The sequence below is a fragment of the Cupressus sempervirens genome, chromosome 8 (assembly GCF_028749045.1).
Source record: "Cupressus sempervirens isolate cs-2001-9-10 chromosome 8, ASM2874904v1, whole genome shotgun sequence".
Classification (NCBI taxonomy): Eukaryota; Viridiplantae; Streptophyta; class Pinopsida; order Cupressales; family Cupressaceae; genus Cupressus; species Cupressus sempervirens.
Genome location: NC_143125.1, coordinates 805064066 through 805136154, shown reverse-complemented (window position 1 = coordinate 805136154; position 72089 = coordinate 805064066). Strand labels below are relative to the sequence as shown.

Sequence of the window (72089 nt, the reverse complement as noted above, 5' to 3'; positions counted from 1 at the left end):
TCCTTATTAAATGATCACCTTAAGGGAACGTCCTTGCAATATTTACAAACCTCTGACAATTGATCCATCTTCAAAGTGAAAGATCTACCCATTTATCACTCATGATGACAAATCACCGTCCACATTAAGTAATGATGAATTGGAATGGATGCCTTAATCTTTTTGATGTTGTATCTGACATCTTGGAAATTGTCACCTTTCCAAGAATCATTAATACTCATGTGCATAATCCTTAGTAGTAGAACTACTTTGAACTACTTTGAAACAAGGTTCAATGAGGTTTGGACAAACATCTCTTCCATGCTTGATGGGTCACATCTACAAGATCCAGAGTTATTCTCAAAACTTTGGTTGAACTACTTTGAACTACTTTGACCTGAAGTCAAGGAGGTTAAAAGGAAAGATTCACAAAGAGTCATCAAAAGACTTGACTTCTAGAGGAAATATAAGATGACACCCAAATAGAAGAAGTATGACAAACTTGTTGATACTAATTTTCAAAGCTAAGGGAGAAAATGGAAAAACCACAATGGTGACTCAAAACTAGGGCTAATAGGGGCTCTGATTAGGGATTATGTATGTGGAGTGTACAGAGAAACTAGAATACTAGGAACATAAACCAACTGAAAGGGAACACAAATAGGAAACAAAAGAAAACAACAACAACAATAAAAATTGGGAAAACAAAAGAATATGTACATGCGAAAGGATGCTTAGAGGGACTACAATTTCAACAATTTTAAGTCTTTCCCATTATAAGTAAAGGGAAGACCTATACCATTTGGGTAACTTAGGTGAAAAGCATTCAAACCAATGACCTCTATAATAAAAAATGGACCTTTCCATAATGAATCAAATTTACCATGTGCACCCTTCAGCTCCCTCCTTTTATCCCACAATAGGACCTCAGTGCCCTTAATGAAATTGCAAGGTCTAGTTCTCATATCAAAGATCTGCTTAACCTTCATCTGGTTCTTAGTAACATGATCCACTAGTTTATCTCTGTCTTCTTCAAGCTTGTTCATATACATCAATCTCTTTTATAGAGAGTCCTAGAAAAATGGGTCCTTAATTACTGATTGCAACTTCACAATAGATAATTTCAGTGATAGGGAAACTTGAGCTCCTACACTGTAGACCAACTCAAAAGGGGCCATGCTAATAGTTCTCTTCAGTGTGATTTTTTCTATCCATAATGTCTCATATAGTTTCTTATTCCAATTTTGAGCATTTTCACTTACCTATTTCTTCATTATGGTGACTAGGTTCTTGTTGCTAGATTCTACTTGCCCATTGCCCTGAGGAAAATAATCCAGAATGCACCGAAGATACATCGTGTTCATAGAAAAACATAGAGATTTCTTCAGATGAGAAATAGGTTGCATTATCTACCACTATCTTCTATGTAACCCCAAATCTGACAAATATAAACTCCATCAAGAAATGACACACCACTTGTGAGTTAGCCTTCTTTGTTGGGATTGCCTGCACCCACTTGGTGAAATAATTTGTAGCTATCAAGATATATAGATGATTGACTCTGGATGGGGGGTTCAAAGGTCCTATAAAATCTATACCCCATTGGTGGAAAGGTTCATTAATCACTATTGGTCTTAGTGGTAATGCTATGAGTTGAGGTCGACCTATAAAAAGCTTACATTTCTCACAATCTTTTACATACAGGTACACATCTTTGAACATGCCTGGCTAGTAGAAACAATTTCTAAATTTTTTTAAAGCAGTCATCATAGAGGAGAAATGTCCACCACAAACATCTAAATGACATAATTTCAATAATTTTTCTATTTCTCATTGTCCACACATCTCAGGAAGGTTCCATCAATGCCTCTTTTGTAGAGAATACCCTGTGAGATTATGTACTTAGCTACTTTTAACCTAAGGTTTTGTTTTTCTTTGTAGCTTAATTTTTTTGGGCATTCACCATAGGTCAAGTAGTATACTACATTAGAAAACCAAGGACTGATTGAGCTAACTAGTAAAACCGTGGGTTCAACAACTATGTCTCTTGACAAAGACTCTTTATTTTTTGCTATCAATTTGCACATACCATGTCCCCTAATCAAGTAAGTGGGTTTGATTGTAAGATTATTTTCTTGGATCTTGGCCACCCATAATACTCTCTTGTTTACTCCAATCTCTTGTTGAGTCAACACACTTTTAAATGTAGTCTCAGGTACATAAACAATAGAATGGGAATGCAAAATATAATACCTGAATTTTTTTTAGTGCTTTTACCGCAACAAACACATGTTTCTCCACTTGAGTGTTTTCAGCTCATACTTTTTCAAGGGTATGCTCATGAAGGCAACTGGGGCTTCTTCATCCTGATCATTTCTCATAGTCAAGATACCAAATAGAGTATGCTCTAAGGTATAATGGTAAATGATAAAATATTTCTTAAAATCTTGGTTGACCAACATAGGAGCATTTGAAATAGCTATCTTAATATCCTTGAAATCCCTTTTTCCTTCGTCTTGCCATCTAAAAGGGTTCTTCTTTCTCATCATGTTTAGCATATGTCTCAGCTTTTTGGAGAACTCAAGAATAAATATCCTCAGGAAATTTATTTGACCAAAGAAGGATTCTAAATTGCTTCTATTGGTAGGTAGGGACAACTATTAGATTGCCTTAATTCTATCTGGATCAATTCTTATACCCTTCTTAGAAATAATTTGCCCCAAAAGGTTGCCTTCTTCCAAGAAGAAAATGATTTTTTAAGGATTGAGAGATATCCCATGTTGGTAATATTAGCTTAATACCATTTTGAGGTCTCTCAGATGGTTCTTTATCCTCCTGGTTAGACAATTAGATCATCTAGATATATTATAATTATTTTGTCTCACAAGTCTTTGAAAGATGAATTCATTGCCCTTTGAAATGTTTCCCTTGCATTGATCAAGTCAAAAGGCATTCTATTGTAAGCATAGGTTCCCTAGGGAATAATAAAATTCATTTTTTGCTGGTCTTATGGAGTGACATTGATTTGATTATACATTGAGTAGCCAACCTCAGACCCAACAACTGACTATAGAAAATGATCCATGGTAGGAAGTGCATAATTTTCCTTTAAATTGGCCTGGTTTAAGTTCCTACAATTCACACAGATCCTTATTTCACCATTTTTCTTTCTTACAGGGACAATGTTTTCTATCCAAGTCAAATGGTTAATTGAGTATATTATATGGGATTTCAAATTTCTTTCCACTTCTTTCAGAATTGCTTTGGACACTTTGGGATTATAATTTTGGAGCTTTTGCCGATAAGAAGTTGCCTCGAGTTTTAAAAGTATGTGGTGCCTAAATTCCCCATTCCTAAAATTTTTCTAATCCTCATACCCCCAAGCAAAGACATCTTTATATATTGTCAGAAGCTTAAGAAAATTCCCCTTCTATCTCTTAGAGAAGGTTCATCTGATTGAGATCCACCTAGGGTATCCTTCATCCTTGATATTAATTTTATCACATTCCCTTAGGCCTTCATTCTGATCATCTTCCTTTCTAATGGTACTATCATCTTTTCATTTGAACAAATGCTCAAGTGAGACCAACCCCCTTGGGATTTTGTTTCTTTCAATTGAATCACTTCCCTAGATTCATCTAATTCTTTGTCCACTAGCTTGCCATCCTTTTCAAACCCTTCAAAGAAAACATTAGAAAAGTTTCCAATACATCTACTAAAGTCTTTTAGTTGCAAATCATTATTGAAGAAATGCCAATGATCTACATTGTTTGGTATGCTTGGCCTATAAATCATCTCTATCCTATAGTCATCATTCTTGAAATTAGGATGTGGCAAGAGTAGTGAGGCTGAAATAGCTAAGGAACCAGCCCTAGAGTTTTGCAAACTAGGAATGAACTCAATTCTTCAGTCTATCATTTTTATTTTTTATAGAGAATTGATTTCTTACTTGTTTTATGATGAGTTCAACATCACCTTTTACCTTCAACTACTTTATCCCTTTTGATTTGGCCTCCTGTAACCCCAAAAGAAGGGCTTCATATTCTGCTGTATTATTATTCATGTTCTTGAAATCCAATTTAAAGGAAAATAGGAATAAGTCTCCTGAGGGAGAAATCAAAGTTGCCCCAACACCTGATCTTGAATTAGAGAAACTACTGTCAAATTATATTGTCCATAGGGTCATTATTTTAGTTCCTTCCTCACCCTCCTTAGGCTCAACATTGGGCATGATTGCGTAGTTTCCAAATTGAGATTCTTTGTATAATATCTAGGCTTTGGGGTTGTCCAAAGATACCATAGTATATTTGTTCTTCAATTCTAGTTCTAGTTTAATCTTGATTTTATCCACTGGAATCAAAGCCTCAGACCAGTCCATGTTAATCTCCCCTCCCATGTATTTGTAAAATGTTCTTCTTAACTACATTCCATAACTAGCAAGGATATCAACCACCAAAATGGATAATTTCAATCTCTTACCTGGACAGGTGGAAAGAAAAACCTATACATCCTCGACCTAACCCACAAGAGGTACTTATTTCCCATCCATAGAATAACACCACCAAAAAGTTTTGGTGAGATCAAGGTCAAGGGATTTGGCTATTATAGATGACATGATGTTATCAAAAGCCCCCAAATCTATAATGCAATTGCTGAGTTTTTTCCCATTTAACAATAGAGACTCATAAAATGGGTTGGATTTCCTTTCTTCAACTTTTCCTTTCCTGACATGAGCACAATATTCTACATTAGAGACTTGCCTAGTGCCCTCTGACACAAATATAGGTTTTTCATGAGTTGTCTAGGCCTTTGTAATATTATCAGTGAACTGAGCATTTGTGAGAGGTTCCCTTTTCACATATTGGACCAACTTATCTAATTCCTTAAGGTTCATCCCCAAATATTCTACTAGAGAGATAGAGATGGAGGAAGAATTACAAAACTCCACTATGTCAAAAGAGGAAGAGCTAGCTACTGACTTTATTCTTCATAAAATTTTAAAGTTTGTATTCTTTATTGGGTCAGTATGTATGTGCTCTTTCCCCTTGGAACCTATAGTGATCACATTCATCCCTGTATAAGTCTTTTGATTTCTTTGATTTCAAGTCAAGATAGTGCAAGAACGATCTTGCAATGTTACAAAAGAATCTCCCCCTCTTTCTGTGTGAGACTTGTATTCTAGAAAATAGGCACCTATATTTTTAGTCTCGACCTCTTCACATTCTACCAACTTCTTTGTAGTAAGAGCATCCTTTTCCATTTGAATAGATCTCAACCAATTAGTATAAGTTTTCCCATCATGATCTGTGGTTAGGTGGAATGGACAAATAGTCTCCTTAGGTACCTCTTCAATTTACAACCTTGGCTGAGGGGCTATTAGAAAAGAGGTTTTTCCAAGGCTTGAGTGTTGCTGCCTTCAGTTAATATCTTGATATGGGGATTGGTAAGGAGCACTAGCTCTACTCTACTATTTTCAACATAGCCACATCATTCATCAATCTTTGCATGAAGGGATAGTGGGGGAAAAAGTGGAAGTAGGTCTGGAGGATTGTATTTCCCTTCTCTATTTACTAGTCATGATCAATGCATATTCCAACTAGATAGAAAACTTACATCAGGTGGGACAACATTTATAAAGAAAATATTTTGATTTTCACCATTTGGCCTAGAGGCAATAGGGATTCTTTGTATCAATCCATTGAATTTAGCCACAAATTCCTTCATGGGCTCATGTATTTATTTCTTTAATTGGCTTAGTTTAAGCAACAAAGAGCACTCATTATTAGGAGTTTTAAATATACTTTCGAATACTATTTTCATGTCATCCCAACTAGCTATGGAATGATGAGGTAGGTGATTAAATTAATCAACCGCTACATCAGTGAGCATCTGAATGAACAACCTCATGGCTATCTCCTTAGTGGGAACACTTATGACTCCACATGCTATATGGAAGGCAGTTAGGTGATCATATATAAAGATTTTTCTGTCACCATTGAACTCAAGAAAAATTTTGGTTGCACTTTTGGGCAATGTAGCAGGGTTAACCTTGAGGTTCAAAGGTCCTATATGCTATCCCTAGGGTTAGTTGACAACCATGTTTGGTAACCTAAATTGCTAAGGCTGAATATTAATGTGAGAAGGGATTAAAGCTCTTAGTGGAAGGAGAGATTGCACTAGAGATGAGATAGGAGAGTACTTGGGAGGGGAATTAGGTCTACTACAAAATTTAGTCTTCCACTTTCCTGGAGTATTAAAATCGAGGAGAAAATTCAAAATTTTTAAATTGCTCAAAATTTTCATCAAGGATACCCTTTTCTCTCTCTCCCTTTGAGTATCTTTTCTCAACCATAACTATTTTTCTTTCTCTCTACCTAGGGTCTTGCAAGGGCTTGGAAAATTCTATCAACCACTATTGCTTCGTAAACCTTTAGCACACCTTTTAGAAGTTCAACACATTCTTCTTCTCTTTCTAGGGTATTCAAAACCTATTGGAATTGCTGATTATTTTAGTATAGTGTCTAAGCACCTAAACTTAAGCTAGAAATGATGTCTTCCTGTGTATCCTCAAAACCTAAGTTAGGCTGAAAAACAAGGAAAACATCATTATGTGGTAGGACCATTGTATTTCATTACCACTTTAAAGGGGTTACTCCTTTTTTTCTAGGGACTCCCCAGTAGAGTCACCAAAAATTTGTTGGTGAACAGATTGTCTTTCCCTATAAAATAAAATAATTCAATCTATGCCCAAGGTAGAAAATCAATGATGCTCACAAAAATTGGGTAAATGTTATGTTAATCATTTTCCTCTGAGTTTTTATAGGTATAACTCCCTTTTCAAAAGATTATCAATGAATCTGAATTAACTAAAGAACAACAAAATGCACACTTTTTCTAGAAAGTGCTCAAGGATCTCTCATGTACTCTTAGGTACAGAGGTAAAGTTCAAAAATTTAGAAATTGAGTAATTGAAAAGCACACAGTCTTTCCACAATAGAATGAGATTCAAGAAGAAGTTAGATTCTATAGTGACATAAACTGATTTCTACTAATAAAGAATAGATATAACAATTAGAAGAAATAGTGATAGATATTATCAATGATTAATCATCAAAATCCTCAAAGTAATTACAAATGATTGAGCTCAAACTCCGAGTTCCAAACCATGAAAAAATATTGATAGATCTATATATATTTAAGTGAATTTCTTAAGCACAAAGTCTTTAAAGAAATAACATTTGCATATATCACCACCTTCTGTCTATTAATATCTTGGCAAAAAGATTCTAACAATACTAAGCTACGAGCATTTTTCTATATGACTAAAAGCTAAACCTTTCCTAGTTTAATGTTCCAACATTTATAGTCTTTTACAAACCCAAAAAGACCTCCAACAAAACACAACATTTCAGTTACAAATGGTTATAGACAAAAGTACAAAATAATTTCTCAAAATTTAGAATCTAAGAGATAACTATGCATAACTAAATTTCCTCACTGGGCTTCTCTCCATCCACGTGGTCTGTTTGACCAACTTCCAGCTCTTGAAGGCACTTTTAAATTCCTATACTGCACAAGAATGAGGGTTCTTTAGACTAAGAAACTTTGATCTATATACATCCTTTTTCCACCTTAGTTTCCTAATCCTCTGACTTTACCTTGGCATAAGCTCTTTATTTAGGTACAACATCGATTCAATGTTGGCTATTGTGGTAAAGTCTCAAGAAGCAAGACTATTGCTCTCTTGGATCTCAAACATAGTGTTATTGAAAATATTGGTCAAGGTATCAAAATCCATGCTACCATCATCAAATTGTAAGATACCTGTGAGGTTTATGATCTGCATATCTTTCAATATCTCACCGTGCATCCTAGCGACTTCAAGTTTGACCACTCACATTTCTTCTATGTTTACCTTGTAGATATAATCCTTCCAATTCATGTTGCTTTTTAGGATGAAAAGAATGCAAGAGTCTATGACCTTCATGGGATTTTCACTCAAGAACTTCAACATGCCATACTTTTCCCCTTCATGTACCTAAAACACGATTGCCTAGCATTGACTCTAATTTGCGTCCCATACTAGAATGAGGGTATGAACTTCGCCCAATAATACTTCTCCCTCTGCATATGTAGTGGTAAAGTCTAGGATAAATTTACTTCCTTCCTTCACAATGGACTCCACCCATTCATTCATTACCTCTGAGAGTAACCTTCCCCTCTATATTTTCTTGACCAATTTTTGACTGTCTGATGAGTTAGGATCAAAAGATTGTGGTGTTTGTATTAGTAGGAGAGCACCAACATTCATCAAGGAGTCTATATACTCAACCATGGTGATGATCAACTTCTTCAATACCTTCTTTTCTTTACTATCCTTTTCAGATTGAGTCAACATGTTGTTCATAGAAATCAAAACCCAACATTTTGGTTACAAATGGTTATAGACAAAAATAGTTCAAAACAATTTCTCAAAATTTAGAATCCAAGAGATAACTATCCATAACTACATTTGCTCACTAGGATTCCCTCTATCCACTACAGTTTGTTTGACCAACTACTAGCTCCTTAAGGCACTTGTAAATTCATGTACTACATGAGAATGAGGGTTTTTTAGACTAAGAAACTTTGATCTACATGCATCCTTCTGCCACCTTAGTTCCTTAATCCTTTGACTCTGTCTTGGCATAAGCTCTTTATTTAGGTACAACATCAATTCAATGTTGGCTATTGTAGTGAAGTCTCGAGAAGCAGAACTATCACTCTCTTGGATCTCAAACATAGTGTCTCTAAAAATTTTGGTCAAGGTATCAGAATTCATGCTACCATCATCAAATTGCAAGATACCTGTGGGGTTTACGATCTGCATATCTTTCAATATCTCATTGTGCATCCCAATGAATTCAAGTTTGACCACTCAAATTTATTCTATGGCTGCCTTGTAGATAGAATCCTTCCAATTCATGTTTCTTTTTAGGATGAAAAGCATGAAAGAGTCTATGACCTTCATGGGGTTTTCACTTAGGAAATTTAACATGCCATACATTTCCACTTCATGTACCTAAAACACAATTGCCTAGCACTGACTCTAATTTGTGTCCCATACTAGAATGAGGGTATGAACTTCCCCCAATAATACTTATCCCTCCCCATATGTAGTGGTAAGGTCTAGGATAAATTTACTTACTTCCTTTACAATGGACTCCACCCATTCATTCATTGCCTCTGAGAGTAACCTTCCCCTCTGTATTTTCTTGACCAACTATTGACTGTCTGAAAAGTTAGGCTCAAAATATTTTTGTGTTTATATCAGTAGGAGAGCACCAACATTCATCAAGGAGTCTATATACTCAACCATTCTGATGATCAACTTCTTTAGTTCCTTCTTTTCTTTACTATCTTTTTCAGATTGAGTCAACATGTTGTCTGTGGAAAACTTAAAGAAATGATTCCTTGTGTCTTTAGAGATAGCTCCCAAGTCCATTATAGTAACCTTGAAATCTTTAGCATAAATTTCCTTAGAGCCTTCTTTCTACTTGTAGGTACCTACTTCTATTATAACCTTACCCATCACAGGATCTGTGATTAACCTCACGTTGTTCTTCACCTTCTTATTTTGAGAGACATGAGCTATATACTTCATGACTATATCTTTAACAAGTATGGCCACAGGCTAGAGATTTTTCTTCTTACTTATTGAGTTGGATAGCTAGGGTAGAATGGTGAAAGTGGTTTCTTCTCCTTGATTATTTTTGGGAGGAGTCATGAAACCAAACTGCATTGTGTTTGGAGCTTCTATTAATTCCACATTGCTGTCTTCATTGTTTGTCAACCCCTTTTGTTTTGTTCCTAAGCCATGATAGTCTTCCTTCGAACCTTTTCTTGAGTAAGCACCACAAAATTGGTTTTAGATCTGGTCCTAGGAGCTATGAGTCTCTTAGGGGATGCTACTTCTTTTTTCTTTTTAGGAGTCAAAGTGTCACTTGTAGCATGAGATGAAAATGGGATGTCAAAGGTTAATGGTTTAGAGAAAGAAATTGCCTTTGGAGATTTTGCAATTTGTTTCTTGCTAATTGATCTCCTATTATTCCTCCTCAACTAGTTGTCTGTATAGGCTAAAATGGATCTAGTCTTGAGATTTCTATCATCCTCTTCAACTCTGCTCCAACATACTTCAAGTTAAATTTGCTTGTTTGCTTCCTCCAAGCCTAGTTCAATGATTTATAAATCGTCTTCAGCCATTCTCTCCAATTTGAACTTTATCTTTGAAGAGGTAATCTAGGGGAGTGTCAACCTCAAATGATCTCTCTTAACCACTTCACACTCATCGCCATCATTTTCTTGCAAATCCTCTAGATGAGGAGCTAATTGAGACTGACCCTTTATTCTGAGTATTGATGTTGCAAAAATTTAATTTGCAAAATCCCTCCTCCCTTGATAAAACTTGAGAATAAACCTAAGATTCATTATTAGTAATTTAGTACAGATTGAAGAAGTAAGGTACTATTACATTCTAACTAGTGTATCAAATGAATCTCTTAACATAGTGGTTCTAATAGGCCTATTATATATCTCCTAAAAGAGTAATCACTTAATTGTGAAGTTTAAATCCTTTTGTAAAGGTAGACTTAACAATTTCATATGATTTTAGTAGAGTAGACCCCTTACAGGGTATATTGTCAAAAGAGATCAAAATTGTATCCCTAAAAGACACTTTGTTTATAGTAGTACTGGAGATTTTGTGGGTGTCATCCCACCACAATTTTACCTTCACATTGGAGGCTTCCGTGTTACCAAATCTTGTGTCATGAGTTATTTATGGTATTACATCTTATTACATAATATTGCATGGTTTAGGTGTATGGTGAGTTATGTTTAGTATGGTTAATATTTGAAGTGATAAAAGTTTTTGAGATCCTAATTTGCATCCCCTCTCAATGTCTCACTTTCCCATTAGAACTCCAACATGTCTACCTTTAGCTTACCCTCATTTTCCATCACTCCCACTCAACCATGAGACCTTCCTGTTGAGGATAACTAAAAATAACTAGGATCTGATACCATTTTTTAGGATTAATGAGACAAATGCCAATTACATGCAAATATAACCGATATCAAAAAATAATAAATATTACAAAAGAGAACATAGGATACAAAGATTTAATATGGTCCAAATAGTGAGTCCAATATTCTTATTATTTAGTGATTACAACCTAATTATAACCTGTAATCCCTTACAACTCAATGCCACCACAAGAAGATACAATCTCATCATACATCATGAAATCCATAACCCTAAGCCATTTTATATAAGCCTTTTGTTGATTAAGAAATTAGGGCTAGAATAAATCATCCATTAGAAAAATAACAATCGATGCCTTTTACAATAATAAAGTCAGTTGAGATTTTGGGGGCACTACCTCCAAAAACCCCTAGGGGGCATTGCTCCTCAATCCTACCTTGTACTATGAGCACCTGGGGCTATGCCATAGGACCTCATAAGAGGCCCTAAATCCTTGTATTAAAATGTGGGGGGAAACCGCAATAAATAAAGTAGGGAGAATTAACCTTTGAGTCTAATTAGGCTCCACATAACAAGAATCTCCCACTTGTAGACTGATTAGAATCCACAACAATAACACTTCTTTAGTAGATTAACTTTTTTTTTTTGATACCATGATAAATGAATACTATTCTCCCCACTCCCACCATTCCTCGCATCGACTGGATGATTCGCTTGCTTAGACAAGGATGGGTTCTAAGGAGGATGTCCTTGTAGCCTTGCATCAATATTAAACCCTACTAAATGATACCTCTTGAAAGGCCACTATGCCATAACATTAGAGTTTCTATCACCATAAACCATTTATAATATATTTTGTTAGGAACCATCACTCCATGTTTGGCTCCTTTATTGGTCTTGAGAGCTAGTCTTACTCAACTAAGAATTGTTGTTGTAACCATTACCAAACCAATGCCATGGAGAGCATCATGACCTTCTTCTATTGCCATAGCTATTACAGTCCATAATCTCTTTAAAATTATCTTGTGTGTTCTTTTCTACCTACAAGAAACAAAACCTTTTCACTTGATTTCTAGTCTTAAATGTTGTAAATATTATTTTCCTACATGTTCATAATTTTGATAGTTTAAATCATCTCAATCAATCATCCAATGAAAACTAGTAAATACACATGCCCTCTATGATGTTCATATCTCAAATCAACTAGGGATTTTAGTTCTACCAACTACACAAGGATATTGATGAACCTAGACTTGGATTTAGAGGTCAGACTCATTAGTTCCTCCTTCTGGTGTATGTATTCCCAATCCCATTCTTTGACTTAGAACTACCCAATGTAATACTTAGACATGATTCAAACTTAAAAATGCTACATGTGGCTAAACCAAGTTTTCATTGATATGGAGATTAATTAGTAAACTATGCAACCAAAGTTCCTCTACTATTGTTTTTTGATAAGTGATAATTTTCTTTCATCAAAAAGTAAAGGTTTACATTAGAAAAAAGGCCTTTAGCCTATATATTCTTTTACAATCCCCTATTGATCTCTAATCCTATGTTGTCAATTAGTGTCCAAATACTTAGTCATTTATAAGTCATTTACTAAGAAAGATTACAAGGTCATCACTATGATAGTTATCTAGTAAAGGCCAAGCATACAACACTTATACCGAGTGAGATACTGATTTTTGAGCATTCAGTAGTGACCGAGTAGATATGCAATCTAAGCAAAAGTATGAGCTAAGAAATTTAATGAAGAACAAGCATATTGAAAAGTTATTAAGAGCTAAGATAATAGTTGTATAGAAGCTCAACTAATCAAAGCCTTAACATTATAAAAGTTCTAAATGATAGCATCATTTAGCTACACAGGATGATGGAGGAGAATAAAAAGGTTAAGGGGGAAAAGGAAATTGATGGGACTAGGGTGATCAAGGAGGAGGAATCCTTGCAAGAGGAGATCCGAAGCATAAAGAGTAGAGTGGAAAAGTGAAAGTAGGATAAGCTGGCTTCTTAGGATGATAGTCACTTAAAGACTGACAAGGCAGAGGCCAAGGAAGAGATGGACTTAAGGAAATAGGAGCTGGCTAAAGATCTCGTTCCCTGATTGCTCTTCCTAGTTTTTGCTATTTTCTTGGCTTTTGGTGTTTTGGTTTTTGCTTTCGTTTATTGGTCGGGCATAACTGTTGTTTTTTTTGTTGCTTTATAGCTAGACTTGAACTGTTAGTTTATTTTATGTTGTTAACTGGTGGGCTTCAAGAACCCCTGCTAAAAACCTATTTTACTTAATAAAAAATAGTTATATAGAAGTCAAGTAAGAACATGAATTTATATAGAAGTCAAGTAAGAACATGAAGGTTTATGGATGACTAAGTGTCAGAGCATTCAAGTGTCGAGTAGTTCAATTTTGATATGAGAGTTTGTAATGCTACACTCATATGTAAACTTTTTAGCCAACATTTCTATGACACTTAATATTTTTAAATCCAAATTAGACATTAATTACATTTTATTATAAGAGGTAATGATCCCAAGGTGTAAAATCCAACCAATCATAAAAAGGGATGTAAACTACAAAAGATGATGAAGTTTAAGACATCGATCAAGATCTAAAAACTTCACAAAACATCTATTGAAGGAGGATTCTAACCCTAGAATTAGTGTTAAGGATTACAAGAATGTTGAAATGTGTAAGGATGTACATACACATGTTAAGGAGTGAAGGAGAAGTTAAAGAAAATATCAAGCATAGAGAAATCAAAGCAGTGAAGGAATGAATAGAGTTATTAGATTAAGAGAATCATATCAAAGATATAGGAAAGAGGAGACCTATTGAGTTGTCATTTTACATGATGTTGAATGATAGGAATTCTTTCAAACTCCTCTCTTGAAAATATAATTGAGGATCAACTCCAAAGTTTCGGGCGATCTTGTGACCTACTAAAATCTACTCAATTGAAGATAAATGTGTATGTTTACAAGGAGGCCTTTGTTGGTTCTAAACAATTTTAGATAATCTGTTTGATCTGTTGCTGTTTGAAAAAGTAACTATAAAAGAAATATATTTTTGGTATTTTTTTATTTTTATGATGAATTCAAGTTACCAATACAACTATATGAATTCTTTTTTAAACCAAGTGTTAGAAAAGAAAATAACAAAGATAAGGTAACAATAGATCTAAAGAAAATAACTTGAAAGAAAAATTCCTAATTGACATAAAACCATGGTAACAACATGTCTGCAAATTAAATTGTCAAAAATATTGAGTAGGAAACCAATGAAATTAGGAGTAGTGCTTCCTTAACTCCTCTAGTGAAATCGTTGATGGGAACTCAATAATAACTGAAAGATGTTTCACATTTCATCAAATTGCAAGGCCACAAAAAGTGTGCTCGTGCAAGAAAAAATGCTATGCAAGAACAATAGGTGAACTTTCCTCCAATTTGTTATGTTAGTAGAATTTGTTACGATGAGGCAAACACCAAAACTAAAAGGTCACACAATCATAAAAAAACAATAAAACCATTGGCTTCATTATTATTCATGAATATGTATTCACAAAAATAACTACACCCAGAATGAGAGCACTAATAGAATATATTATTACATCAAAATAATGACCTAGAGTATATATTACATCCATGTATTTATAAGAAATCATCTTCTCCCTTTGTGTTGGGAGTGAGGCTTCTTAAAATGCAAACACATGCTAAAAACTACTAAAATAAATCTAATTATATACAAACTAACTCTCTAAATGGTGCTAAGTAGGTCTCCACCCCTATTTATATTCATTAATGGGTGCATGAGCCTTTACATGACACAAAAGAATAAAATAATGAGAAGATAAAAAAAATTCAGTTGCAAGATGATCTAGGAGTCTCTAGAAGCTCTAAAAATGGAATCTCATCTTTCTCTAGCCATTTATGGGAGTTGAACTATCATCAAAATGCATTTCTAGTGCATGGAATGCTCTAAATTAGGAATGAAAAGTTAACTATCAATTCAATGCTTCTTACTCAAAACTATTAGTGCACCTCTGTGAAAAGTGCACCTATGCACGTTGGTGATAGGTTCCGAAAATCCAAAATTGTATGAAGTGTCAAAACTAAATTTCCAACATCTAGGTTTTCTTCCCCTCTAGACCAGAATAGTGTCTGGATACTTGATCTTAAATTTTTCTATTATTTCCACCACTTGGTTAGCCTCTAAAAAATTGAGACCCTTATGCTTATTCTTCACTACTTTTTGATAATTACTCACTTCAATCTTTGTTTCTGCAATATCCTCAAGCTTGGTATATAGTTCCAAAGGTACTTCTTCGGTCTTGAAGGCTTGTCTAATGTCATCTTTTGATGAAGCTTATTCAAATTTACCTCTAAACTATTGAAAAAATAATTTCAGTACAAAAAGCTTGGTCTGACTCATCCTCAAAAATCTCAAGGCTAGCGGCATTGTAGTACCTTTACACTTTTAAAAATTGCTCTTGAGCTTTGTCTTTAATCTGCTAGATTTCTACATGTAATCCCTCCATAACCTTATTTCCCTCCTAATATTTTCTCTATCCAATCATCTAACTTATTAAGCTACTTAGCCACATATACCTCCATTAACATTTGATACCTTTGACTTTTGATTGATTTCAAATCCTATAGGTCATTTTCCCAGGTATGAACTTCATCCATTAACCCAAATCTTGGATCACTATGGCTAATAACTTATCGACACTCAACTGGATGTGGTGTAACATACCAAAATTCCCTATTGATTTGTGCACCTTTTTCTTCAAAATTGTCACACCATTGTTGACATGCTTCCAAAAATGGGTCTAATTGTGTTGCCCATGTTCCTCTTCTCTCTAATGCTACTGCAAGAGCGATCTTTTAATTTTCAAGGTTGATTGGGCCCACAACTTCATATCATAGCCTCTTAATACCTCATGTTGCTTCAACAATGCTATTAACTTAGATTCATCTCAGTCCAGATGCCTAAACCCCTCTTTCATACCCGTAGTGATCATCACTTTAGCTATGTCTACCATGGGTCTTCCCAACATGACCTCCTTGATTTTGTAGTCTTTAGGAGTCAGTTGTTTGGTGTCAGTATGCAAAGGAGGAATGCCTATATATGCAAACAAGTCTTGATCTTGGTTCCTCATTATGAAGGCAGCTCAGGCTTCTTGATTGCTTTCACTAATTCCTTCATTCCCTCCTCAACTATCAGGTCTAGCTACCTTTTCTAGTAAACATGACCTTCCTCTTTAGCCATGTCAATGTGGTGCCCATGGGAGACATGAATTTCATTGAATAGGCTATTTCTATTGCAGGCTCCTTCTCCTTATCAGTCCTCTTTGGAGTCTTTTCTCATTGAGAAATATCTATAGTTTGAGTCTTTGTATCTAGTTGGTCTAAGGTACTAGCCTTTGTATTATGAGGAGTTTTTGAGGCTCTTCAAGTATTTTCCCTTCCTCAGATACTTCATCAACATGTAGTTGTTGGGGTTCCCCTTCTTCAATCACTTTTTCTTCTTGTTTTGTAGCCTAAGGAAGTGGAGTAGCCAACCCCTTATCCAAAAATTCCAAATCCTGAGATGGTGGTGGTGGAATGCCCAAAGGTCTTTAAGGTAGAGGTGACATTTGATTCTAGTCCTCTACTAAGGGTTCACTCTTGGGAGTATCTCTTATTTTCTCTCCCACAATCTTAGTGCCCACTAGCATGAAGTCAAAGTTAGAGAGGTTGAAGACATCAATTTATTTCCCTTCCATATCATCTATCCATTGTTGTTTCTCATCTTCCAATTTTGATACTTGGATAGGCTCCCTTGGAGTAGATGGAGGTTTCATTATTGATCTTCTTCTTGTTGGGAATCTGATTGAAAAGATCATTGTGGAAAGAAGATTGATTGAAAGAGGGAGGTGGTTGATAAAATAATGTTTTCAATCATTGTGCTTGTCATTGATGTCAAACTTTCTATTTGAAGGAATGAGAATTACTTATAAGATCCAAGTACTATCACTTAGTTGATTGATGAAGAGGATTTAATCAACAAGATGTAACAAGAGCACCTAAGGGAAAGGTTGAGTTATGGTTTTGTAATGAAGTGCAAGGATCAATTTAGATAATGGTTAAATGATGTATTGGGAACATATTCAAAGACACAAAGGTTGGCCACACTAAGAAACACTAGAAGTATAAGATGGAACAAGGTTGACTACAAAGCTTAAACTAAGTTCATTAATGGGTGCCGAGCAAGCTAGTTTAAGCCAAGAAAATTTTTAGTTGGAGCCAAACAAATGTAAAATCTAGTGTGTGTTGAGTGAACTTTAGGTGCTGAGTGAAGTTCAAGTGTCAAGTGATATAGAAAGAGTCGAGCATCCAAAAATCTTGGTGGATGTCGAGTGAATCCATAGTAGGTGTTGAGCATCAGTAAAAAATAGTTGATGCCGAGTAACACCGTATGTGCCGAGCACCAGAATTTCAATAATGCTGAGCTGTTGCATTATTGGAAATGTCAAAGATTCACCAAATCTGAGCTGACAAAGTTGTTACCTTGAATTTTGTGAACCAGTTGGAGGATAAGGATGATGAGCTAGTGGCACAAAATTCAATATAAACCATTTTTGAGTGAATTCGAGAGGATTCTTCATGATGTCTCTAGAAGAAACAAAATATGATTTAGATTTAATGAATCCTACCTAATCCATACGAATTGAAATTAAAGGAGGGAAGAATTGACTGAGAAAAGAAATTGTAGATTTCTATGTAAGGAGTCACAGACCAAGAAGCAAGAGCTACTAGAGTGCCAAATTGTAAAGTGGTTGAAAGGGTGTCAAAGAGAAGACATCTAGGAGAAGGAAGAACAAAGCACAGAGACTTTGATTCGATAAGTGGTCAGAAAGAGAGGATTGCATTGGTACATTGAGCATGAAGACTCAAGGAGACAAAGCTTGAAAGGAGGGCAAGCTGTCAGAGCTATAGAGACTGAAAACTAGGCAAATTATGAAGAGCTAAAAAGTGATCTGAGTTCTGCAAGTTAAGTTGTATGTTGTAATCAGATCAAAACCCCTTTTTGTTACTCTCTAGAAATTATATTAGTTAAGGTAGAAGAAAATCCTACGGACTTAGGTTGGTTTAACATCCATTTGTAAATCCTTTAACAAGATGGCATTCCAAGTGAATGTTCTAAAGTCCTCTAACCATGCCCACTTCTAATAGGGTGGTTAAATTCTTTAACCAGGTTGCATTTAATAGTGTTTTGTAGCCTTTAATAGGGCAAACCTTTCATAAGGCATCACTTCAAAAGAGTGAGAATTAAGTAGCATGATACTGGTGGTTTTTCCCAAATTGGGTTTTCACATAAATCACTGTTTATGTGTTGATCTTTTCATGTGTTATGCTTGCATGCTGATTTACAATAACTTGCTAAATAGGAAAGTTTAAGCTTGGATGAATAAATAGTTAGATGGGAACACTTTACTTGCTAAAAAGTTTGAATAGGACATTTGGACCTTGAATAACTGATTCACCCCCCTCCCCCCCTGCCCTCTATTATTATAAAGAATTTCTAACATTTCTCCTCTCTTCCTCTATGGTCCTAGCTAAGCAGGTTCTTTAGCTTAATAGGAAAAATTCAATTTGCTCCCCTTCCTCTTATTTTGCCTATGCTTTTGATATTGTCTTGGGAACTTATTAGGATGAAGTTTTTTTCTTCTTTAATCTCCTTCTTCATGTTCCCACCACAGTCAATTCAACCCTTTCCTTTTTGGGAGCTAAGGTGGAGGCTTCTTCCTCTTGTGTTTCCACTAGTGGTACCCTCTTCTCCTCTACCTCCTCTTCCTCTACATGTTCTAGCTATGGAGGCACTTTTGGATCTTGTGTGAGCTCTTGAGCTTCATGATTGACTTGAGGCTCTTCTTGTTTAGGCTATACCTATTCTCGTTGAAGCACTTGGGATTGAGATGCTTGCCTGGCTTTAGAAGGTACTCTTTTCCTTTTCATGCCCTTATCAGCTCCAAAGTACTCAGCCTTTGTCTCATGTTGGTGCACCATTTATGGTCTTAGTGGAGATTGAGCAGGGAAGGTTGGCACTATGATTAATACACCTTTTCCTTTGATTGGTCTTGTTGTTTCTTGTAGGGGAATAGCTTGAGGAACCTGATCCATTCTAAAAGGTTTCTTATCCATTATGAAAATTTTCTTGATCCATTCCTTTGTCAAAGTTAGACTAAATAATTAGTTATTAATTATTTATTCTATTTACTTAAGTTTACTTAGGTTTGTGCATTTATTTAATATTTAGTAGGTAATAGTTGTAGTGATGAGTTGTTGACAACACGAGAGTTTGTTCCCTTCTAGCATGTTCTACCATTTTGTGGAAGAGTGCTTAGTTGTCAGCCTTATCTTCTACCTCTTTCCAACTTGTTCTACAAGCTTCCATTAGGTCTTTATATTTGGGCTCTCTCATTGTATCTCCAAAATCTCATTTTCATTGTAAATACATTTTCATGGTTTTTCAATATGTTCTCTCTCATGTCCATTTAGGTTTTTTCGAAGCTCCACCTCTTCCTTCTTGATTTTCCTTCAACAATTTATTTTCATGCAGGTGATCTTGGTGAGCTGTGGAGTTGGATTTCATCAACTTGTACATGGTATTAGAGCCTCCCTACTGCTACTTTGTTGAAGGTTTTTTGAAGTCACGATTCGAAGACACAAACCCTAGTTTGTTTGTGCATTTTTCTTCAATTTGGGGGAAGAATTTTTTTTAGAGCACTTTGGGCCCAAAAAAATGCTAACATTGGATCTAGAAGGCTATTTATAGTTAGGATTCATATAAAACTTGTCAATTTTGGTGACAAGGCTCTGGGAGGCTAATTTTTTTTGGTTGTAGGTCTTTCCATATGGTCATACAGACGATTTGGAATAATTTTTTTTAAAAAATTCATTGCAGAGCACGCCACCATAGCACTACACAGTAGCCACCACAGGGCCACCCACACTCTACCTGCACCCCTCCAACGCTAGTAGAGTCACCCTTCCATTGCTCAGTCCTAGCCTAGCCTCTGTTGCCACCTTTCCGACAATGCCCCTCAGTTCTCTGCTATAGCGCCTCCCCAATTTGCCACTCTAATAGTTGATCTCTGCCCCGACACTACTTTGCATAGTTGGTAGGCCTATTCATCTTGCATGGAGTTTTATAGCCACTCATCACCAGTGTGGGGTTGACATGTGGCATGGGTGCCACATGGCACTTTGCCACATGGACCTTTCCATGTCAGGCACATGTGCCATGTGGCTACTACATGGACCTGCCACATGGTCCTTTTTTGCTGCAACAACCCCTAGGTCATCAATTTTTTTTAGTGAAATGTTGACATCAGCACTGCATCATCAGCCCTCTTGCACCACTCTAGGGTCATTTTGGACCTACTTGTAGTTTTTTGGCCATAACTTGAGCATACAAAGGCATTTTTCCAATCTAAAAGAAGTGCCAGAAAGCTGGTTCTGATACATAAACATTGGTGTAGGTATTTTCAAGTTTTGATGCAATTTATTTGCTCAATTTTATAATTGAAATCCAAAGTTCTATTTTTGACTCCAACATGCATTTCTTTTGTGTCCCATTTCTATTTTTTGAAAGCATTATATTTCTGGAAAGCTGGTTCTATCTACTTTTAAAAAATGATGTCATTTCCCTTAGATTCTCCCCATGCTCTTTGTATCATTTTTTTGGCATTTTTTCTCTATGGTGGATATCTTGGGTGTTTCAGGTCTAAAGATTAGTTTGAAGGTATGGAATCTTTTTTTGGCTGTACTATCTTTTGTATCAGGTTTCTCTATTTTTTGATCATTGTAGACATCATTTGTAAGCACTTTTATGTATACATACTGAGATAAAGTGCCACTCTTGCATTTTGGGTTCATGAATGTTGTTTTGAGATAGTTGTACTTGCACTCTTTTTATAAAGCCCCATGGGGCGATAGTTGTTGCCATTTTTGTGCCCTCTTCCTTTGTTAAGTGAGTGTCCCTTTCATGACATTAGCCCTATGCAACATCAATGTGATCATGTCTTTATAGGTGTTTGTACCTCTTTCCCTCTCTCGTAATTCTTAGTTTTGTCTACAGAGGATTTTGGCTCACCTTCTCAATTGCCTGTCATCTGACCCTATTTGCATTAAGAGGGGTTATGTTGTTGTTCTAATGCATCCTTGGTTGATTGTTTGATAGTGTAAGCTATGTATTTAGTGGTTGATCCTACATATGAAGCAATTACAATGGCTAGCTACCTATGCATTTCTATGAGATGGATCATCTACCATATAGATACACTTGGTTTGTGCCTTCTTCTTCCATGGAGGTTCTTCAGATCAACAGTTTCTTTGTTATGGTAGAATTTGTAGCTTCTTCATGCTTCAGTGATGCTCTTCATTGATCACTTTTTGTTCCTATTTTATGAGTACATTCCTCTAGTTGGAGGCTTCTTTAGTCCTTCACTAGGTTACCTCTTTTTGGGGGAGGGTTTTTCCCATGTGGTTTTCTCTCTTTCTCGATTTTTAGAGGTTGTATTTCTTTGCATTGTACATGGGTACCTAACATGGCCTTGTTGTTGGGACCCATTCTACATTTCATCTTAGTTTTGTGAGCTTAAGGCATTCCCCTAAGTTTCACTTAAGGGGGGTGTTAGAGTAAATAATTAATAATTAATAATTTATTCTATTTACTTAAGTTTACTTAGGTTAATGCATTTATTTAATATTTAGTAGTTAATAGTTGTATTGATGAGTTGTTGACAACACAAGAGTTTGTTCCCTTCTAGCATGTTCAACCTTTTTGTGGAAGAGTGCTTAGTTGTCAACCTTATCTTCTACCTCTTTCTAGCTTGTTCTACAAGCTTCCATGAGGCCTTTATATTCAAGCTCTTTCATTGTATCTCCAACATCTCATTTTCATTGTTTTGTAATATGTTCTCTCTCATGTCCATTTAGGGTTTTTCCAAGCTCCACCTCTTCCTTCTTGGTTTCCCTTTGACAAGTTATTTTCATGTAGGTGATCTTGGCAAGCTGTGGAGTTGGATTTCATCAACTCCCATAGTCAATTAGACTATATGCCTGGCCTAATGATTTATATCTATATTCTCATCTCTCTCTATTTCTGCATTCATTTTTTGGCCGGTCACAAATCTTATACCTGTTATATAAAGAATCCATGATACCTTCAGTATTCTTTTCCAAAAATTTAAGAGGAATCTTCATTTTCAACACCTTTTTGCTAGATATAGAGTCATCCTACAATATTCCCTTATCCGAATATCATAGTCATCTATTGCGTTCATCTAGTGGTCTTCTAATGCATCCTCATGTATGAACTCTTTCCCTACCAGGTGTTGTACCATCCCGATTTTGTCAAAGTAGGGGTGAGGGGAGTTGTACTCTTCTAAGGGATATTGATCCCACTTAGAATTAAAGGTGACAATATCATACTTTTGTTTCACCTCAAAAGAACCAATTGTGATGGGCCAGACCCATGTCTTCTTATGTTGTCTTCTCACTCTATTGTATGTAGATGTGAGTTGGTGTGTAATCTCCAATAGGATTAACCTATCAAATGGATATCTTGGGATCTTCTTTGGGTTTTCTAGAGTGTCAACTACATTAAGATAGGTGAATTTTTTTAACTAAATGTAGTAAGCGTTGATCTTTGTAATCTTGGCCACTGCTTCTACTGACATTCTTTTGGCATAATCACCTTCTATGAACCTGATGATTAAAAAGATGAACCCATCATTCACCACCCTATATTCCACACTTTAAAGTGGGAACTTCTTCTTCATTAATTGTGGATACACCACATAGGGCCAAGTATTAAGATCTTGCATGTTTCCCTTTTTGTAAAGTCCTAGATAATTTGTGGTTTGAGCCAACAATAAATACGCCATGTATGATGTCATGTAGAATTGTGGATCAGATTTGATGACTACAAGTTTCTCATCCAAGTTATCACTTAGGATGGTAGCCCAGTCAATTGGCATCTTTTTCATTCTGATGGTTTCTATAAAGTGGACCATCTAGGTTTGAAGGTGTCCTATTGCAGGAAGTCCCATAGCTCTTCTCAAAAGCACAATTGCATATCTGATGTCATCCTTCATATACCCCCTCATCATATCAACTTTTCCTACTTGGTGATTCATAGGTGCTTTATCAATAAGGAAGGAAGATTGCTCTATTTCCTATGCTTCTTTGATATTTTCCTTGTACCATCATTCTTCTCTATCATATGTTATCTTTAAATACTGATCCACCCTTAGGAGATGGAATATTTATGAATATTTTTTCAATTTTCTGGGGTCAAAGGTCCAAGACTATCTCTCCAGTGACACTCTTGATGACCTTTTCTTCAGATATATAGTGTTATGCAAGGGTCATTATGAGTTCTAAGGACTAGACTGATGTTGGGTGAGATGTTATGTTCACAAGGCTTGAGCACATAAGTTTTGAAACCATAGTAGACCTCTCTTTAGGCTTGTTGAAAATTATGAGGAATGCATTCTAGTTTATATACCCAAGTTTTGTATCTTTGATCTCGACATGTGCATGTTGAAATCTTGACTTTCTGGGTGCCCCTTGGTACTTGAATACTACTAGTTTTAGAGCTATCTTTTCCATCATTGAAGAGGATGGTGATACCATCTTATATGCATAAGAAAGGAAAACATTAGTTTAGAAAGCTAAAATTTAATCTAAACCAAACCCTAATTTACTCCAACACTGGTCAAATTCAATCAAAATTCAATGAAACCAGTTAAATCCCCTCACAAATCCCATAAAATGTAGTATAGCACACATAGAGCACCCTACAAGTGTGTAGGTGCACTTATATAGCCTTTGAATAGTCTTTTGTGTGCAACTGCACACTTGTGCACCTCGATGAGGTGTGCACATGCACATGTGCACAACTGCACACATGCACAGTGTGTATGGAAATTGGGGGAGACTTATGTTCTTATTTTCCTTCTAGGCATAGAGGTGTGCACATGTGCATGCTGTGGAGGTGTGCATGTGTGCACCTTCATGTTGAATCTAGCCTTGTGTGTTGTGTGTAGGACAGCAAGTAACAGAGCACACATTAAAGGGTGTAGGGATGTAAACAATAAGGGGAGTAGAGATCAAGTGGGGGTATGTGGTCTTATATAGACCCCAGGGAAGGTGCACATGGGAGGGTGCATAAGTGTGCACTTCTAGATGTGCACACATGCAAGACTCTGGGGTGTGTGCACTTGTATGCCAATGAAATGTGTGCAAGTGCACACCTTCAGGAGTTGGTGTGCACATATGCACCTCATAAAGGTGCACATGTGTGCACCTACTTCATAGTGTAAATTCACCCCATCTAGATCTCTCTAGTCAGGTACTGGTTCTTGACCTAGACTTTTGAGGGAATCCAAAAGTGACCTAGACTCTCAACTAGGATTTTGGTAGACAAAAAATTACTAAGGGGTTCCCATTTCTAGGAGAAATGGGCTGTGCATTATGAGACCATACAAGACCCAAGATCAACTTGCAAACTAAATTGAGGGTCAGGTACTAAATTAGTTATTTTTAAATTGAGATAGGGTAAATCTCTTAAAAGAGTGATCCTAACAAATCTATTTAAATCTCCAATCAGAGTCCTTGCATTATTGTGAGTATAAAATCCTTTAACAAGGTGAGACCTAATAGTCTCTTAAGATTTTAATAGGGCAAGCCTTTCACAGGGTAGATCATATTTTATTATCAAACATTGTAACCTTAATAGGTTAACTTTATTTTTGCAATAGTGAATATTTTTGGGTTTCATCCCCACCCCAGTTTTACCTTCATCTTGAAGTGTTTTTGGGTAACCAAATCATTGTGTTATGTGTTGAAATTTTATGGATGTGATGTATTTCATCTATGTTTTTGCATTATAGTTTTATTGATAAATCTGTGAGATGAATTAGTTATGAATTAATGGAATTGGTTTTGAAGTCAAAAGTTTAAGATCCTGATTCACCCCTCTCTTGGTATCTTGTTTCCCATATGCTTATTCAAACAAGTGGTATTAGAGATCAGTTCTCTTTTCAAGAAGCCAAATAGCTTGAGAGGATCAAATCATGGAGATGGAAGTGTATAAGATGGGAAAGATCATTGAGAATTAGATGATTGAAATCTAGATCATGTTGCAACAATTGGAAACAACAAAAGAGGAATTAAGGAAATCCTTCAAGAGAAGAAGAGAGATGCTTATTTAGCTAAATGAAACTTAATACATAGAAGTTGATATAGAAGGGCTACTAGAGAGTGGAAAGACTAGTAACAAAGATGAAGCAATGACAAAGTTGCTAGAGAAGAATAGTGCCCTAATGAAGGAAGTAAAAGATCTCAAGATAAAATAAGAAATTCAATTAGTTACACTTTGTGAAGCTATTGGAAAAAAGAAGAAATAAATGAAAGATAAGCTCATGGCTGAAGAAGAAAAAAGGAATATAGATAGTACACTTGAAGAAAAATCATTTGAAGTTTAGGCACTTACAAGCAATCAGCTTGATATGATAAATCAAATAGTAGTTGCAAATTGGGAAGCAAATAGAAAAGATCTGGAGATCAAAAATGTAAGTTTACAAAATGAGAAATTGAAAAATGAGTTAAGGCATGAAAATGAACTCATAGAGAGGATGAACAAATCAAATGAATAAAATAAGCATTTTAAATACATGATGAAGTCACCTAGAGAAAAAGGCATCTCTAGACTTGGATACAACAAACAATCTTCATCCACTAAAGAAGGAGAATCATCTAAAAATGGAGAATAAAGGAATGAAAAATCAAAAGGAAAACTTGCATGTCCTCACTATGAGAAAATTGGACAAATAGCCAATATTTGCAGAAGTAAAAGTGGTAAGAAAATGCCTAAATCTAAGTCAAGTGGTAATTGTTTTAATTGCAATATGACAAGACATCAAACACATGAATGAAAATAAAAAATAATGACTCAACTAGAAAGGTATCTAGATTCCAAGGTCATTGTTACAATTGTCAAAATTATGGATATAGAGCTTATGAGTGTAGAATTAAGAAGAATTCACACTAGTCACTTGAAAAACAAACTCATACAAAAAAGAAGGGAAACTCCTACAATTGGGATTACAAATCATGGTATAGTTGTCACTATTGTGGAGAGTATGGACACATTCTAGAGAGTTACATTAAGACAAATTTTAGAGGAAATTACAAGAAATGGTTATATGAAGAGATAGTATGTTTTAGTTGTCTCAAAGTTGGGCATATCAGTAAGAACTGTAAAACTAGGACAACAACACTAGGACCAAGCAATGGAAAAGACAAACCAAAAAGAAAGAAGACATAGATAGATATAGTAAGAGCTGGAAGCAATAGAGTAGAAGATAGAGTAGGTGATCAAACCAAATCTCACTAAATAAAGAAGGTATGTGGAAAATGTATACTCAAAGTTATATTTTACATCAATTCCTAGCATAGAAGCAATGACAAGTTATATCTACATAAATAAAGATGCATTAAGAACTATTTAAATTAGGAAATCAAAAAGTACCAAGCATCAGTGGTACAGTCTATGTTGATTGAGCTATGCAATATAGACTGAGTGATTAAAAAAATATTGCATATTGACCAAGTAAAATGGTTATGACCAAGTGAATAACCTTGACCAAACTAAAGTATAGACCAAACTAGCTGTCATTCACTATCTGAGTATGAAGACATTAAAGATCAAAGATATTTATTGAAAGTGAACATTCATTTGTTACTCACCAAGCAATCAAAAAGCTCATGAGAAGATTTAAAGGTGATACAAGTGATTTCAATGACTAGAGAAAATAATCTCATCAAGTTATCAATGAATTCATGAACTAAAGTAAGTATTACTATCAGTGCTAAGTAAAGTATTTAGTGAGGGTATCTTTGAATTTTTTTGTTCAAAATCCTAGTTCACAATGGATTCAGGAAGTGAAATGATAAAGGATAATAATGCACAAATAATTAGGAATGATTAGAGGCCTCCACCCAATTTGATAAATTTAGTTAACATTGAAACCCCTATTGATGATGTTGAAGCATTGTCATCAATTCCACCTAGAGTCTTGACTATGCAAGACATTAGATCATGCTATCAATTTAAGACTAGAGAGCGCCATATGACAAGCTATCCATTGATGGAATTCTAAAAGGTGAATTCAAGATCATTTTTGACAAAGGGCTTACTCGTGCCCTAGGATTTCCAAAAGTCTTCAAGATCAAATGGACTAAGATTGTGCTCAATCGAGTTCATGACATGAAAATTTGGTTGGAAGGTAGGCCAATCAAGATCAACAAGGCAATCATTCAAAGGGTAATTAGGTAACCCAGATTGGATCAAATAAAGAACATAAGGAGGAGAACCAAGAATGAGACTAAAAACTTGACCAAGGCAAAATGGAATGGTCATGGAATGTCAATAGAAAACATTGAGGATCCACTAATTGAATTTTTTGTTCATCTCATTGCACACAAGTTCTATCAATTGAGAAGATTGAACAATCTACCTTGCATAGCACTTGATTTGGGCTACAAAACTGTGAAGAAAGATCACTTATATGATCTTGTTGAGATGTAGTTGCATCAACTTATCAAGGACCTAGATGTAGTAAGAAAAGAAAAGAACACCTCTTGTAAGTTTGGTTCCTTGTTAGTTTGCATATTTTTCTATGTACAATTTTTTTTTCCTACCATTGAATGGATTGGATGGGATAGACATAAGACTATTGTGGAATATTTAAATGACCTAATAAATAGGTTGGGAGAGAATTTTGAGGTAGAAATGAACCACTTTGAAGAGTTTAAAGTCAAAATGAAAAACATGATGATGATTCCAAAGTCTATTGTAGAGAAATATTATGATGAAATATTTTTCAGTATGGACACAAACTTTGTGTATGCAAAAGTAGTGTTATCAAGGGTAGCATGGATAAGGCCAAAGCCCTATGAGGTAAATGTAGATGATGTTATAGTAGTAGTTACTACACTATTATTAGAAAATATTGATTGTAGTACTAGGCAATTTGGCACATACAAGAGTGTCAATGCCGAATTGACTATAGAATCTAGCACACCCAAGGCATGAAAGCAAAGGAAGAGAAAAGTTACCGAGGCTAGTACGATGGAACAAGCCTTAGAGGATGAGGAAGGCAAAGGCAAAGAGCTTGCAGTTGTGAAACCAAAGGCCACAAAACAAAGAAAGGTTGTAATAATTGGATCTAAGGTGAAGGCCAACCTTGACAAAAATGTGCAAGAAATGAAAACTCCACAGAGGCCAAAGGGCAAGGTGATCATCACCAAAAGAAGGTTAGCACAATCTCCTACTAAGCTATTACCTGAGAGGCCATCAAAGAAATATAAGAAGAAAAAAGATCAATATAAACCAAAGAGAAAACTAATCATTGCACAAGAGGAGGAGGAAGATGAAGAAAATATAGAGTTTGATGAGGCCAGAAAACTAAAAGTAGTGAATAGACTCCCTCCAATGACTATGGATCAGGTATGTACAAAACTAATAGAATTTTAAAATATTTTAGGACTCAAAGGTTTATAGTATGATTCTTTGGACAATGATGATCAAGTTCAAGCACCCACCCTTGGAATTGGGAACTGGATTTCTAGTGGGATTGTATAATAGAGTGGATGCCAAATGGAAATGGGCATTATCCACTAAAAAGAAAATAAGAGAAACACCATTGGCACAAGTTATGATAGATTTGGAGATTTTGTTAATGTAAGGAAACTCAGGTGCGGAAATAGCTTCCTACACTAATCTCACAAGGAAAGTATGGTGCAAATCCTTTTAAAATCTTCTACAGTTACAGATTCAATATCATGTAAACAACATTATTGCAGTTAACCATGCATATAGAAATTAGATAGAGAAAGAAAACATAACAAAAAGATTTGCCGATGGGGAAAAAACTTTCGGTAAAACAACCCCACCCCTCCAGAACCTGCACAATGTATTATCTTCAACACAAGATTACAATACACTTGCAATGCAAGTTCAATAACAACAATAAAAGACTCCAGCAACACCTCAGTACCTAGAAACTTTCATCTATCACACTATTGCATTACAACATGCAATAACCATTTTATGAACATCTTAAGACCCAAAAAAACACCCATAATGGAGTTGGGCATTTTTTATGGCTCAACCACCAAGAAACATGCACAATTCCACATGTGCATCCAATACCAAGAAAAGGGTGTCCATCCCTTGAATAGACAATGACAACTTGTCATAGAATCTACCAAAAATAGTGGTCACAAGAGAAGTGTAAGGGAATCCATCATACCAACCTATTTTTGGCATATTCTCTTACACAAACCAACCACTCATTCTTGGGCACCCAAATAGGCCTCATGTCATAAGATGCTCTTACACCTGTCATAGCTCATTCCTTAAATAGCTCTTATGCGTCATAGGAATCCATCATAACCATTTCAGCCATAATCTCCTTCACACACTTCAAGATGCCGACACATGTAAGTGATCAACATGCCAACTAGACATGTACACTCACATTTACATATTATTTGCAAAAATAAATTTTACAAAACAAATAATAATAAGAATAGGAATTATAAAAGGTTGAGACACCTTATTCCTAACATTCTCCCACTTGTCGAACACCTTGTAAGAGAAATCAGGAACATAACAAGAACTAACCGCTATAGGCCGAAAGGCCCATAGACTCCGAACACCATCTAAACTTCTCAATGCCCACTAGTTTCGTTAATGAATCTGCAACATTCTTCACAGTATCTACCTTCTCCAAATTTAACTTTCCATCTTCCACCATATCTCTCACAAAGTGAAACTGCACATCAATGTGCTTCTTTCTGGCATGGAAAGTTGGATTCTTCGTAAGGAAAATATCACTTTGACTATCACACCAAATAGTAATCTATTTTGCATCAACACCAACATCAGAACACAATCTCTTAAGCCAAATGGCTTCCTTACAAGCATGAGTAGCAGCCATGTACTCAGCTTCTATAGTGGACAAAGCAACCACAGGTTGTCGCTTACTCATCCAATTGATGGCACCACCAAACATAGTGAACACATAACCACCAGTGGATCTCCTGCAATCAATATCACCTACCCAATCTGAATCCAAAAACCCATGAATACAAATTGAATGTGGAAATCCAGAAGAGTTACCATGATAACATATGGAGTAATTTGATGTACCCCTCAAATATTTGAATACTCGCTTAACTACATCCCAATGTATCCGTCCAGGATTAGCCATAAACCGACTTAGGACTCCCACTACTTGGGCAATGTTTGGTCTAGTACAAACCATAGCATACATAAGACTACCAACTGCACTAGCATAAGGTACTCTACTCATGTCCTCCACCTCACTAGGAGATTTTGGACAATCATCTACAGATAACTTTGTTCCCATAGAAATAGGAGCACATAGTGGTCTATAATCTACCATGATGAACCTATCCAACATAGACTTCACATACTTACTCTGACTCAACCAAAGTTTTTTGTTAGACCCGTCTCTACTAATTTCCATACCCAAGATGTACCTAGCTACCCCAAGATCTTTCATCTCAAACTGTGCTGACAACTGAGATTTAAAATCATAAATCATACCCTTACCCTTTCCAAACAACAACATATCATCAACATATAATGCAACAATAAGAAGGCAATCATTTTCAACTCTGAAATAAACACAATGATCTGATTTTGATCTTACAAATCCAATTGATAACACAAAGGCATCAAACTTAAGGTACCACATCCTAGGAGATTGCTTCAAACCATATAGAGATTTCTTCAATATGCAAACAAAGGATTTTTTACCTTTAACAATGTAGTGCTCAGGCTGTGACATATAAATCTCTTCCTCCAAATCACCATGAAGGAAAGATGTCTTCACATCCATCTGTTCTATCTCTAAATCATATGATGCAACAATAGATAAAAAAAATCTAATGGATGTCAACTTTGCAATAGGAGAGAATATTTCACCATAATCTATTCCCTCTATCTGTGAATACCCCTTTGCAACCAATCTGGCTTTGTACCTTTCAACACTGCCATCTGCACAGAATTTCTTCTTGAACACCCATGTACAACCAACAGGTTTTCTCCCTTTAGGCAAAGGTACAAGGTCCCATGTTTTGTTTTTCTCTAATGAAGTCATCTCATCATCCATAGCCTCAATCCAGGAACCTACATCTTCCATGCCCAAAGCCTCTTTCATAGATCTAGGCTCATTAGTGTTAGTAATCAAAGAAAAAGAACAACTGGAATCTAACATGGAATAACCAAACCTTTCTAGTTGCTTTCTTTCTCTTGTGAATCTCCTCAAGGGTTGAGGTTGAGGTTGTTCTTCCTCTTCTTTTGAACTATCAGAGCTGCTAGAGCTCTCCTCATCATTAGACCCAACATGGTCTCTCTGTTCAATCTTCTCAGGGGTAGGAGGTAACTGAACAACATCTTTTTCCTTTTCTTTTTCATCTGGCTGTAGCATGATAGGAGAAGATGTTAGCTCTCTAAAAATAAAATTTTTGCTATACAACACCTTACTAGTCACAAGATCCCAAAGCTTGTATCCTTTCACACCAGCACTATACTGGATGAAAATACATTTAATAGCTTTGTTTTCCAACTTAGATCTTTTCTCCTTTGGAACATATGCATAAGCTTCACAACCAAAAAAATGAAGATGTCTAATTGAAGGCTTCTTACCACACCACACCTCGATGGGTGTCTTACCAACAAGGGCTGATGTAGGAGATCTGTTAACCAGATAGCAAGTAGTGGCCATAGCTTCGGCCCAAAACCTTTGTTCTAAGCTAGTTCCACTAAGCATACTCCTAGCCTTCTCCATCAATGTCCTCTTCATTCTCTCTGCAACTCTCTTTTTCTCTAGGGTATAAGGAGTTGTCTTATGCCTCTCAATACCTTGTTCTTTACAGAACTGTTCAAACTTTGCTGAGCAAAACTCACCACCATTGTCAGTTCTCACACACTTAATCTTCTTACTAGTCTGGTTCTCTACAAGGGCTTTAAATTCCTTGAATCGACTAAAGACTTGTGTCTTAATTTTAAGGAAATAAATCCATGTCCTTCTACTATAATCATCTATGAAAGATACAAAAAATATAGACTTGGAGATCAAAGGAACTTTTACAGGACCAAATACATCAGAATGAATAACATCCAAAACATCAGAAGATTTGTGAGAACTAGAGTAAAACTAAACATGATTTTGTTTACCATATACACAGTGTTGACAAAAGTCAAACTTGAGATTGCAATCATTTAACCCCTCAACAAGATTTTTCTTTTCCAGGGTTCTGAGACCCTTCTCACCAATGTGGCCAAGTCTCATATGCCACAAAATTGTCTTTTCTGCAGGAAGCTTACCTTCCAAAGTGTTTGCATTTCCATCAAAACCAATAACCATAAAATTCTTCACTTCTTGTTCAGATGGTGAGGATGAAGAACTGTTACATAGAGGAATACATGCATCTAGCTAAAACAAAGTACCTCTCCTAGTACCCTTAGCAAGCACCATCAATCCTCTAATCATCTTACATCCTTCTTTCAAAAAAATAACTTGTACACCTACATCATTTAGCATACTTACAGATAATAGGTTTCATGCCAAACCTAGAATGTGCATAACTCCATTGATTCCCTTTACTCATCCATCAGGAAATTTGATAGTGACCCTTCCGCGTCCAACTATCTTTAGGTGAGAATCATCACCCAAGTACACCTTTCCACCATCGAACTCTTCATATCTTGAGAACCAATTTTGATGAGAGGTCACGTGAAAAGATGCACCCGAGTCAACCAACCACACATCATCAGATGCATGGGCTACCAAAGCTACGATGAATGCATCACCATCTTCTTGAGATTTTTTAGAACCAAAATCTAAGGCTTTCTTCTTCTTCTTAGGCTCTTTACAGTCTTTATGAAAGTGCCCAGTCTTTCCACAGTTCCAACATTTTGCCTTGGACTTATTGGAGGTCTTTGACTTCCCACGGGATTTGGATCTACCCTTATTGTTAGACTTATTGTCATTTTTCTTTCCTCTTTTCGTGGAGCTCCCACGAATAGCAAGGGCTTCTTTTTTCAAAACAGAAGCCTTTCTTCACATCTCCTCTGATAGCAGCGAAGACACCACATCATCCATTTTGAAGGTGACTAATGCGCTTTCGAGAGCCATCACAAGATGGTCCCATGAATCTGGTAAAGAACACAAAAGTGTGTAGCAACGATCCTCCTCCTCTAACTTGACACCAGTAGATGTCAACTGTGCAGCCAGCAGATTAAATGCATTTAAATGATCCGTTAAGGATCCACCTTCCTCCATTTTTAGAGAATACAACTTCTTCCTCAGGAACAACTTGTTCACCAGAGATTTGGCCTGATACATGGCCCCAAGTCTTTCCCACAAACTATATGTGGTTTTCTCATCTAGAACATTTAGAAGGACTACATTAGTTAAACAGAGTCTTATGAGACCCTTAGCTTTATGATCTTTGATATCCCAATATGCTTGAGTTATAGTTGCTGGTCTTGTAGTGCTTGTAGTCACTTCCCATAGGTCACGATCTTCCAACATGTCTTCCATCTTGAGTTTCCACAACTCAAAATTAGTGCCATTAAATTTCTCTACCTCCATTCTTCCATATGATGAACTCGCCATCTTAATTTGCAAATAAGATATAGGATGCTCTGCAAAAGACTCCCACTCAACTTAAGATTAGCTCAAAAAACCCTACCCAACAACTAGGATCAAAAGTTGATCAAGCTTTGATACCACTTGTAAGGAAACTCAGGTGCAGAAACAGCTTCCTACACTAATCTCACAAGGAAAGTATGGTGCAAATCCTTTTAAAATATTCTACGCTTATAGATTCAATATCATGTAAACAAAATTATTGTAGTCAACCATGCATACAAAAATTAGATAGAGAAAGAACACATAACACAAAGATTTTTTGGTGGGGAAAAACCTTTCGATAAAACAACCCCACCCCTCCAGAACCTGCACAATGTATTATATTCAACACAAGATTACAATACAGTTGCAATGCAAGTTCAATAGCAACAATAGAAGACTCCAGTAGCACCTCAGTACCTACAAAATTTCATCTATCACACTATTGCATTACAACATGCAATAACCATTTTATGGACATCTTAAGACCCAACAAAATGCCCATAATGGAGTTGGGCATTTTTTATGGCTCAACCACCAAGAAACATGCACAATGCCACATGTACATCCAATACCAAGAAAAGGGCATCCATCCCTTGAATAGACAATGATAGCTTGTCATAGAATCCGCCAAAAATAGCGGTCACAAGAGAAGTGTAAGGGAATCTGTCATACCAACCTATTTTTGGCATATTCTCTTACACAAACCAACCACTCATTCTTGGGCGCCCAAATAGGCCTCATGTCATAAGATGCTCTTACACCTATCATAGCTCATTCCTTAAATAGCTCTTACGTGTCATAGGAATCTGTCATAACCATTTCAGCCATGATCTCCTTCACACACTTCAAGATGCCGACACATGTAAGTGATCAACATGCCAACTAGACATGTACACTCACATTTAAATATTATTTGCAAAAATACAGTTTACAAAACAAATAATAATAAGAATAGGAATTATACAAGGTTGAGACACCTTATTCCTAACAGTTAAGAAGTTTATGCTAATGGATAGGGCATATAAAATTTTAAAGAATAAAGTTCCTAAAGTTGAGGAAGACAGTATAAGAGTTTGGAAAGAAGCATTTGGAGTGCTCACACAAAAAATAGAGGAGAGGGAAGGCTGAGATGCTATAGAATTTGAAGATGAATATAAGCAAGAAGTGGCCAAGTTGACAACATAAATTCACCAACATTTTAGTGAGTATGAACAGAAGGAAACTATCACAATTGAAGATGAAACTGACAGCCCTCCACCTATTCCTAATATACTGACTGAAGAGGAAATTCAAGGTTTGACAAAGCTGTATAAATCTAATTTTGTTACAGACAGTTGAATATCCAAAGATTGAAGTCAAGACTACTAATGATGTTGTATTCACACCAGTTATAGAGGCTACAAGTGTTGAGCAACTTGGTAAGGAATCAATTGTATATACGCCACCAATTTGTATGAAAATTTTGAATACAAAACAAAATTTTGATAAAGACTCATGCACAAAATTTAAATAGAATAAAGTCACATAGAAAGAGAAAGAGGCCACTCAAGCTCTTATTCAATTACCAAGAACAAAGGTTATGAAACCAACACATGTGACACCTATGCAACAAGTGATATCTACACTAGTGTAACAACTAAAGCAGAGATCAAGTGAAAAGGGAAGCAATTACAATTATCACTACCGAGTGATACACCCTCTAGATCTCAGGATGTGACTCATGAAGAGGATGATGATGATGAGTCAGTGAATCTTGATGAGGTAATTACATTACGTACATATGATTTGAACGATCTCACATTAGAGAAAATGCAAAAATTACAAATCTTGTTGAGTCATAAGGTAAAACAAGAACAACTAAAAAGAGAGCAGAAGAGAAGAAAAATATTACATACTATCAAGGATATTTTCACAAATGCATTTGAAATTATAGATGTAAATAATCAACATACAATTTTGGACCAGCTAGTATATGTAGTTGATAGAATTCAAACAGATGATATAGAGACAATTGAGAAGCTATTACAATGGTCTGAAAGGAGAATGGATCATAAAGTATTACAAAAAGTCTCATATGAACTTTTTTAGAGACAAGACAAACTTTCTACATCTATTGCACAAGTGGAAATAATTTTGAAGACCATCAATTCTTTATATGTAAAATTGTGTGAAATAGATTTCTTTACAATAGATACTACACACTCATTAGATCTATTGCATGTAGGCATTAAAGAACATGTTATTACATTGGGAAAGAATGCAACTTTCAAGCTCATCCTCTTATAATAAATTGAATTTAGTCAAAAGAGGTTAGCTGAGCTCATGACTAAAGATTCAGAGATACTTCTCAAAGAATTGTTGATAAAAACAAGGGGGAAATGAGAAAGAATGAAAGAAAAAAGGGGGAGATATAAAATAATGAGAAAGGGGGAGATAAGATCTAAGGGGGAGATATTCTATAACCCAAAAAATCATAGGTCATATATATCAGATTGAATAGAATCAAATTTTTGGTCTCAAGGGGAGAATCCATTTTTGAACAAAATGATTTCATGACAATTTGTTTTTGCCACTAATGTCAAAGGGGGAGATTGTTGATCTCTAAGCATATGTTTATAATTAGTGTCCAAATAATTAGTCATTTTCAAGTCATTTACTAGGAAAGATTACAATGCCATCACTGTGACCAAGTTATCTAGTAAAGGTTGAGCATACAACACTTATACCGAGTGAGATAGTGATTCTTGAGCATTTAGTAGACATCAAGAAGATATGCAAGCCAAGAAAAAGTATGAGACAATCAATTTAATCAAGATTGGGCATGTTGAAAAGCTATCAAGAGCCAAACAAACAATTATATAGAAGTTGAGTAACAAGGTTTATGCATGACCAAGTGTCAGAGCATTTAAGTACCAAGTAGTTCAATTTTGATATGAGAGTTTGTAATGTCACAAACTCATATATAAATTATTTTAGTCGACATTTCTATGAAATTAAAAATTTGTAGAGCCAAATCATATGTTTATTACACATCATTATAGGATGTAATGATCCCGAGGCATACAATTCAACCAATAAAAAAAAGGGATGTAAACAAAAAAAGATGATGAAGTTTAAGTTGTTGATCAAGATCTAGAAACTTTAGAGAACATCTATTTAAGGAGGGTTTTAAACCTAGAATCAGTGCTAAGGATTGTAAGTGTGTTTAAATGCATAAGGATGTATATGTATGTAAAAGAGTGAAGGAGAAGTTCAAGAGAAGATCAATTAGAGAGAAATTAGAGTAGTAAAGGACTGGACATAGTTATCAAATTAGGAGAATTAGATCAGAGTTATAGGAAAGAGGAGACCGAAGATCATCTTGTAGAGAAAATTGAGGGTCAGGTACTAAATTAGTTATTTTGTAATTGAGATAGGGTAAATATCTTAATAGAGTAGTCCTAACAAACCTATGTAAATCTCCTATCAGGGTCCTTACTTAATTGTGAGTGTAAAATCCTTTAATAAGGTGAGATCTAATAGTCTCTAAAGCTTTTAACAAGCCATAGCTTTCATAGGGTAGATCATATTTTATGATCAAACATTGTAACCTTAACAAGTTAACTTTATTATTGCAACAATGAAGATTTGTGGGATTTGTCCCCACCCCAGTTTTACCTTCATCTTGAAGTGTTTTTTATGTGTTAAACTTTTATGGATGTGATTTATTTGATTTATGTTTTAACATTACTATTTTATTGATAAATTTGTGAGATGAATTAGGTTTAAACATTTAACATTCATTGTTATGCATATCCTGATGTAGCTCGGTCTCTACTATATACTAATTAACAAAATTACTAGCAATTCACTATCCTATTATAAGAGACTTTGCTGAATGTAAAAATGTAAATACAAAACACCATAAAATATTCAACATATTCATCTTGAAGTGTTTTTGGTTAACCAAATCATTTTCTTATGCGTTGAACTTTTATGGATGTGATGTATTTTATTTATGTTTTAACATTACAGTTTTATTGATGAATTTGTAAGATGAATTAGGTTTAAACACTTAACATTCACTATTATGCTTATCCCACTGTAGCTCGGTCTTTACTATATATTGATTAACAAAATTAATAGAAATTCCTTGTCCTATTATAAGAGACTTTGCTGAATGTAAAAATGTAAATACAAAACACCATAAAACATTCAACATAAGTTTGACACTAGGAATTTACATTGAAACCCAATTTGGGAAAAACCACTCACAACATGTCACCACTTTTTCACTCTTTTGAAGTAAGCTCTATTAGGAACCAACCTTGTTAAAGGTTACAATACACATTGTTAAATGTGACCTGGTTAGAGGATTTAATCACCCTATTAGGAGTGGCCTTGTCAAAGGACTTTGATCATTCCATTCAGAATGTCACCTTGCTAAAGGATTTAGATAAATTGTTAAGTCCTTCAATGACTATTAGGTCAACCTTTGATTAAAAGGATTTCATTACAAACTATTTACAATTATTAGAAAGAAAATAGTAAGGTTTGATTTGTATGATTACAACTCACTTTTACAGGTTTAGATCATTGTTCAATTCATGTACTAATCCATTGATAAGTTCCCCTTGTCATCTCTATTTTTAACTCGCTTGGCAACCCTTCAAGCAGTTTATCTTCTCCTTCCAACAAACTTAAGTCTTCTACTTAGATTCACTTATCAAATTTCAAAAGCATATATGCAAGCAATTCCTTTATCTTGATTTTCTCTCACACTCACTCATTTCATTGGTTCTATGCCTCCTTAAATAGGTAATTCTATCTTTTCCTTTTTTCATGATCACTGTAGATCTTAGGGTTTTTGATCAAGTTCATTAGGTTCATTGTATCTATCCATCTTCCTTCTTTTCTACAAACTTCACATCCATCAAATTTGATCTTAGTTATCATCCCTTATCCTCACCTTGAATTAAATGATCCAACTCATCAATCTTATCTTCAACATAGTTTCCATATCCCAAGAAATCAACCAAGGCAGCTAGAAATCATGATTCTTCAAACACATTCAAAATACTGTTACTCGAGAATCACTAAGTTTTAACACTCGGTCATCACTTAATCATTTAGTCACTGAAAAACTCTTGGCTTGACATCAACTAGTTTTTTGGTCAACACTAAATTTTCTTGACACTTACTATGGCTCTATTGAAACTAGCATCACTCAAAAATTCTTAGTCTTTCACTCTATTGCTTGGTTAAGTTTACATCAATGATATAAGCAATAACTTTGGTTTGTCAAAGTCTAACTAATCAAATGTCCATTGCAACTTCCTTTTCATAACTCAACCTTTTCTCTAGGTGCTTTTGTTATGACAAGTTTCTTAAATCCTCTTCATCAATCAAATAGATATGACATTTGCATCAAATAGCAACATATCTCATAAGTAGATTTGACATCAATGACCAAACAATTATTGTTCCAATTGTAGTTTCCAACAGTTTACAATGGGCACCTGACATCTACTATTGACATATCAACACCCAAAAATATACTAAGGAAAATTTAACAAAATAGTCATACTAACAAAAGGGGTACATAAGCCATATCCAACCCTACTTTGCTAGCATCTCCTCTCTAACTTCATTGATCATGGTCCCACCCACTAACTACACATTGGACTTTTTCCTACCCATCATAGACTGCAACACCTCCCTTGAAAACTCCCTTGCCTCTTGTGCCTCCACCTTTCTTAGTGTATGCTTGTGCTTGCATTTACATTCCTCTTCCAGTCACCTCTGGTGTACCTCTGATCAATCCATGAACCCCACAAAATCCATCCAAGTAGTCCTTTCTTCACCCACCCTTTGCACCATAGGTGTTGAGGTTCCAAAAACCATAAAAGGCTAGAAGCCTTCTATCATCCCTTCAACATGTCACCAATGACCCACATCCATTCAAAAATTCACTCCAATATTAATCATGTTCAACCACCTCATGAAACCAAGTCACTATTCAAGCTCCTCATGAAGCTACACCATTCATCGAGCCTCCTCCTTGTGTTGAGCAAGCATAAATGCCCATGCACAAAATAATGATGAGATGTCCATATTGGTGTGAGAATAGAAGTCCCTAGTGATGAAATCTCTGCCAAACAATTTACTTAAATTTCCTATGAACTCATCATCCTCAATTTTGAACAACCCCCAATGCAAGATAATCTGACTTCTAAAATATGGCGTATGCTTCTTGTTTTGCATCTTAAGGAAAAAATTTGCCTCCATCCTAGTTTATGCACCTGAATTATCTTCACATTCAATGACACAAAATATGAATGAGGCATCATATAAAATCCCCCTATATCTAGAAAATTCTCTTGGCACACAACCCAAAATAATGATTTCTTAGATTCATCATATCCATGACAATGTTTGTTGGCCAAACACTCATGTGCCCACCTCAAGCTTACACCAAAAAATGACCTTGAATAAGGATGTGCCATCATTACTAAATCATCCCTAAGGTACATGGAGTTAAAAAGGCAGATTTGAAAAAAACATCCACCGTCTTAGTTTTTTCATTCAATTGTACTCCCACATTTGCCATTTTATCTATTATATAATGCCCTTTACATAGAGTATGAGATGTTGGATACAATTATTCAATTGTGTGTTGTTTTTTATGTTACACAAATGTCATATCAGTTATCAGTCAGAGTCTACCGAGCTTAGTTGGTTAGCAAGCCAAAAGATAGAGTCTACCAAGGTTAGAAGGCTAGCAAAGTGAATTACAAAGTCTACTGAGTGTTTTTGGAAGTTACACTATAAAGATAGTTTCTACCAAGCTCAATCGAGTGCTGAAGGATTTTATGACAAAAGATAGTTTCTACCGAGCTCACAAGGTTAGCGAAGGAAGGTTAGTTCTTACCGAGTTCTCTCAGTCTCCAAAGGATTTTGTAGAGTTTGCAGTGTTTACCCAACTTCACATGGTTAACACTAGAAATCATTTTTGGAGCAATGTTTACCGAGCAGGGTCGACCATTGAAGGATTTCATTGTTTTGGGAAATAAAGTTTATTTGTTTAAATATAATGTTTGTAGCCAAATAATGTATGGTTTATTGGTAAATGCAACTTGTAATTGAGCCAACTTGACAATTTGTAATGTATAAATTCTAAAGTATGAATGGATCGATGCATGAATGAGCTAGCATGTAAGTGAATTGATTATGTGAAGAGGAAGTGTGAGAGAATTTTGAAGAAGGATCACATATCCTTGAGAAGAAAAAAAGTTATCTTTGATCAAAGAGGATCTATTGAAGTAGAATAGAGATCTGTATCAACAAAGTTTAGTTGCATCTCATTCAGGTCACTTATTGTTACTTTCTCACCATTGTAGTAGTAATTCCTAAATCTCTTAACAAAGTTGGTCTAATAGCCATTTTGTAAATCCTCTAACAAGGTGGACAGTTCTACTAAATTTTTCTAAATTCCTCTATCAAGGCCACTCCTAGCAAGGTGATTAAATACTCTAACAAGGTCACACCTAATAATGTGTTTTGTAACCTTTAACAGGGTTGGCTCCTAATAGAGCTCACTTCAGAAGAGTGAAAATTAGTAGCTAGTTACTTGGCGGTTTTTCCCATATTGGGTTTTCATGTTAAATCTAGTGTCTCTTGTGTTCAAGTTATTTTCTTTTGCATGCATGTCAATAATTGTGAATGCTTAAAGATCAGTAACAAGTTAATCTACCAAGTTACAACATTTTTCTGTGTGGCTACTGAGTGACAATAGTAATTAGTTATTTAAGACATCTAAGGGATCTGTGGACTTATTTTTGTGGTAACTAATTCACCCCCCCTCTCAGTTACTCCATCTATAATTCCAACATGAGAAACTTAATGATCTTCAAAAAAATTTAACCACCTTCTGATGTGTCTAATGGGTTATTCTAAAAAACATGTCTTCATTTGGCCCTTCACAATCCCACCAACCTTTTTTCTAACAAATCCATGCACCTCCCACATCATCTAGTTAACCGATCCACCTCATCCACCTTAACTGAAACACATCACCTCCTCTTCCATGTCTAAGATCCCACTTTAGATGACTTGTACAAATTAAGGCATAATTTATTCCCTTTAACTAAATCCAAAGTCCACTCTCATGCCACATCTCCCTCATTTATCTCTAAACACAAAAGTCCATCTCCTCCACCTATCTTAGTCGATAGAAGCCAATCTCACACATGACTCATGTAACTATTCATCAAGAAATCTTATCTCCTCCTCACGCAATTTCCTATTAACTAAACCCTTTTCTCTTCACAAATCATCTATCTTTTGAGTGGAATTATTATACCATTTTGAGAGATAATTTCTTTCAAATCATTATTTTGTGATATTCAGATGTCCATGCATCCATCCACGATCATCCATTGTTGAAGCATCGAGTGTATAATTGAGCACACATCCATAATCATAACCACATCAACACATCAAGGAGTATACAAAGGTATGCAGGTTTGCATTATCATTGTTTGGTTTATCATATATGTTTATTAATTGATTTAATTTGTGATATTTGGATTTGGCTTTATATCTTTTGCATCCTGATTCTAATGCATACAATCTCAAGACTCAAATTTTACATCAAACCAAGAAAAATGATCAACCCTTACAAGCCCCTAAAAGGGAAACCAAAGTTCCTCTACTATTGATAAAAAGGCAACATATATGTGTATTTTCATAGAATAGAGCACTGGGAAATCATACCAACTACAATAAGAACCATGCTATCAACTCAACAAATAAAATCCATTGATCAAAATGAAATGATTTCTATGAAATTTATATGACCATGATCTTGAATCTAAGATATATAACAAGGTATGTTTAGTGTTAGAAAAAGGTTGAGAATGGGCCATAGAAATGGGAGGTTCTATAAATTTGTAATTTTTGTTTGTGTGGCTGCCACATAAGCTGCCACATAAGCAATTTTGGTTAGATGTGGTTCGGTCTAAACTAGTCCTTTTGTATTAGAGCCCGAGTTTCTACATTGGTAGCTCTGGGTATATTTGAAAGCCACTAGTTGTTAACTAGTTGAACAAAATGAAAACTTTGAACTATCACGTGTATCTCTTTTAAACTAAAAACTTGAAACTAGGTGAACTAAAACAGAACTTAAACTGTTACTTGCATAAGCAACACTTAGTTTTCAAAACTGAAAATTTTATTTAAACCTAAATATTGGTAAAACTAAAAATTGAAACTTATTCTATTTTCAAAACATGTATCTTTTATTTATGTTTTAAGGTAGTATGCCTTTGATTATTGTTGTAAGCATTATGTTGCTCTTGTTTAGAATGTATTAGGGGATCTATTTTAGTATTTGTTAAAAGAACAAATGTTGGATCAATGTGATTTTCGGTTTACCATTAAACTAGAATCATATTGCTCTAAGTGTATTGTAGTGTTCCCAGTGGAATCATATTTCCCTACAGGGGGAAAGGGTTCAATGGGACCCACACAGTGAATTCTTTGGTTATAGTATTCATGCAGGCTTTCAGGAGTAAGCCTAATTCTGGGGGGGTGGATGTAGTGCCTGCCCCTAGGTTGCATTTTTGCTATCATGGTCGAACTCTATTAGACTAGTTTTATGTTGATGGTTAGTAGCATTATTTTGACATTATCAGATGTTGTTACAGATTCAGTTGATATGTGATGAGTTTAATTAGACTCTACATTTCATATATGCATGATGATTATTACATTATTTCCAGTTATTGATGATGATTAGTTAGATGGTTTATTATCACATGTGTTTTCTTATGGATACTTACCCCATACTTGCATGTGTATAGTGTGCATGTTTGTTTCTTATGTATGGCATTTCTGATGTGGTTAAGGAAGGGAGTCATAGTCACCTGCTAGTCAGGATCTACACGATGCACCACTTCCTGCCATTGCCTGTTTAGCTTAGCATATATATATATATATATATATATATATATATATATATAGTATGTACATGCACAGTTTTTATGCAGGTTGCAGGTACTAGGTATCAACTTCCCTGAATTGCCAGGATGAGCATACCCTATCGCACTATCTCAATGGTAAGAGAGGGGAGATAAATTCTCAAGTCCAAATCCTAAACCCTTAAACCATTTTTCCTAGAAAGGTAGGACAAGTATCTGAGATATTTTACCTTTCGAATGTGTCAGATGACATAATTCATGATTTTTAACCCTTTAGACTGATTTTGTATGGATTGTTCTATAATGGGTTTTCATATTTTATCTTGGAGGTCTATAGTGAATTTTCTATTAATTAAGTCTTAAATTAAAAAGATTTAATTAATAATTTAATTATTTGGGAAAAATTAATATAATATCATGATCTTTAGATATTTTGATTTTAATTAATTAAATGGGAATTAATTGAGAAAAGAATTAAATAAAAGAAATTAAAATTAATAATAATAATAATAAAGTAATAAATAAATAATAATAGAAATAATAAAAGAATTAAAATAAAAGTTATAAGTCTACCTAGGAGTAAACACACCTCTTCAATGCACGTATGTCTACAACACAGGAGTTGGCACACAAATTAAGCACATGGTGTCTACAACCTTGTGACTCATCTAGAAGGTTGGAAAAGACTCATGCTTAGTTGTCAACACCTTCTGGTTGTTTCTAGAGACATTCTAGGTGCTTCTTGAGAGTTCTTTATATTCAAGCACTCCTAGAAGCTTAGAGAGTGTGTTTGGAGGATCTAGGAACATTGGAGAAGGAAGGAGCTTGCTTTGTGGATTATGAGGAGAATTGATTTAGCATCAGTGTCCAAGTAGACACTTATGATTTTGGCATATGATATTTCGCCTCTTGCACTTCCTGTCTTCTTCATGTCTTTTGAATGCTTTCTGAGGATTTTCATATCTTGGTTGTATGCATTTTTGTTGTGGGTAGTTAAATTCTATATAAGAAGTTTTTATATGCGTAGATCTGAGGAAACTATGGGGTTAGGGTTTTCAAATGCGTTTGGACAATTCTATTTAAAAGAATAAATAATGGGTAAATTTAGAGAACAATTACGTTTTTGGAGAAGTTCTTAATTCATTGAAATGGAAAGCCCTTCTTGTGTAAAATTAGATATATGTTCTCTTTTTATATATACATATGAAATCTGCATACATATATATACATATATATATATACATACATATATATATATACGTAAATATATATGTTTATTAAAATGTAGTAATGCTTAATAATGAACTGCGTGTGTGTGTATATCTATATATATACATATACATATATATATACATATATATATATATACATATATATATATACATATATATATATATATATTTGTATATATATATATATGTATATATATGTATATGTATATATATATATATATATATATATATATATAGATATATATATATACATACATACATACATACATACATACATACATACGTATGTACATATATATGTTTATTTAAAAATGTAGTGGAGGAATTTATATATTTAAAAATGAATTGTAGTGGATATACAATATTGAATATCGATTGGGAAACACTTTTAAAAAAAAATGTTATTTGAAAACACATTAAAAAAAAAAATAGCAAATTTTTAATGGGGCGAGGAGGGACAAACCCGTACCCCCACCCCTCTTTATATATGGCAGAGGTCGGCGGCACTGCTGCCGCAGGCTCTGCGATAGTGTATTGTCGCAGGCCTACATCAGCAGGCCTGCACAACACTCTACACTGCGGTGACATTCCTTTAAAACGCGACGGGACACTATTTAGTGGTCGCACAACATTTTTATTATAAATGCCAATAGTGATGTGTATTGTGTAGTGATATGAATCAAATTTTATAATTCGATTTTATGTGATAATTTCATATATTATTTATTATATTATATATATATATAATATATTAATAGAATTTTTAATATTCAAGTTAATTTAAATTATAAATAAATAATATAGTTTTTAAATTAATTAATTTACTTAATTAGAATTTAGTCTAATTAAGGTTAATTAAAATTTATAACATTTAAGTTATCAAATATTTTGATTCTTCTCAAAATAGTAAATTGAGTTATTGAAAAATGATAACTCATTACCAAAATAACGTATAACATTTATTCCTAGAACATTTAGAAAATTGAAATCTAAGAGTTAGAGGGAAAAACTTTTATTCATCAAAACAAATCATGGGTTAGGGAAAAAATGTACAAAATATTTCTCCTTTCACTATTTAAATTTGAAAACAAAAGTTGAGACCTCCACACTTAATTCAACTATGTAATTTAGTAAACCAAAAACATGTGCTTGCATTGTGTTCTCTCTATGCTTCTTGTTTTGGGTCTTTGGGTTGACTAGTTGCTGATCAATTATAGGACGTCTACCAAAGGCTTGGGGGTTATGATTGTGATGGCATGTTGATGTTATTTGATCTCAATCTTTTTATAACCAACCATGGTAATGTGATGGTATGCTCTATGAGATGTTTGTATTTATTGATTGTTAATGCTCATCAGTCTTCTTGAGTGAAGCTGAGTTATATGTATATGAGACACTTGACTTAACAATTTTTTGAGTCATCGATTAGTTATCCTTGGATCACTTTCTAGTCACCATGATGGGATTGAAGTGTTGATTTATTTCTTGATGTTGTCATGTTGTGACATGTTTTGACTCGACCTTTTTGGAGTCTTCGATCATTATTACTTTGAGATACTTTTTGGTTGCTTGTTGAGAACCAATGATTATTGTGATTATTAGTGATACCCTCAGTTGCCAATAGAGAACTATTGTGGTCATGATTATCTATGGTTTCTTTTCATTTTCTCATAGAGATTTGATGCTCTTATTATGGATTATCTTTTAGTATTTTTCCAGTCACTTGTATAGGACTGTGATGATCTTGTGATTTATGATTATATGAGCTTAGGGTAGGTTATCTACTTGTAGTGTCAGGAAGTGGCTTGCAATGGGGGCCGGGGCCCTAAGAGGCTGCCAGGGTAACTCATTGTAAGTTGTCTTAAGAAGTGAAAACATTCACACCTAATACTGACTTAATGAACCTAAAAAGATAATTGTTTTGTTCTTGCCTATGCCTCAAGTGCTAGTACAAACTAGGATGGGAGTAGAGAGAATGTTTGGTTGCGACCTCACATTCCATAGTATGCCTCATCAGTATGAGAGGATACTAGTGGCCCCATAAATATCACTAGGGGGCCGAGGTCTATAAAGAGACTACCAGGGTAACTCTAGCATGATCCATGCGATGACACTTTCCCGCTTGCATAGTAGGTTTCCTACATGTCTGTGTTGTGCCTCTGGGATTAGATGTCAGTTTGTGTTGGATCCTTTGAGTTAGTATACTTTTAGGATTCCTGGACTTAGAGAGTATTTGTGCTATGTGATTTGATAACCTATTTGGGACTTGAGATTTTCTCCTCAGCGTGGTGGGAGTGGACCATTTAGGTTCCACGTGGTCGGGTGGTAGTACTTTTCCACTCTTATCATTTGAGATCCGTTTGAGACACCGTGGCTGATGCATTCTTTGTTGGCATCTATCTTCATTCAGTTCATGGATTATGATGGTGGACATGTATTCTTACATTGAAGATTTACATATGTTAGATGATGTTATCTTATGCTTTATTATACATGTTAGATTTCTTTCCTGCATATGATGTAGTATGTTTTAGGAGTGACATTCCTACTATGTTAATATCGATGATCTCTTCGGTGATTTGGGATGTTATGCATGGAGGGATGGCTAGGACTGATGCAGAGCCCTTTATATTTATCTTTAAGGAATCTTAGCTCAACTCAAGGGATTCAAAATAGGCTGGTACACCCTCAAGGAACCAAGAAAATCTCAAAGATTACAACAAAGAACCCTGACATTATACACCAATAACGACAAAATCTTCACTCATACAATTAGATTGCTATGTCTGATTCCATTGTTCATAACTTCTGTTCGAAACGTCTTCTTGAAAAACATTTTAGATTAATTGTTCCAAACTAGGTATAGTAAAACATATTCAAGGATGGTACCCATCCAATAAACCAATTACAAGTTATGGTCTTTGTATCAAGACCCATTTTCTCTGTCATAAACCAGAACCAAAACTGGTAACCCTTCCTAGGGCATCACATAACGTTCACAAAACAAATTCAAATAACCCCAAACCAATTCCACATCATCCATTTATGAGTCTAGTTTTCAAATATGTAAGCCATTAATTTATCCAATACATAAATCAATGTATAAGCACAAATCTTTTCCTGCAACACCATTGAAGGCATTTAAAAATGAGTTTTCTTTCAAATCTTCATAACTTTTCCAAATTTAAATGAAAATGATTCAAACCAGTTGGAAATGAAAGGTAGTTCACATATCTTTCCAATGAATATCATTAGAGATCTTGAGTCTCCAAAATATGTCCGCATCACATGCTGCAACATGACTGTATTCAGCGAATCTCAAATCTGCAAACATCCACTTTCACCAAAATACCCATAACTTATTCATTTCTTCATAAAATTGAACCAAACTAAAAGCATGAGAAGAAGGATTCATAATAATATATATCCATTACTATATTACATAGTTTTTAGGCTGTACATGGCCGTACAAGGCCTGGAAACTACTCTAAAACTAAAAAAAACCAATCAAAACCACAACAATAAAATGCACCAAAAATGTATCAAAGTATTTCCTCTTCTCCAAATTGATTTGGTTCGACCATACAATGGTTTTTATATCCATTTGACAGTTATAAACCTTCCTAACTACCCCCAAGACAAACCATATACCTTTTTACATCATTTTTCTATTCTTAACAACTTTCTCAAAGTTGCATTTTACAACTTTTTACGCAAATTTTACATTTTTGACAAAAAATGGCTTCATAGCCTTTACAACTTGACCCAAATATAATACAAATGACTCAAATGACTTTAGATGGATGTCAATAGATCCATTCACCAATTAAATAAACATTTTTACATTATTTATCATATTAAGACCTCCTTTGACAACTTATTACAAATGGCTTCTCTAGCTTTTATATCTTTGTCTTCTTGAAATTTAGGTGCCTCTGCACCAAGGACCCACGATGGTCTAATGATGCTATTTACGGTTGGGAGGAACTGTGCACTTAGTTAATTATGTTTGTGGTAAATGGTTATCTTTTATGATGGATGTTTATATCTTTTATGATGATGTATCATGTATGTCATGTGATTACATTTACTTTATTGAATCATGGGTTAGAATTAGGATGATGATGTACTTTATTTTCATAGATGTATATTCTTTTAAGCCTTTCATACCCTGTGGCATGTACAGTGGATGATTGAGCAATCGGAAATGTAATTTAAGAATGTTGGATTTTTCATTATTATTTCATGTGGATGTAGTATTAGATGGATTCATTAATAGTTAATTTTGATGTAATTCAACATTAAGGGATCCTTAAGAATGTAACTAGTTATGTATGTATGTTCATGTTTACTTTCAATTGGATATTGATATTGCTTTCGCTACTATGTTATGCATGGTTACTTTCATGTTTAAAAAAGAAAAAAAATGCTACCAAACTTAGAGAAACTTTAGGTTAATTCTTTGGATCCCTTGGCGGGGCGTTACATTTTGAACCATTTTATGTCAAAACCAAGGGCAACTAAACATGGTTGCATGATGACCAAGCACTTGTGCTCATATAAATATAGTTATTTTTAAATAACTTAATCAAAATAATTTAACAAAAAGTAGCAAAAGTCTTAGTTGATTTTTCAAATAAAATTATTTTTGGAAGTGGTTTTGATCATATTTTTGTATAGTTGGAAAAGAAATTACAAAAGATAATCAATAATAAGATATGTTTTTTTTACCAAGATATTTTTATACTTTAAAAAAAAAATTAATTTCTTTAAATTGAAGCATTATTATATTTAGTTTTTTCTAGATCAAAGTACTCAATGGGGAGAAAAGGGGTAAAGTAAGGAAAATATGATTGAGTAAGAGATAACAAGATGAAAGGTCATACAAAACACAATAAAAAATAATGTATTGAAATTCAAGAAGAAATTGTTAAATATTCAAGAAGATGAAATTCGAGTAGGGGGTTAGAAACATTATTTGGCATTGGAAATTTTATGGATGTGATTGAGGATCTACTTTTTAGTCAAATTCCTATTGAAAATATAAGGGAATTAATTGAGAGGGGAGGGGTGAATTAGTTACTACTAAAATAAATCTTAGATCCCTTAGAAGTCAAATAAAATTTAGACTGATAAAACTAATTATTGTTGATACTCGATAAGCATACATAAATTGTTGTAACTCGATAAATGCAGAATGTGTTTAACTTAGCAGATCTTAAGATATTTTTAGTAATTTACTTGCAAGCATGAAAGAAATAACATGAACACATATGACACTAGGATTTAATGTGGAAACCCAATTCGGGAAAAACCACCAAATGTAACTAGTTACTATTTTTCACTCTTATGAAGTGAGCCCTGTTAGGAGTAAGCCTTATCAAAGGTTACAAAACACACTATTAGGTGTGACCCTATTAAAGGATTTAATCACCCTATTAGGAGTGGTCTTGTAAGAGGTCTTGAAACAATTCAATGGAATTTCCACCTTGTTAGAGGATTTACAAATGGTTGTTAAACCAACTCTGTTAAGAGATTTTAGATCACTGCTACAATGGTTAAAGAGTAACAATGAAATGACCTGATTGTGATGCAACTAAATTTCTGATTACAAATCTCTATTCTCACTTATGCTTGATCCTTTCTGATTGAATAACACTTTTTTTCTCCATAAGGATACCTGTTTATCCTTCAAGTTTACTTCCTCTCTTCTTATCTCTTCCAATTCATTCAACTTGGATACTTTGAAATCACAAGTTGACCTTTTACTTATACCTTTTAGATTATCAATTTGGCTCAAATACAAATAAGAATAACCAATATTCATTACCATGGTTGGCTAGAATCAATAGGTAAAATAATTAATCTTTACATGCCAAAATTAGAAAATCCTTTGGTAGTTGACCCAGCTTGGTAGAAACTAATTTTGAAACGATTTCCTGTGTTAACCAATAGGAGCTTGGTTAACATTGTGAACTTACAAAATTCCTTTGGTAACTAAGTGAACTTAGTTAATGCTAGTTCTATTCAATTTTTCCTCTGTTAACTAAGTGAGCTTGGTTAACACTCTTTTCTGCATAAATTCCTTCAACACTCGAGTGAGCTCGGTAGATACTACCTTCTGTAAAGAGAAAACTTAGGAACGCTCGGTAGACAAGGAAAACCGTCTTCATTGACCAAGTGAGCTTAGCATGCATTGACTATCAACTGTAATGACATTTTTGTAACATCAAAGACAAGACACAATTAATTAATTGTATCTAAAAATTTCCCTCTTTGGCATTGATGGCAACACAATATGTCATAGCACAATGAAATTTTGAGAGTAGGATTCCCTCTATTAGAAAGTTTCTCCCTCTTTGATTTTACACAAAAAGCTTCTCCTATAGTATTCTCTCTCTATGAAGGAACTACTTAACTTATCCTTCTTGGAATTATAAAATTTCAAAAAGATGATATGATAGTCAACTTCTCCCTCTTTGACAACACATGCCAAAGACAGTAACTTTGATTAGTGTCAATGTACCTTGAGTACACATTCATCCGCAATATGTCCTTGTCAATACTACATCAACTGATTGATCTTCAACTTAGTTCCTATTGATGCATCACTAAACTTTATTTAGTGAGCTTCAGATAGGGGAATGACCCCTAGCTTACCTCTTAGATACAAAAATGCATCCTTAGGTTATGGCTTGGTGAATATATCTACCATTTTTTCTTTTGTATGCATATATTCCAATCTAATTTCTTTATCCTATAATAATTCTCTTACAAAGTGATATTTTATAGCAATGTGCTTTGTTTTAGAATGCATCACTAGATGCTTTGATATGTTGATTGCATTGGTGTTATCACAATAAATGACTATTGGCTCTTTGATTTCAACCTTCATTCCTTCCAACAATTGTTTGAACCAAAAAATGTTAGAGCAATTCACTACTATAGCCACATATTCTACTTCTGCTATGGATTGAGATGTGCAATTTTGCTTCTTGCTTGTCGAAGATACCAACCTTTTGCTAAGAAAGAATGCTCCACTAGTGCTTTTTCTCTCATGAAGATTTCCTACCCAATCGACGTCAGTAAATAATTTTAAGTCAAGATTGCCTCCAAGTTTGTACCATAAGCCATAGTCTTCAGTACCTTTCAGATATCTCAAGATTCTTTTTATTGCCATCATGTGGTTTTCTCTTGGTTTTGTTGAAAATCTTGCCACTATCCTGACTACTAAGGAAATATCAGGCCTTGTATGTACTACATACTATAATTTCTTAGTCATTGATATGTATAAGGTTTGATCTACTTCTTTGGAGTCATCATCTTTGGTAAGCTTAAGCCCAATACACATGGGGTTCCAATTAGTTTTAAATCTTCCATTCCAAATTTCTTGTGTATCCCTTTGATATACTTAGATTGAGTGATATAGATACCATTTTTGTTCTGTTGTATCTACAATCCAACAAAGAATTTTATATCACCAAATAGGGACATCTCAAATTTTTTATTCATTTGTTCTAAAAATGCTTTTCACAAGTCATCATTTCCTATAAATAGAGTATCATCTACAAATATTTCTACCAACAAAATCTTCTTATCTGGTCCTTCCTTGATATATAGACTACTATTATCATTTGTTCTTTGAAAACCAATATGTGTCAAATAGGTATGTAATCTTTCATACCAGGCTCTAGGAGCTTGTTTTAGACCATATAGTGCTTTATGTAATTTGTAGACCATGTATCTTTTGTTAGGATCAACAAAACCTTTTGGTAGTTTAATGTAGACTTCCTTATCAAGAATTCCATTCAAGAATGTAGATTTAACATACATCTGATATACTTTGAATCCTCTGTGAGTTGCATATGCCAGTAAAGTTCTAACATCTTCTAATCTTACAACAGGGGAAAATGTTTCATGATAATCAATACCTTCTTCTAAAGAATAGCCTTTACATACCGACCTTGCTTTGTTTGTTGACACTTTTCAATCTTCATTCAACTTATTTCTGAATACCCATTTTGTATCAATCACATTTTTATCTTCTGGCCTAGGAACAAGAGTCCAAGTTTTGTTCTTTTCTATATGTTCTATTTTTTCATTCATAGCCTCAATCCAACTTTTTTTTTCCAATGCATCCTTAACACTTCTAGGTTCAAATTTAGCAAGTAAACATGTACCTTTTAGTTTGCTTCTTATCATTGTTCCATCTAATTTGTCTCCAATGATCTGATCAGGTGCATGATGCCTTCTGACATATTTAGCCAATATAGGTTTTTTGACTTTTGAATGAATTGTACTATCTTCATTTTGAATCTCAACTTTAGGCTCGGGTCCTTCAGACTTGGTATGCACTAACTCGGTAGCCTCTAACTATGACTAAGGTCCCTGTGACTCGGTTTGTGCTTCCTACAACTTAGTAATTGTTAGAAACTTGGAGAGCTTGGGAGATGAAGTCTCCTTTTTGTCAAATATGTTTGGCAATGTATCAGGTTCATAGTAAACAAATATTTTCTAATCTTTTGGCTCCTTTTTGCTTTCTTCTTCACTCTTTTCTACAAATTCATCAATTCTCACATGTGCACTTTCTATGATTTTGTGAGTGGACAAATTCAAACATTTGTATGCTTTGATTCTATAGGAACATCCTAGAAATATACCTTCATCACCTTTTACATCAAATTTTCCTTTTCTAAATTCTTTCATGATAAAATATTTTTTGCCAAATATTTTCAAGTAACTTACATTGGGTTTGTAGCCATACTATAGTTCATAGGGAGTTTTGTTTGAGTCCTTCTTCAACTGAACTCAATTTAAAGTATGAACTGCAGTGCTGATAGCTTCCTTCTAGTATTTGATAGCAATATGCTTCTCAATCATTAGTGTTCTTGCACAATCCATGATGGATCTATTTCTTCTTTTAGCTATTCCATTCTGCTTAGGAGTACTAGGGGCTGATACTTGTCTTTTGATTCCTCTTTCAATGCATAAATTGTTAAATTCATTTGAGACAAATTCATCACCTCTATCTGATGTTATACATTTCAATCTTTTCACAGTTTCTTTTTCTACTCTAGCCAAATACCATTTGAATTTTTCAAAAGCTTCAAAATTTTCTTTTAGATACATAACAATCATCATTCTAGAATAGCCATCAACAAAAAGAATGATTTTTTTTTTCCACTATAACTTTCTATTCCAATGGGTTCACATAAATCAATATGCACAATTTCCAAGACATCTTTGGACTGATAGTTTTTTCTCTTAAAACTAGTCTTTCCCATTTTACCAATTTGGCAATTTTTGCATAATCCAACATCAGGTTTCTTCAAACTAGGGATACCTCTTACTCTTTTGAGTTTTCTTATCTTTACCATGTTATCAAAGTTTACATGACATAGTCTTCTATGCCATAACCAACTTTCTTCTACTTGAGCAATAAAACATGAGCAATCACCAAGATCAAGATAAAATAGGTTACCTTTTGTTTGCTTGCCTGATCCAATTAGATTTCTTTTGTTATCCAATGGTTTTTCCTTTCCATTCATGAACTCTACCTTGAATCCAATGTTTTTTAACTATGCCACACTCAATAAATTATGTTTTAGTCCTTCAACCCAATAGGCATTGTCACATACAAGTTAATTGGTTAATGAGATACAACCTTTTCCTTTTATGCAAAAAGGTTCATTATTTCCAAATCTTACACTACCTCCATCATAGTGTTCAAAATGTTCAAACTTAGTTTTATCTCCAATCATATGGTGAGAACATCCATTGTCTATTATCCAAGTATCATTTTTACTAACATGAGAGACAAGTTCCATCTTATCTCCTTCATCATCAAATTCATCTTTTACAACAATATACACTATTTCATCTTCACTATTATCAAAATCTTAAGCCATAGATAAAGTTTTCTTACCTTTGTCTTTGTAGGATTTTTGACCTTTGAATTCCTTCTTGCATTTGTACTTGTGACTTTTCTTCTCTTCCTTGCTTTCTTTGTTTGAACACCTAGCAAGAATATGACCAGTTTATTAGCAAGAAAAATAGATTAGAGGAGTTTTACCTTTGTACTTTCCTCTTCTCCTAGAATATTTTTTTGCAAGTAGGGCTTCAACAATTTCAAGATCACTATCATAAATTTTTTGAGTCTGCAGTTTCTTTCTTCAATTTCAAGATAACTATCATAATATTGAGTCTTTCTCTTTAGTTTACCTTCAAATGTAGACTCAATATTCTTGGAAGCAGGATCATAGTTGTCAAAGTTGTCTAGTTCAAAAGCTATCAATCTGCCTACTAGGGCATCCAAGCCTATCTTGTTATTTGGATCACATCTATTTTCTTGAATAGAAGATAGTCTAATTGCATAGATGAGAAGAAAAGCTCTGAGTATTTTTCTTACAACAGTTTCCTCTTTGATTTCCCCTTCAGATGCTCTGATTGCACTAACACTGGCCTTAATTCTTTCCACATATTTTGCAACATTTTCATCTTCTCTCATTCTCATTTGATCAAATTGTCCTCTAAGGCTTTCTACTTTGGCTCTTCTTACATTGTTGTCTCCATAGATTTCTTTCAGTTTGTTCCACATATCAAAAGTAGCTTTACAGTCTTTGACCTAATCAAATTTAGCATAAATGAGAGCAGATGCAATATCAATCATCATGATGTTATGGTTCTTTTTCTTAGCAATATCTTCAACTAATAATGTTCCAATGGGAGTTTCATATTCTTCATCAAGATATTTGTAGCCTAAATCATTGATGGTAGCCAGATGAAGTCTCATAAGTCCTTGCCATGCTGCAAAAGTTGTCTCTTTTCAGCTTTGGAATCTCTCTTTTGTAAGACATCTTGATCTTTAGCTTAGGTCCTTGAAACCTTCTCTACAAGCACCAAAAGATCTGATACCAATTGTTAAAAATATAATAAGAGTAACTATGAATCAATTAATACTAAAATAAATCCTAGATCCCTTAGATGACAAATAAAATTTAGATTGATAAAATAGATTACTACTGATACTCGGTAAGCATACATAAATTGCTGTAACTCGGTAAATGCAGAATGCATTTAACTCAGTAGATCTTAAGATATTGTCAATAATTTACTTGCAAGCATGAAAAAAAAAACATGAACACATATGACACTAGGATTTAACATGGAAACTGAATTTGGGAAAAACCACCAAATGACTAATTACTATTTTCCACTCTTCTAAAGTGAGCCCTATCAGGAGGCAACCCTATTAAAGGTTAAAAAACACACTGTTAGGTATGACCTTGTTAAATGATTTAATCACCCTATTAGGAGTAGCCTTGTAAGAGGTCTTGAAAAAATTCAATGGAATTGCCACCTTGTTAGAGGATTTAAAAATGGTTGTTAAACCAACTCTGTTAAGAGATTTTAGATCATTGCTACAAAGGTTAAAGAGTAACAATGAAATGACCTAATTGTGATGCAACTGAATTGCTGATTATAGATCTATGTTCTAGCTTATGCTTGATCTTTCTTGATTGAATAACAATTTTCTATTCCACAAGGATACCTGCTTATTCTTCAAGTTCACTTCCTCTCTTCTTATCTCTTCCAATTCAACTTGCATACTTTGAAATCACAAATTGACCTTTTACTTATACCTTCCAGATTGTCAAGTCAGCTCAAATATAAATTAGAATAACCAATATTCATTACCATAGTTGGATAGAATTAATAGGTAAAATAATTAAGCTTTACATGCCAAACTAAGAAAATCCTTTGGTATCCGACCCATCTCGGTAGAAACTAATTTTGAAGTGATTTCCTATGTTAACCAACAAGAGCTTGATTAACATTGCAAACTTACAGAATTCTTTTGGTAACTGAGTGAACTCAATTAATACTAGTTCTATTCAATTTTCCCTTTGTTAATTGAGTGAGCTCAGTTAACACTTTTTTCTACATAAATTCCTTCGACGCTCAAGTGATCTCAGTAGATGCTATCTTCTGTACAGAGCAAACTTAGGAACACTTAGTAGACAAGGAAAACTATCTTCATTGAACAAGTGAGCTTGACATGCACTAACTATCAACTAATATGGCATTTGTGTAACATCAAAGACAACACACAATTAATCAATTGTATCCAACAATTCCATCTAAGAATATGGTATATAAATGCGCTATTAAAATGCATTGTAAAAAAATTGAGATGAATATTTAAAAAATAAAAGAATATTCAGAAGAGCACAATTATTTATCAGGTTATTTAGGAAAAGAGAGATGGCTATCATTTTGGAGTTGTTGGGTGTTGATAACAAGAAAAGATATGCAAATAACTTTAATCAAAAAATAGTTGAAAATTTGCAAGATACATTAAATAAAATTAATAACACAACTCGAAAAAGTGATTTTTTTGATGCACATAGAGCATTGATGACTACAATATATAGTAGGAAGTTTACATAGAGAAACCATGTACATTCAATTTTTGATCTACTGTAGATAACTAGAAGAGTTGTTCAAATATATTTTAGGAGGAGAAATACGTTAGATAAAAACATTGAAAATAATTGGGTAAATATTTCTATACTTCCTTGAAAAGGCACAGTTTCTGAAGATCTAAAAAATTAGATCATTGAATATTAGACCACGTGCTTTCATTTTTATTCCAATAGATGTAATATTGTACAAATTAGAGGTAAAAAGATAGGTATAGAAACTAAACACCCAAAACATTTTATAGATATAACATAAAGTGAACTATTTCAAGCATTTAAGAAAGAATTTTAGATGTGAAACTATATTAGAGAATGTTTGAGAGGTTTCATCCTTTCTTTGTACACATAAATAAGCTACACAAATCTTGTTGTTGTCAAAATCATCTTGAATTTGATCTATATCTGCAACCATATAAAAAAGTTATAGCAGTAGAAATGGTCATCTCTAGAAGTACAACACAATTTGTGAAGTCTATATTATGTGATAAATTAGAAGATTCACATGAGTTCAAAGTACAATGTACAAAAAAATAATGCAATAATAGTAGAGATTTGCATAAATTTCCACTACAAATTGAGAATATTTATGTTTTTTATTTAGTAGGAAAAAAGGAAGAAACTTTAATAGGATTTTAGATCATCGCTTTTTTTGGCCACTAAGATATTCAAATATATATGTGAGGAAAAGAGGAAAATATCCTTATATGATTTCACATATATATCCAAATTAGATTAGCTAGAACCCAAAGGAAGAAGGGTGGCAATACAAAATTTGAGTTATAAAGGGGAATGGAATACAAGGGAATACACTCTTTGTCCCTTATATAATAGTGTATATGTAAAGTTGAACCAATTGCATAAATAATGTAGATCTAGATGCTATGTCTACACAATCAACCCAATTAAGATATAGATCTATGATTAAGATATAAAAGGAAATAAAATTTAAAAGAATCACCTTGAAATAAGTAGAGGAATATGTTTTAAAGCTCCAAAAGTAGCAGATCTGAGCCTATTGTAGAATATCCAACTACAGGTTCTCAAAAGAATCAATGAAAGGAACAAAACCTAGAAATTGTTTGATGAAAAGGAAGAAAATACTAGGTCAACATGGAGGAAGGATGTCTTTTCATGGAGTTGACATAGTCCAAAAAAATTGTACCAAAATCAAGACAACTTCTCCATAAATCTTATAAGGAGTTATTTCTAGATCACATGCAAAATCCTAAATTCTAGCTCCTATACACAGAAAATGAAGAGTTTTTATTTTTGGGTTGATGAGGGCTTGCCTTGGTCAAGCCCTAGGTTAAGGAATAAACCATTAATTGAAATATAATTTATAAATGAAATGCTTACATGTAGTAGATCTAAATAATATCAAATGAGAAATACAATTACCTTCGAAAATGCAATTACATTTGATATGTGATCAAGTATGTAAAAGTAATAGCCTTGACTCAAACAAATAAAAAAATCCAAAAGCTCATGTGTGGAAATTTATGTGGCATGCCATGGATGAATAATAGTATAACTTTAATAGATTCAAATGATGGATCTTCTCCTTAGAGCCAAACTTCACTACCACCTTAAAGGAAGAACCTTGATGCAAGAAAAATATGCTTGGACTTGAATGCTTGAATATACTTAAAGATGAAGAACACCATGATTGCTTGCTTGTGGATGAGATAACTCAAGAAAATGAGATTAGATATGAAAATGAAGCCCCCAAGCCTCCTTATATATTACTTTTCAAATAGGAAAACAACTCTAGCTGATTGGGGAGTAAATTAAACTAATTGGTAAAAATCAAGGTCTTTCGGGCCCCAAACTCTACAATCATCAAGGATAAGGTTTACCTAGTCAACCTTGACTGGACTAGGTCAAATTGAGGTTGACCTAGCTAAGACTAGGTTGATCTAGTCAACCTAGTCCTAGAGAAGGGAGCAAGAAGACCCTAGAAGGCTTAGAGGGAGGTGCATGTGAAACCAAAAAATAACAAGTTGATCAAGAGATATGTTCAAAAGGGTAGCAAAGAAAACCTAGAATACCATGTTAGAAGGTGATAGATGAAAAAATGGAAGGGGAGAGGAGAAAAAAAGATAAAAAACACACTAAGGAGGGCTACAAGGTCTCAAAATGAAGCGCGTCCATTTTAAGACAGTACAGTTTCAACACAAATTTTGTGGAAGAGATTTGAATATGAGACATACCAAACTAAGACAAAAGATGAATCCAAAAAAAATTTGTTGAAGGAGAGTGATTTTCCATACATTGAGTTTATGAACAAATTTTAAAGTACAATATATAAAATATCAATGCAATGATTGTGGAAATTTGTATAAATTTCCACTGCAAAATGAGAATATTGATGTTTCAACACTAGTTTTATGGAAGAGATTTTCATATGAGACATACCAAACTAAGATAGAAGATGATCCAAAAAACATGTATTGAAGGAGAGTGAGTTTCCCTATATTGAGTTGATGAACAAATTTTGTCCTATGATTTATCTACATATCCAACATTGTCATTGTGCATGATGGTAAGCTAAATAGTTTCATGATTCAAAAAATTATTTTCCACCTAGTTGTATTCTTTAAATTATAGGTTTCTCTAAGAACTATACATTTCCCCCTCAATTAGACTTCAAGCTCAATATTATCATTCTGACCAAGTTGTAATATTTGTGAAAGTGACCTACAAACATGCATAATTTGATTTGGGTGGGATAGAAATTTTTGACCCAATGAACACATTATTATCAAGGAGGTTCATTTCTATATCAATGAAGATAAAGTTCATGACAAGACCTTTGTGGCTCATTGTTTTGAAATGTATTTTGAAGATCTTAAAAATAGTGGGATAAATGCTTCAGAGCACTAGATTTGGTCTGATGGCTATGTAGGTAAGTACACATGTATTTCAATTCATTTAAATTTATAACTTATGTGTATAAAATTTATGTTTTTCATATAATTTCAATTTGATAAATATTATATTTAATGATGTCATATGTACATACACATGAGCTATATTGCCTCTCCCATTTGACTTTTGCAAGTCATCTTGATGAATGCAACTTTGTTGATCTCTCATTGATATCGGATCATGATTGGGACCATGAGTGGTCTACACCCTTGAGGTGATTGGATTTATGTTACTATATTAGTTGCTTTGTCTATGCTTTTAGCTAATTTATGAGATTATAATGTGATTTATGGTTCACCAACGTTTGTACCAGTGGTTACCAGGATCAATGTGGTATCATGATGTTGTTCCATCATTACCTTTAGATGTGTGTAGAGATTACACTATTTACTATTATCTTGCTACACTGGACTAGGTTCCTATAGCAATGGTTAGTCATGTTTATGACTATGTTCACTTATGTGTTTTAAGTTCCCTTTTAATGTTGTTTAAACAACCATTATTAAATGCTTAAATAATTAAAAATGGATTGTTCCATGTTGGATTCATTGGTTATGTGATGCAGATATTTACTTATGTTATGTTTTACATTTGAGATGACCTGAGGGTCAAATGTTATACCTTGATTTTAGTATCATAGATGTTAGGCTACTATGTTGTTTAGTTGATCATATTGAATGATGGTGCCATTTTGAGATGACAATATGTTTTATGATGATATATGGTTATCCAATATTTGGAAATATCTATGATTATGTCATGTAGTAGATTTAATGCTATAGTTATTTACTTCATTCCTGCGTTGTTATGCTTTATGCAAAAGTGAGTGATGTAAATAGATTATTTTAGTATAATTGAATAAATGGTTAAATTAGGTGATTTAATGCATTTATTGCTTCAAATATGTTATTATATGCAATTGCACTTGATCGTGTTGTTTAGTATGTAGGATTCATATCCCTGGTAGTGGCACATGGAGTTAGTGATTCAACCATTCATATTTTACCAATGTCATCCCTGTATGGTCGATGTATCCTTATTTTAATTATTTAATTAAAACTTTTCACTAGTACATTTGATCCCATTTTTAGACCAAAATTTTTGACCATCTAATAGAATGGGGTCAAATTGGTCATTTTATGCAAGGCAACGTATATAATTTTTTTAACTAGAAGCCCATGTTGGTCAAAATTTCGACCAACATGAACTTACATTATGTCAAAATCCAAAAAAAGCTCTTTGCCGCACCCTAATTTCAATCTTGCTGCGCGACCAAAAGAAAGGCTATGGATGTGCGATTGATATTTATTGTTTACTGCATTTTGTGGTGCCAGCAGAGGAAGGGTTTGAAGATTACGTGCCAACAGTGTTTTACTGCCAGTGCCAACAACGTTTGACAACTTCAGTGCAACCTCCATTGAAACAGTAAGGAAGCTTTCAGTAATCAAAACTATATTTGCATTGCTTAATGTGTATGTTTCATATTGCTTCCGCATTGTGTACCATAGCATTGTATAAACTTTTAAGGAAAAAAATAGTTATAACTTAATAGATTAATTTCTGTCGACTACCTGAGAGAGGTGTCACAATAGCTGGATCACAGTGTTGCTTAGTTTCAATACATTATGTGCAAATATGAACAGTGACGTGCTTATCATATTTGTGAAATGGAAAAATAGTTTACCTTCATTTATTATTCAGTAATTGAGTGGTATAAAAGTCAAGACATTACATGCTCCTTATCAATTTACAATAGGCCATTCATTTCTTATCAATTTAGACAAAGGCCATCCATTTGAATAGATCGTTCATCTGAAAGGTCACTTTATGTTCCATCGTCCAATTATTCCGTTCACTATATCACTAATTGTCACTAATTGTCAAGATTATGACTAATGATGTAACATTATAAAGTTTACCCTCCCATGAAAATTTCTGTAAGCATCTCCATTATTTTTCCTTGAGATTTCTCTACATCAATGTTCCCCTTACTACACTGTGGTATTATATTGCTGACGTCATGCATCTAGATGGGGCTAATTTCAATTTGGATATCCATATCAAGGTTGAAAATTTTATGCTTTATTAGATATTTGGTTCCCAATCTCTTAGATAAATTCCAGTGCCATCCATCATCCATGGCAACCCTCAATAATTTCTACTAGTTGTATCCTTCTTAAAACAGTCAGGAATACCATAAACTTGACGATGTTACCCAAATTGTTTTGGATCTAACAAAGAAAACTCTCTATAGAAGGCCATGACTTATCACTTGAACTAGGAATTCCCATGAACAAATTATCAATTCCACACAATTGGGTTTGGTTCTGACAAATTCTTTGGAGATGGGAATTTGTATCTCCACTCCCTCTTTGTAGGATTTTAAATTTGATTCCACTATCACACCTATGGGATCTTCCATTCTTTTATTATTTCATCTTCCAAAATAATTTTTTTTAGCAGAAATTAAGATTAATCGAATATATATCAACAATCAGTTTACACTATTCCACATATAATGATAAGGAACATTTGCAATAGACAATCACAATGAATGTGATAATGTTGGAATGGGCTACAATCAATATTAATGTTATTACAGAAGTTGTGTGATACATAAAATGGAATAAATAAGATGGTTATACAATAATTCTCTTTACACAATGTTTCTGACCTTTAATTCCCCAATTCATGGCAACCTTAAACAGCAGAGTTTCCTAACACTTATGTAATAGAACTTGATGCTATTATAATCTACAATAGAACAAATCAAAGTCAATAATCATTGAAAGCTACCAATTTTAACAACTTGAGAGAATTCTAGGTCGAAGATTAGTGTTTTCTTTTATTGTTTTATAGGTTTGAAATGTCTATAACCCAACCCCCAACTCTAATTTGGGTGAATTGGGAGGAGACTAGTCAATAATAAATAGGCCCACATCTTATTTTAAAGAAGAATGACCAAATTAAAAGTTAAATATAAACTTACTAATCATATTCAATATTGATTGTCCCTGTTGTGGAAGTAGCAATATCTCTGAAGGCATCAGCAGAGAGTTGGAGTGTTCCATTGCAGTTAGAAGAGCAGTAATGGAGTATCTTGACAACAGTGGAATTGGTGTTGTCTGAGCATGGATTTTGTGAGATTTGATTTGTACCATTGAGACATCTGACACTGTACTGTCTCCCACAAGATGCTCCATTGTCCCAAATTGCATCACTCACTGCTGCAAATAGATTTCCAGCTAGAAACTGCTTTGCATTACTAGTTGTGTTAGTAATGTAAACATAGATTAGTTTCTTGGGATACAGTCAGTGATTTCTCCTTCATGGTTTCAGATAGATTAAATGTTGTACGAGCTCTGCTGTAGTGGAGAATAATAAAAATTTAGAACTATTATCTCTTGACTTTTCATATTGTTTGCACATTCCTTTGGTCTTGTTACCATGTTCCCATGAGTGATTTCTTACAGTAGTATCCAAGCTTAAGACCTAGGTTACATGCTAAATATTTGACAAAATACTTCTAGCTTAAACTTGATCTCCTTGATCAGAGCAAGCAGGGATTATTACACTCTTCCTGATATTAGTTATTCGCATTTCAATTTCATGAGTTTCATTGGTACATTCAGCATTACAAATTTGATTCTCATATTTAGAATTGGATTAGTTTGATGAAGTTTTAGTATTGTCATTTCTTTCCAACATATTATCTAAAATTCAGACTAGAAGAATCACTTAAAAATCCCATAAGAAACTGCATAATAGTGAGGGTTAGTCATTGTCAAAGTGTTTGATTAAATGTCAAACAACTGAATTGGAAAGGAAATTGGTGCTTATTGAAGCCATACCCAATTGGGGTTATTACATACCATTGATCTTTATGCAGTTTTGACAGTTTGCTTGACCACTTAAAACATTTTCATTGATTGTTCCATATGGCTTATTTGATATTCACTGTTTCAAATCATAGAGTAAGGTAGTTCATTTTCTTGTTTGAATACTTAGAAATTATTTGATATTACCTCGTTGAAAAGGCTTATTTGCCTTCCATTCTGAATGGATAGATATGATATGTATCAGTCATTGTAAAGAAGTAAAATTTGTGCTTTCATTTTCATAATCTAAATTGAGATAAGATTGATTTTTTCAGAAGGCTTTTGAATTTCTTGTTTAAATGTAGACCTAAGTCTTTGAGTGTATATACAAAGTTCAACTAGTCATTGAACTAAGACATATCTTCCTCATGTATGTTGGTATTAAGGATAAAGGGACCTTCATGGAACATAGTCATTTAAAGACTTTTTGACATTTTGTTAGTAGGGGAGTAGTGAATGGTATAATCGTCCCATGTTGAGATTTTCACTGTCTAGCCACTTGTCCTATTGACAAAGCATTTTGGGACATGTGATGCTCTATATGTTATCCTTGTTATTTAATTTTGACCAATGTAGGATTTAATTCAACGAAAATCCAATTATATATTTATGTTAAGTAATTGAAGGCTTCTACCAGTATTTATGGTTACATTTCATTTAGAAATTTAATTGTATTACTGTGAGTTTTCATTTCAGAAATTTCATTTTTCCATATATTTTGCAAATAACTACAAGAAAAGGGGTTACATATAGCACACAAGCACCTTTAGTCATTTGGTAGTAGGAGGAAAGGATGTATAATCCATTACATTTAAAATTTCACCCTCTTTCTTGGGTCATATATTATATTCATGAGTAAATGGGTTTGACTCAAAAAATGTACAGTTGAATCATGATAGCAATATCACAATTTCACTTGCTGTGGAAAATATCTTAGGCTTATCTATTGATGAGCTCAACGGGCTTTCTGATGAATGGTTCATAAGGCACAACACTTCTTGTAGGTTTTGCAAATGGGATTCCAAGTAGAGTGGTTTAAACCATGGAGGAAACTCCATAGTTAAGCCTTCTTGAGCTGGAGTAGTACTGGAATGGTTGAGCCTTTGAGCAAGTCATGGTGCTTCATCTTTGTGAGCACTCCCTTGATGCAATGAGTGCAAAGTGTTCATTCATTCTCATGAGAAATGAGTCTGTGTGAACTACTATGCATGAATCATGGTTCAATGAGTTTGACTCAAAAACTACACTGTTGAATCTTGATAGCAATATCAGAATTTGACTTGATGTGGAAAATATCTCCTACTTATCAATGATTTATGTGTCTTAATTTTTAACATATTACTTCAATAATAAATACACCTTCAAAGTTCAGAGTTTAGACAATTCTGCTTTTCATCTTCCTACAACTTTTTTTAAACTTTTGCTATCTCTAGTCCCTTGTGGACATTAATATAATTTTCTTTTCTTTCTATACACAAGGTCTGGTTTGACTATTTTCTTTTGAGATTTTATCCTAAAGTTCATTTGGTAATGCTAAATTGTATTGATCTTTAAGCTTCCTTTGGAACTCAATGATTTCTTTTTTGAGGGTGATTTCTATTTACTTGTTCTACCCACAGTTTTCATCATCTTCTTTCTCATGGGACATGACAATATCGTAGGCATAATCTTCTTGGTTAATTGGAATGTGCCTTCTGATCCATGCCATGTAGGATCCAATTTAAGTCCTTTGTATGATGATAACTTATAAAGTGGCTATAAACCCCAGATATAGTTCCTTCAAATAAAGAGTAGCACAAAAAATTTATTAAGTTTTGTCATAATTTGTACAATATTTATTAATTATTGTGCATTATAGTCTTTATTAATTATTGTGCATTATGGAATATGTGTAAATGGTATTGCATCTGGTCCAATTGAAGGTATTACTGGAACGGGCATACTTTCACCCAAGGAATTCTTAGTCGATCTTCAGAAAAACCAACCTCTTTATAAAGAAGGAGAAAAATGGGATGTTGCTATGGCGATCATCTATTTGGTATCTGACACTGGTTAGTATCTCTTGAACCTATCTAATAATCAATATTCAAATCTACAACTCTGGCCTCATGTTGATATTTCTCTACAAGTCTACAAAATAATGTTTGAATAATATAAGAGGGCATTTGTTGATTTCAAAGTACATCATTTCAAAGTACATCTCTTAAAACCAGCTGATAATGGTCAAAGCTCTTGGTGCATAGCAACGAGAGTATAGCCACCGATTGTTCTTGTTCCTTAGGGGTGCCTGTATCAAGCAGCTCTGCTATAGTCATGATGCAACCATTAGTATTGGCAATTGCTATTCTTCCATCTTCAATGGTAGCTAGATTATATAAGATGCTAATGCAAATTTATGTAAAATCAACTTCACAGATAGTGAGGAGATGAACAATCTTGGAAACAACATCTGCTGACACCATTCTAGACTAATTTTCAGCATTTGTGGATAAATGATATAATGAGTTTAGAGCATCTTGTCTACATTGGTAGGAGTTTAGGAGTTTGAGCTTAGTAGTTTAATTAAGCAGTGGCTACTATATATTACATTAAGATTTCTTCTAGGAAGACAAGACTCTTTATTGTTATAGATTGAACATTGGGATTGGAGCTGCCTTGAGTAAGAGAGGTCTTAGGAGGACAGCTATTGACTGTAGGATCATGAGGGTTTGCATTGGTGATTTTCTTGGTTGATTTAGCTGACTCACTCTGCCTATTTTTATTTTTTTCCCACTTAGTATGATAGAATAGGAATTTATAGGAAGTTCACTTGATTTTCTCTAAGAAAACAAGCTAATTGGGTCTCATTTTTTCAAAGCTGTATGCGTTTTGTATTAGAAGTGGGAAATCAGTCATCATTAATTTGTGTACGAATAGATAATCTCAAATCCCTTAAAATAAATTGAAGCAACATGCTTCTTATGCAACATAGAACTGACATTATGAAATGAAGATGTTGGATTTGATTGGAAACAAGTTAGGAAGCAGAGCATGAAATGAAAAAAATCAATAAAAGGAATCAGAAAAATTGCATTTAAGAGAAGATATATCAAGAAGATGAATTAGTCATCACTTATTTTGTACAAAATGATACTCTAAGAATCAATTATTTCTCTGATGTATGGATCATACCCACATCAAGAGAGTTCTATAAGTGTCATGCCAATTGAATGAGAGGAGACGTGAAGCTCATCTAGACTCTAGTAACATCCTGGATAACAGAACAATGGATGGAACTAGAATTAACTCATTTGATTTTCCAGGTCATGAGGCATACCTTCTCTAACAAAATTTTAACCCACTTAGTACACCAGTATAGAAATTTATGTGAGTTTTGTGCCAAGGTAAGCATATTTTATGATGATATTGTTGTAACTGCCACACAAGACAAGGAAGAAAAATGTGAATACAATAGGGGGGACAAGAAAAAATAAATAAAAATTATATCAACTTGTGGAATCAATAACTACATTTGTTTTCTAGGATTTACTTGGAACAAACACGAAAGTACTCGTTGCTAGTGTTGATCCATATGGAAATTTAGAGTTCTAAAAAAAAACTAGAACAAGCCTATCAGCTCAACTTCGTGTTCATAATTTTGCAATTACAACTCAAAATGACACCATTCAAAAAGTGCATCGAAAAGTTTCACCAATTATAACATAACAAAGAGGTGCAGAACTTTGATTGCCACACATCTCACACTATGTAACAACATGAGATGCATGGTTGTATGATTGATTGTGCAATTATCCATGTAGATCAAAATATAGACAAGGTGATTTGAAATAAATCAATCTCACACAATGAAGTTGATTTTTCATCAAGTTCTACCACCTCACCTCACCCCTAAGACATTAGTCATTGATTCGAGATTAATCAATGATGGATCACAGAGATGCACATTAAAAATAGTTGTGATGTTATTTCTACTATCATCCACTCCCCAGTAGCTCCATGATCCATCTTCCTTATTGAAGAAAGCTAACCTTCCATTACCTTCTGTAAGGATGTAGATATAATTCCTCATTGTCAGGAATCTGTGCTTGGATAGACCATCAAATAATAGCTGCTTACCCGAATTCAAAATCCCATACTCTGGGACATGCTCCTCTTACCATAAGATGTGCTACATCAGATATTTAGAAATATGCATATGCCAATTGTGCCAAGGATTAAATGATGTCATGTTTTCACTACCCTCTCAACTCTCAAGTTTGCATTCAATGTGATAAATTTAAAGTATCTAAAGGCTAAATAATAGTGTTCTCTTTAAGGGGAGCAAACAATGTGAGGTGGAAAGGTCTTTAGTGTAAGTGTTTGTTAAAATTGCTCTTGGTGTTTCCTGTTGTATTTCATTGCTTACGCTTGCTATCAGAAGTGGTTTTATAAGTTTTACAGAAGATTTTTTTCAGTTATGTTTTCTCCATCTGGATTAGTTGAGTTTTCCTTTGCTGTTGAAGCCTTGAAGGTTCTTTTCAGCTACATTTTCTCCATGTGGAGAGAAGTGGACAAGTATTTTTAAACATGACCAACCCTTTTCTCCTTTGGTTTTGAGGAGTCTATCCATTCAGAGGCAATTTTCAACCATTAAATTTATTTGTTAATAACAAGGGTGGAGATTACAGAGAGGTTTGCCCATGCCGACATATCTTCAAATTTGATGATTTATCTCACAAGTGTTTTGAATGAAAGCACTGCAATTGCTACATGCAATGTGAACATATGGTCAGGGGTACAATACATTTTGCCTTTTTTGGGTGCTTTTGTTGCTGATTCATATTTGGGTCGGTATTGGACAATCCTTGTTTCTTCTCTCATCTACCTACTTGTTAGTATTATTTTCCTTCACAAAATCCTTTTCCTTAACTATACAATTAATGGGTAGAGTAATTTGGAATAAAATTCCTTAACCAGTATTATCTACAGATTTAAGAGTTTTTGTGAATAAAGAAACTGAATATGCACTTGTTGGAAACTGAATCAGATGTCCATTTGCTTTCAAAGTAGCTTAATAAGTTTTCATTTTCCAGTGTTTTAACATGCCCAAGTAACACTTCATGCAATGCAACATGGCAGGGGCTAATCTTGGTGACTCTATCAGCCTCCCTCAGGAGTCTAAAACCCTCACTATGCAAGTATATGTCAGAGTCTTGCTCCAGACTCAAAACATCATATTTTAAGATTGGGTTTTTTTCTCTTCTCACTCTACTTGGTTCCTTCTCACTCTACTTGGTTGATGCTAACAACTGTCACACGATCCTAGAAAAGAAAGCAAACATTTAATATGGATTGTGAAAATCTGATAGACTTAGATGATAAGTTTTGTGTTTTCAAACTGGGAATGGACCAAATTGGTCATGGTTTAATATGAGGCTGAGGGGAATTTAGAAATGTTTGCCAAGTTTCCATTATAGGCATGCCAAAAAAAAGGGATGTTAGATGCAATTTCAAATTCTAGTTCAGTAACAACATTTGGGAATAATGCTAGTTCAAATGCTTGGAGTTCTCAACTGTGTTTGTTTTGGGCCTATATGCTTGGGAGATTCCTTTTTGATGAAACTCATAGTCTTGTTTTTTTACGTTTCTTGACAAAGCAACAATTGAAGATGAACTAGACTTTGAGTGCAAAATAGCACGCAATTGGAGACTTTGCACAGTACAACCAGTTGAAGAGGTAAAACTCCTCTTGGGCATATTACCCATTTGGATGGCATGTTTAATGTATGGTGTTGTCTTTGCACAATCCTCAACATTCTTCACAAAATAGGGCAGAACAATGGATAGAAAAATTGGTCGACATTTTGTGATCCCTTCAGCAAGTATGCAATGTTTCATGAACATATCTATAATCCTATCGCTCCCTGTCTACGACCGTATCTTTGTTCCAATTGCAAGAAGATTATCAGGGAATGAGAGAGTTATAACATTGCTCCAAAGGATAGGAACTGGTATGTTCATTTCTACCATTTCAATGATTGTTGCTGCAGGGGTAGAAATTAAGAGAATCAATGCAACAAGGGATAGTGGACTCATAGACGTTCCCTCGGCAACAATCCCAATAAGTGTTTTTTGGCTACTTCCACAATATGTTCTTTTTGGCATGGCTGATGTGTTTACAATGGTAGGAATGCAAGAGTACTTTTATGATCAAATGCCAGACACAATGAAAAGATTGGGTATTTCTATTTATTTGAGTGTTTTAGGAGTTGGTAGTCTCCTCAATAGTTTCCTCATTTTGATCATTAAGAAGGCTACTTGTGGAAAGCAGGAGCAATGCTGGTTTGCAAACAACTTGAATAGATCTCATTTAGATTACTTTTATTGGCTTCTTGCTTCTTTGAGTTTACTCAACCTGGGCATGTTCATGACCTTTGCTAGCTATTACAAGTACAAAGAGACAGCATCTACTGACACAGAGAATGCTTCCTAGAAACTAACTTCATGTTATGCCTATAAGGGGTGACACTAGTGCTTACATTACCAGTTTTACTATTCTAATTTGTTATTTAAATTTTATCATGATAGTGTAAATATTTTGTTTCCATCAACCACATCCATATCATTGTTCAGTCTTTTTAAGCAAGAATGTTTACATTCATTCCTCTGTGATTGACAGAGAACATTTTATTAAATAGAATTTTACTATGAATTATTTCCTCTCGATTATTTGTTCTCTACATGAGTGCATTTTTTTAAACATATAATTGACTGAGAATAAATATATTTTCGTGCAATTGTTCAATTGAACCCCTTCTTTAGGTCTAAGTGATAATTGAAAAGCTCATTATTTCTCTTAATTAGACTATTTGAGAGTTATTTTTTTATTCATAATCCTTATTAGGTTTAAAAGTACAAATTGTTGTTCATTTTTAAGACCTAATTAAATTAGTTGAGTTGTAACTTATTCAAAATGTCTAATTAATTTAGATGTAGATTGTAGAGTGCATGCACACATTGATTAGGTTAGACATAAATAAATATGAGAGAAAAAATAATCAATTGCACAGCTGCTAGTGAACAACTTTGGGTAGTAAGTGATTCTATAATTGTGCAAAAACCAAATCAAGTGTATTTACCCTTACAAACATAAATAAATCTTGCATATTCATTAGATTCTTGGCATTTTTACGTTAAGTTCACCAAAATGGGGACTACAAAAAGGGGTTACATATCACATGATATTAAATGTGGGCCACAAAGAGCTAAATAGCATCATGATGGCATCAAAAAACCCATAAAGACAAAATGTAGATGAGCACAAAAATTTGAGCAGTTAATTTTATGTTTGTTTTCTGTTGTTGGACTTGAGATTGAAAATAGTTACCTTTTCAAGTAATGTCAAAGCTTCATTTGATTCTTCAACCATTTCTCCTCAGAAGACTGAAGGAAGAGGTGGAACAGAACCTCCCAAAGAAAAAAGAAATAATCCTGTATGCAAATATGATGGAACATCAAAAACAAATACAAGAGCATTTAGTCAATAAAACACTTGAGGCCTACCTGCAGAGTAAGGCAGAGAGAGGTAGGGTAATGTGTTCTCTAATTTTAAAGATTTATTTTGTAGAGCTCCTGCATAAGTTGTGTTCCTTTATTAAATTGTACTATCAACCATTTAGCCAATCTTATTTTCTTGAATAGTAAAAGCTTGGTATGACTTCCTTCATCTGTTTCAGGAACAGGTATCAGAACAAAGCTAAACAATTTGATGATTCAACTGAGAAAGAACTGGAATCATCCTGATCTGTTGGAATCACAGTTTGATCAATCAAGTAATGTTTT

The 72089-nt window shown here is 34.2% G+C and overlaps 1 pseudogene; it reads left to right on the top strand.

Annotated features, from left to right (window-relative positions):
* The first annotated feature begins 28187 nt into the window (after positions 1–28187).
* On the top strand, positions 28188–70740 carry LOC149544843 (protein NRT1/ PTR FAMILY 5.4 pseudogene; annotated as a pseudogene).
* Positions 70741–72089: the final 1349 nt, after the last annotated feature.